The sequence below is a fragment of the Dreissena polymorpha genome, unplaced genomic scaffold (assembly GCF_020536995.1).
Source record: "Dreissena polymorpha isolate Duluth1 unplaced genomic scaffold, UMN_Dpol_1.0 chrUn019, whole genome shotgun sequence".
NCBI lineage: Eukaryota > Metazoa > Mollusca > Bivalvia > Myida > Dreissenidae > Dreissena > Dreissena polymorpha.
In genome coordinates, this window is record NW_026273333.1 from 435768 (window position 1) to 503149 (window position 67382).

The window sequence follows — 67382 nt, forward strand, 5'->3', positions numbered from 1 at the left end:
GTTTATAAGGTGAAAACATGTGATTATTTACTTTTTTCGAAAGATTTCATTAGAACTGGTTCATGTATCACTGAAGTATATGTTATTTTAGTTCTGCATATTGTTCCAAACTTAATATAGAATGCTAATATGAGAAATTATTATTTGACATTACTCTAACCACTTCTGACTATTTTAGAAAGTGATATGTCCCTAAACAACAAAAACAATTAACACAAATACGAGGTCTAAGAGGCGCATGGTCGCTCACCTGAGGGAATGAGATGAAATTAAAGACGAGTTAAACTCGTGTGCAAATTATTCAGAACATTTATATGACAAAGGCTGACTTCAAGTCAAGGTTAAGGTCTTCTAAAGTATGAAATATAAGCACATATAGAAAATTACCCGACCTGGTTTTTAATACTGATTGACCGGAACCATTTTACAACACAAAGGTATCAACGTATGTATGTACAACTATACATATGTGACCGTATGCGCATTTTAGTACATCTTTATTTTTAATACAAACTCAATTAGTGGCTGCTGAGTGCAGAAATCTAAAAGGTTATACCTTACAGTGCCTTTGTCATTAAAGGGTAATAACTCATCGAATCAGAATGATTAACATTGACACGAATACAATTGTTTTCTAGTTTCATTTAAAAGTTTTCAGAATGATAGAAATGGTAAAAGTTGAAAAAAGAAGAGCTGTCTCTATAGAATGACATATGCCCCCGAAAAATGCTTTGATAGAAGTTAAGAGCATTTTTCAAAACCTAAACGCTGATTTTGAAACCTAAACGCGGACCGTAAGTTCAAGGTCAAGGTCAATGGGGTCAAAAATTGTGTGCGTATGGTAAGGTCTTGTCCATATACACATGCTTACCAAATATGAAGGTTATATCTGAAGCGACATAGCAGTTATGAGCAATTTGTGAAACCATAACAAAGATTTTGAAACCCAAAACTATGACGACATACCTTGTTATTTTACAGTAAGTCGATATAAACTAATCTGGCATGACCATATTATTTGGGTACCATATACGCTTCCATAATTTTTAAACAACACCCTTTGTCCACATAAATTATATCAACTCCTAAGTTATATCGCCATGTCAACATTTTGTTACTTGCAAGTTATCAAATTATATGCCGTCATACAGTTAACAACACAAAAATAGTTAAAATTACAAAACGGCTAAAGGATAAAATATCGTCAGAGATTTAGGCTCTTATTCCAACATGCGGTTTATTTGAAGTCTTGACAACATATCTTATGTCGACAAATCAACATAATTTTAGGCGTCATGCTCTTTTTAAAATGACTTGCCATCGTTGTTTTGGTCGACACGATGTTTTATTTTTGACGACGTGACACCTTTTTCATATCATACCATCATAGAATGTTGACATCATCACAATATCAGGGTGTACCATTTATAACAGCTAACTATGGAAACGTATATGGTACACCCTGATACTGTGATGATGTCAACATTCTATGACGGCATGATATGAAATAGGTGTCATGTCGTCAAAAATAACTCATCGTGTCGACTAAAACTACGATGGCAAGTCATTTTCATAAGAGCATGACGCCTAAAATTATGTTGATTTATCGGCATAAGATAAGTTGTCAAGACTTAAACAACCCGCATGTTGGCATCAGAGCCTAAATCTCTGACGATATTTTAACCTTTAGCCGTCTTGTAAATTTAAATATTTCTGTGTTGTTTACTGTATGCCGGCATATATCTTGATGACTTGCAAGTAACATAATGTTGACATGGCGATATAAGTAAAGGAGTCGATATAATTTATGTGGACAAATGGCGTTGTTTAAAAATTATGGAAGCGTATATGGTACCCAAATAAAATGGTCATGCCGGATTAGTTTATATCGACTTACTGTGAAATAACATTTTAGTTCAGTTTTTATTGTGCTATATTATTTTGTTTATTTTTGCTCATTTTTAGTTCAGTTTTTAACCCTAATGTTCTATTGAGGGTACTTCAGTACTTTCAGTACGATTCATCCATACACTAGTGCTGTATGGCTTTTACATAGATAGTGACTTTTTTGTTCAGTTCTTTCAGATAAACCAAATTGAGGGACATTTTTTTAAGTTTAAACATGATATGTCTGTTGTTAATCTTGATTTTGTTTTCCCTAGCCATAGGCGGAGGGATATTGTTTTGGCGTTGTCCATCCGTCCGTCCTTCCGTCCGTCCGGCACTTTTGTATCCGGAGCCATACCTTGGAAGTGCTGTGGCGGAGTTTATTGAAACTTGGTATGAGTATATATATGGATAAGAGGATGATGCACGCCAAATGGCATTGTACGCCATCTGTTAATAATGGAGTGATGGCCCTTTATATCTTGAAAAAAATGCTTTTTAATATAAGCTTAGAGCTTTATCTCCATTAACACATGGGAGATATGAGCCATGAAACTTGCCATAGTTGTTCTCAATCATCTGGGGGTGCTTCACATTCAACACCCATAATTATAGGGTCTAAGATCAAGGTCACACATTGAGGTCAAAGGTCACAAATTTGATTCATTATTAAGCCATTCCTTTGATATGCATCAAGGGAATCTGTAATAACTGCATTTTATTGTCTGTTAACCCATCACAGGTACAAATGAGTTTAAAAAAATAATTGAGAAACGGCACAACCCTTCACTTATACCTTTTCTTTTAGTTCTACACCCATCCATAAACACAATTTATTTTGCAGGGATATCAATTCAAGAAATTTGCTTGTTATCTTAATATTTGTATGTTAATGATATATTATTCTCCAAATGATGGAGGTCAATTTTTTTTTAATTTTATGCCCCGAAGGAGGGCATACAGTGATCGGACTGTCCGTCATACTTTTTTGAAAAATGCTCATTACTTCTATGTCGCTTCAGATGTAAGCTTCATATTTGGTGTGCATGTGTATATGTACACGGCCTTTCCATACGCACAAACATTTTGACCCCTTTGACCTTGAGTTTGAACTTAGGGTCCGCCTTTGGGTTTAAAAATCTGCGTTAGGGTTTCAAAAAATGCTCATAACTTCTATGTCGCTTCAGATGTAACCTTCTTATTTGGTTAGCATGTGCATATGGACAAGACCTTACCATACGCACACAATTTTTGACCCCTTTGACTTGACCTTGACCTTGAACTTAGGGTCCGCGTTTAGGTTTCAAAATCAGCGTTTGGGTTTCGAAAAATACTAATAACTTCTATCAAAGCATTTTTCGCGGGCATATGTCATCCTATGGAGACAGCTCTTCTTTATTCAACTTTAACCATTTCTATAATTCTCAAAACATTTGCATGAAAGTACAAAACACTGTTATTCATGTCACTGTAATCATTCTGATTCGATGAGTTATTGACAATAATGTTTGTATGTTTACGATATATTTTTCTCCAAATGATTGACGTTCAAATGTTGTTGGCATTTTAACTTTAACCATTTCTATAATTCTGCCAACATTAGAATAAAACTACAAAACAATGTTATTCATGTCAATGTTAATCATTCTGAATCGATGAGTTATTGGCCTTTGATGCCATAGGCACTATAAGGTATAACCTTTTAGGTTTCTGCACTCAGCAGCCACTAATTGAATTTGTATTAAAAATATATAAGTACCAAGATGCGCATATGGGCACATATGTACATACATACATGCATGCATGCATTCATACATACATACATACATACATACATACATACATGCATGCATGCATGCATGCATACACACATACATACATACATACATACATAAATACATACATACATGCCCAGTGTTTAGCTCACATAAGCACGTTAGTGCTCATGGTGATATTTAATTGACCTGTGTCCGTCGTGAACCTTTGCCTTGTGAACACTAGAGACCGCATATCTTGTCCGATCTTCATGAAACTTTGTCAGGCAATTGGTCCAAATCATACCTCAACTGAGTTCTAAACTGGTCATGTGGGGTCGAAAACAAGGTCACTTGGTCAAAAAATAAAGACCTTGTGAATACTCAAGAAGTCACATTTACTTTGCCAAAATGTTTGTGTAAATGTCGCTTCTTGAATTCGAAAATGGTTCTGGTCGGTGAAAACATGGCCGCCAGGGTCCGGGCAGTTTTCCGGACATGGCTATAAAGATACCTTGTAAGTCACATTTTTCCACATCATGAAACTTGGTCAGAACATTGGTTTTATTGATATCATGGACGAGTTCGAAAATGGTCAAGATCTGTGCGGAAATATGGCTTTCAGGGGATGGGGCAAATTCTCTATATGTATAGTTTGTTTGAAACTGGTTCTTGTCCGTCAAAAAACATGGCCACCATTGAGTCATTTTCCATATATTTTATGTAGTAAAAGAAGCATGTGAACACCCTTAAAGTCACTTTTTTGGCCAATCATTATGAAACTTAGTCAGAAAATTGGTATTATTGATTTTCAGACAAGTTCGAAATTAGTACTGATATGTGGGGAAAAAATTGGCCGCCAGGGGGTGGGGCAGTTTTCTCTTTCTGTTTATAATATAAACATATGAAAACTCTAGAAGTTGCATCTTTAGCCCAATCTTCATGAACTTTGGTCAAAACTTTTGTTTCCTTGACACTTTTGAGTTGTAAAATGGATCTGGTCAATCAGTATTAAAAACCATGTCTACCAGGGAGTCGGGTAATTTTCTATATATGCTTATATTAAATACTTTGGAAGACCTTAACCTTGACTTGAACATTGTCATATACATGTTCTAAATTATTTGCACACGAGTTTAACTCGTCTTTCTTTTCATCTTATTCCCTCAGGTGAGCGAACCAGGGCCTCTTAGCCCTCTTGTTTGTGTTACTTGTTTTGTTGTTTAAGGACATGTCCTTAACATTGTTTTCATTTGTCTTACTTTTTCTCAATAAATACTGAAGAACAGACTGAAACTCATTAGCTGTAATGTTGTTTTATAAATCATCTTTTTGAAATTGATGTTTAGAATATGAGATTAATAATTTAAATTATCAGCTTCTATGCGAAGATTTGAAGCTCAACTTTTGTTAAATCTGAATAAAGTTTTTATTGAATCGGATTTTAATGCCCTCATTATAGTATCTGCTTGATACTTCACTGCAGCTATTAAAGTGTTATCTTAAACGCGCTTTCCGGTCTTTTAAATGTTTAGTTGTCCCTTGTTAAAAATGTGCATTTTTTGTAAGGCATTAATTTGCATAAAGCCGAATTAAATACCAAAACTTACCTACTTACATCGATGACGCGAAGAAATGAGCGTTTCAATCCTTCTACATGTAATTACAATTATCATTCTGCATGTGCATATGTTTTCAATGGTTTGGCTAAAAGACAATATAATTTTGGATTTATTCGTGCATGAATTTAGTAAGCGCCTCCTATTCGACTGTGTACATGTCGCAAGTGGCATAATAAATCCAAGTAGTGCCACGCTCGATGCTCGATTTCCTCGTGCGTTTCGTGGAGGCAGCTCGCTTTTTTGAATATTAAAGCCCAGTCAAATTATATAATATAGCCAATCAGAATAGTGTACACTAGTGAAACATAGGGCAATAGTAATTATGTAATCAACTGCAAGAAAAATAAAATAAAGTCAAGCGTTACTTTTATATTCGCCGTGCATTTTTGTCGTTTTACAATGATGACTGCACGTATAATTGGCGATAAAATGTATAATTCGCTTTCAATAACACATTAATAATCCGGTTGAGTTTATATATATATAGGGTCAGACCATAGACCGATCTAGTCAAAGGGTACGTGTAACACAACTCATATAAAACTATACCGGCTCGCAAACAAATATTCAAATTTGTATGCCCCCGGTAGGGTGGCATACAGCAGTTGAACTGTCCGTCAGTCATTCAGTGTGTCAGTCCGTCCGTCCGTCCGAAAACTTTAATGGCCATAACTTTTTCAATATTAAACATAGCAACTTGATATTTGTAATACATGTTCATCTCATGGAGTTGCACAATTTTAGTGGTGAAAGGTGAAGGTTAAGGTCATCCTTCAAGGTCAAATGTCAAATATATGGCGTCTGTCCGTCCGTCTGAAAACTTTAACATTCGCCATAACTTTTTCAATATTCAAGATAGCAACTTGATATTTGGCATACATGTGTATCTGAAGGAGCTGAACATTTTGAGTGGTAAAAAGTGAAGGTCAAGGTCATCCTTCAAGGTCAAATGTCAAATATATGGCGTCTGTTCGTCCGTCCAAAAACTTTAACATTGGCCATAACTATTTCAATATTGAAGATAGCAACTTCATATTTTTGCATGCAAAAATGTATCTCATGAAGCTACACATTTTCTGTGGTGAAAGGTGAAGGTCAAGATCATCCTTCAAGGTCAAATGTCAAAAATAGATCGTCTGTCCGTCCGTCCGAAAACATCAGCGTTTTTATGCCCCTGACGGGTGGCATATAGTTTCTGAACTGTCCGTCCGTCTGTTTGTCAGTCAGTCCGTCTGTTCGTCCGTCAGTCCGTCCGTCCGTTCGTCCGTTCGAAAACTTTAACATGGCCCATAACTTTTGCAATTTTGAAGATAGTAACTTGATATTTGGCATGCATGCGTATCTCATGGAGATGCACATTTTGAGTGGTGAAAGGTCAAGGTCATCCTTCAAGGTCAAAGGTAAAATATATTGCTTCAAACCGGCGCAGTCGTGGGCATTGTGTTTCACGAACACAGCTCTTGTTGAAAATATTTTGATAAATAAAGTGCGATGTGGACATAATATGGAAATAAAAGCAAACTACAACATTACTTGCCTTAAAGACTGTTTATGTTTTGGTATTGTTGACACAGCTGAGTATGTGATTTCGCTTTATTGACAATTTTGACGGACGACGAAGAAAGACCGATCACATTAACTAGCCCTAAATTTGATCTACAAATAGCCCAATTTTGTGTCACATTTGAATAATTTTCCATTTCCTCATAAACGAATCATTAGACCATTCAAAAAAATGAAGATCGAATTGCAGTTTGAACATTTATTTCAAACATGTACTATATACATGTACACTAGAGTTTCAAGAACAGAAAATAAAGTAAGAAAATACAAAATAAACATATCATATATCCTTGCCCGTGTAAATATTAAATATAAGATTTACAACAGTCATTACGTTTAAAATATTGAAGTTTGAAATGAAATGTTAATAAATCTTTTGAAAGAACCATATTTTGAAAGGAACATTCCACAATTTACGAGGATTTAATAACTAAATGACCGCCATGTTTTCAAACAATTCGTGGCGTTTCATTCATACTTTTCACAATCTAACAATGAAATGAAGAACATTATTAATCTGTTTTTGCCAAGTTTGCAATGTCTGTAAATGTGTACAACAATATAAATGAATGTATTTTAGCAAAAAAAAAACGTTTAACTACGTCATGATTAATTCCAATAACAAGAATATCAATTTTGTCTTGCTTATCGACACATTTTAAATAAAACTCGAAGCGAAACTTACTTGAACTAAACTAACTTAACGATTAAATTTGCAAAATATAACCACTTTTTTAAGCATTATATATTTCCATATGTAACTAGTTACCATCCAATATTTCAGTCAAGACCAAGAACAAAGAAGTCACACTTTCAATCGATTCAGGAATTGGCAGTTGCTCCCGCTGCATTTTACACACATGTTCTAGGCGGGTATGAAGTCATCTTTACACCCAAAGTTCGGTTTCTTTACAAAGTATCCCTCTTGAATACGATCAATGGTTTCCAATTTGCAAGGAAGCCGAAATAAAAAATCTCGGGTTCCATACGCCTCAGGCTGGTAGTACATGACCATCGGTATCCCATTTGGTGCTTCCACATGTTTTTGCTGTCGAATCCGATGAGAATTCCATAGATAGGTGAAAGAGTTCAGATCTATTTTTATTAATGGTAAGAAACAGAATCTCAAGCATTTTAAATGCACAGGATCATCAATCCGAAGCAAGCCACTGTCTACCATATCCTTAAAATAGTTCCTCCAAACCACAGTAAAACTGACTCTTAAATTTACCCAAACACGTTCAATTCTTTGATTGCCAGTGGATCTCCCAGTCATGTTACTGTTCATTCCAGAAATGTTATCTCTGTAATTAAACCTAAACGCCATCTGCATAGCCCGTACCCAAACGTTTTCTGTCCCTGCATCGCCACGAATCAGACGTGGAACGCGACCAATCCGTTTCACAAAGTTAACAAAGAAACCCGCGATAAGTCGAGGGTCATTATTCGAATAACATGCCTCCAGCCATAATATGCATCTGGAAAATCCATCAACCGCCCCGTGTATAGCAATTCCAAAAGGCTTTAGCTTATCATACCCATCAATGTGTATAGTAAAATTAGGACCTTTATTGGTATAGACTCTGCGTCGTAGAAAGATGTGCAGACCTGAAAGCAACACCCTCAGGATCCGTTACCTTCAATACACATCTTGTTGTTTCTTGGGTTACTTTGATATTTGTGGTTGTTGTGACCAGTTTCCATATAGTTTTATTACCACATTCAGCCATCCCTCTTTTATATACTGAACGAATCGCTCGTATAACGTCGGGAAGAGGATACGACGCGTTGCGTCTTAGGAGGCCTAACCTACGCAGTATCCGTTTGAGTTGACTCGAACTGAGAGCAGTGTTGTGTAGAAAAAGCAAGAATCCACATATATCCGGACGCGTATATCCCTGTATGTGATAACGCGAAATCCAAACATCCCTTTCTTGATTTGAAAGTACAGCTAACGATGAGTCAACATATATCAGTGCCACTGAGACACAAATCTGCAATATAAAAAAGTTGTGAGTCGGTAAACACACGTTTTGCATGTATTAGTTGAAGAGTAATATCTAAATGAATCAATCGAGATTTAAGCTCTCTAAATGCTCATAAAACCCAACAAACACATAAATATTTATTGTTTGCGAACAGTGTATGTTATTTTTACCTTTTTACCAAGCATTCCTGCTGTAAAAATGGACTGTCTGAGGTCTTGCGTGTTTCGAAAGAATATACCAGAAACTAAAAATCTGTTTGACGCCGGGAGTCATGAACCAATGTTGCAATAATGTGATGATGTCAAAATTCTACGTAGACATGATATGAAAAAGGTGTCATGGCGTAAAAAATAACTCATCGTGTCGACTAAAACTATGATGGCCAGTCATTTTCACAAGAGCATGGCGCCAACAATTATGTAGATTTGTCGACTTAGATCATGTCGACCAAATATATTTTCGGGAAAAGCCGGAAACATTTACGTCGAGACTTCAACTTAATGTCGTTATGACGAGTAGAATTAAGGTGGGAAAAGCTACAAAACTATTTCGACATACCATGTTATGTCACAGTAAGTCGATATAAATTATTCCGGCATGACCACATTATTAGGGTGTACCATATACGTTTCCGTAGCTAACGGATATTATGGTTCGCCGACATATTGGTCCATTTGTTTGGAGCTGTTGGAGAATGAAAACAAACATCGATTTATAAGTTTAAGATAGCATTCTTTGTTGCCTTTAGTCTTAATAACGTATTTGACGTTTCAATATATAGTTTGTGTTGTTCACACATTTTGGTGGTCTATTGTATTTTACTGAAGAGAATCATTTAAAAACAGGATTATTATTTAAAAAATTCAAGATCTGATTAACTTAAAAATATTATTTACCAATATCAATCTAAAAAACATTGTAAAATACGCCATGTTTATACAAAATAATAACACTGTTATGCTATATCGTTTATTGTGAATGTTTTAATATTTATTATATCATTGTATTTTTTTTGGCAAAAAATGCATGTATGCGTATCATAAATTCCTCTTTATTTCTATCAATCCAATACAAGTAAATAGTATATAACTGTATAGCGCAGTCCACCAGAAACGTTTGGTTTAACATATTTAATCAAAAGTTTGTTTTACAACAGAAACGTTTGACTTCGTAAAATGTCCGCTGTGATATGTCTGAAACACTGTAGAAAACAAAGACACATCCAACATAGTGAACAAACGAAATAACAACAAAATACATATGAAAATATTAACAAAACATTTAAAATTGCTGACAAACACAAATGACCATGTAGCCTTCAAAAATGTACTTTCGTTGTATATCGTGTATATTATGACTACAAACATACGTAAAATGTTATTGTTTACACTCCGGCATGTTTAAACATGATCTGGAGTGAATATTCTGTAAATCAAAACCTTGAGAAAACAACAGTCTACACGCAGTTTATTTATGTATCAGGGGGCACACATCAATACTGTTTATTATAAGAGAAAATGATATTTGCAAATCCCATTTCTCGAACGTCACGCAAGGAGACAACAGATTTGTGAACGGTTTTCCTTCAATAACTTCTTTATCCTTACGTCTACGATCTTGAAACAAAAAACCGAGGGAAGCATACACACCGAAAGGGCATATTCATTCAAAAGAAATATAAATATAATCTGGCTTACCGGGTGAAAATATCTGCTACTCCTTCACGAAAAACACTAAAACGACGCCATCTTTGAAGTTTTGCAACAACTTTCTCACTTAAACGCGGTAAGCTCCCGTATACGCAGGCCCCCTTGTGTATTGTTGTACCAAAATAAGCTTCCAAAACGGATGAAATCGAATTTTCTTGGAATTGGATCAGTTATATAACTATGGTGATGAACTGATTAAATATACGTACGATTAATATATTTGTCGATTTATTTTTAGTTGAAGGCATGATAATGAGAAGATAAAATATCAACGAGACGCTATTCCGTCTGAATCAGATATTAAACGTAATCATTAGGACACATTCGCGACATTCTGCAATATAATACTAAATAACATTATCTTTGATTCGTCAGTAATGAGACCACATGGAATTAAATACGATAGTATTTCCCTCAACTTTTCGAACCGGTTTAACTTATTATCATTTGCGTCATTCAAATTGTCTTTTAATATGACGCATAATATAATAGTGTCGTGTGTATTAAATTCAGACAAATATTTTACTGAAAATACCTTTATGTTTATATAATAGCATGTATCTACCAAGCTCACCGTAAACGGTTACACTTGAAGTCGATTTTGTGACGCGTAAAACTGCTTTGCAGAAATTGATGTTTTTTTTTAACTTGCTTCACTTTGAGAAACCCCATCATTGGCACGAGTAAGCAATAATTGAAGAATCAAATGACTGCAAAGCCAGCCTAAGTTACATCTATTACGTTTTTAAATTGGTTGTGTGTTGTTAGGCTCTTATCAGGCTATGTGTTAATATAAAGATGTAGTGAATGACGACCTCATATGGCCGGTATCCAATGACGCTGCGATCAACGTTCTCCGGTCCCTAAATCCGCTAATTGTAAGGGCATGACAACAAAATCGTGATATTTATATATTATCATACTACGTTTATGCATCTACCCATATATTGATTAATACATGTGTTTATTTAATGTGTGTCTATTTCGAAGTTTATGAGTTCCAACCGTGCCTGAGGCTGCATTATGCGTGAACCCTGAATATATCTCAACTCCCTTAGCTTGTCAACTTACTAGACTCGCATACGATTGAACGAATTGTGTCATTATTGCTTAAAAAGTCCAATTATTAGTTCTGACTAAATTATTTTTAATGTTGGTGTGGTTTTGTCAGGTTGTGGAGGGGGAAGCCAGAGTACACGTAGAAAACACCACCCTTCCGGTATGGTGACCACCAACCAAATACACCTGCTCTCAGGAATGGTGATTTCCTTGAGGACGCGCGTGGGTATCAAACACTACGATCATAGGACGCTGAGTGTGCCATGTTCCAAAGGTTGAGACTAGTATGGTTCTCGTCAACGATGGGATAGAACAAGACCCAAAATGTTGTGTAACCATATGATTTGCATTGAAATTATAAACCTATTTTTAGTTTAATAAATCCATACAAATTTAAATAATGAAAATATTTGAAATATGTGTCAAAGGAAGTTCGTAAACACAAAATAAGAAAAATAAAGATGGAGTGTATAAAGTGACATAAATATAAATACAAATGAGTATATTTGAAAAAGAAAAATTGACAAGTGTCATTTGCTTGATCAAATAAAGTCTACAAATACTATCAACATTTGCAAAAAACATCAAATTGACATCTTAAAAGATGTTATCCACCTGTGCCCAATACGTTTTATAAATAGAGAATAATGCTTTCGAAGACCTTAATTGGCCGAGCTTTGCCGTAATATGCTTGCGTCATTAGAAAACTTGTATAAATTAGATACATTTACCGATATATCCGTATTTGAAATGATACATAAGCTTCATTTTAAATGGCGTCATTTACCGTCGGTTATAAATAAGTTAAATATTATTAAATTACATGTATTCAGGTATTTCTTTACATGTATTAATCCGAAAATATTAAGTTGTTGTTTTAGTGTGTTTGCAATAAAAATGTGCCAAAATAGTATCGTGTTTGTAAAGTAAAGTAGAAGAATACGTTCAGCGAAATAACACTTACAATCACCTCATGCATGTTTATATGTAGATGAGAAGCCGGATGAATCTCAATAAAAAATATGAAATGCAGAACAATGAGTTGAAACAATCATATATCAACATGTCGACTTTAAATTTATTCCTCTGGATAACTTAAATGTGTTTTGTTACTTGCAATGGTATAATGACACGCTTTTTTCCAGCTTGGTTTGCCAAAGTTTAAAACCTTTCTGAATCTAAGTTTTAAATTTTCTATAGACCATTTTAAATATCGTATTATGTATATTTCCACTGCTCAGATTCATTATTAAATGTTCAATTAAAGTCGAATGTGGCACTGAGTGAACTCTCTGAAACAGACAGCTTACCTACTGCGGTTTATCTTTATTAGCTTATTAGCTTGGGAATTTCATCGGCGTTTCTTCAGCTGACAAACGGCAACTATTACAACGCCTCTGTATCTTTCATTACATAGAAAAGTTGTAGCTTACAAGTGTAAACTTGATATACAACTCTTTATTATGTTCGTCATTTTCGAAGAGTTATATGCTTTTATTCGGCATTCTACAAGATCTTCTTTGGGCCAATACAAAAGTACAGTCTCGCAGAAGGCTTTCCGAAAGTACAGTGTAAATCGAATCCAAGGACAATCAAAAGGATTTATACGAATTTGCCAAACATCCTGAAACTGGCAAAATGAAACATTCGTCGTCTAAATTGTACACAATTGTTAAAAAAAGACGTTTGTTAATCAGATAAGGCACCAAAGTTTCCAGACGGTGTCAACAGCGTTTAAATTCGAGAAGGACTAGTCTGGTCCCAGATGGTCGCAATTTGACTAATTCGCATTCATAAGTATTCTGGAGCCTGGTGGACTAAGTTTTTAATAAATCACACAGTTCACATATATACAAATGTACGCGACGGAAGTGATGCCTCTTGGATACATCTAGTAATTACACTACACTCGCGTCAATCATGCAGTAGGTAAAAACTCCTTACGTGTCATACTCTTTTGATTAGAAATTTAATCTAATATTTTTCTCAGAAACGAAAAAAAATCCCTTAATTATTCATTGTGGGCAAAGGTTTCTAATTGGTATGCTACAAGTATGTCGTTGAGCAAGCACCTGTGCGGTTCAAGTGTATAGTATAATTAAGACATATTTCATTGATAGTAAGGTTAACAACCTGAAAGCCAGTGGATCCTCGTTAAATAAAAAGGTCTTAGTGCAGCAGTATTGTCGGTATGGTGTGATTTTCGAGGATATAAACCAGTCAGAAAGGAAGCCTCGTATACGTGTTAATTAATCATAAAATAATTTAGACGTTAATTATTTGCGTGTGTTCACCTATGACACCATATAAACGTTTTCACATGACATTTGTATTTATGTTTGTTCGCCTTTGAAACCATATTATGTTTTGCCATGATAGAATACAAATAGTATGCATTGAATTGATCGGAAGAAAAATGATAACTATTTGTTGAAAAGCCATATAATAAAAAAAAATAACGCAAATTAAACATAACTGATAATTGTTGATTTCGTTGTATTATCGCATTTTATTTCACGAGAGGTTATTGACAAAACTGTGTTCAAGAGTTGCCTAGTATTCCGTGCTTTTAGCGACCAATGATACAGCAGCATCGCCAACGTTTGACATCGTAAGAACTCATGAAAACGGCGTTTTCACGCCAATAATGCCCTAGACTGTTTCCTTAAGGCAACTACTTTGGACCAGTTTAAATTAAACTCAATTTCCATCCCAGATGCACTATCTTTGAGGCTCTATTGAATGGCATAATGCATGCCAATTACTTAGTGGGGATGATTTGCGTCGCATATTGGTCGCATTGTTGACAAAGTGGGATCGCGGAATAAACGCAACGAACACAATTAAGAGGTGCTGGAAAAGCCACTGCTTGATTGTAACGGTATTTGAATTAAATGTCCTTAGACTATCGGCGATCTCAAAACAAACTACTTTAGCTGTACAGAGGGCATTAATACGTCAATATTAAAAGCTGAAATCAATGCAAGATGAGTCATGCATAAAGGAACGATGTATCAAATTCTTAATAAAGAGTCAACACGAGTGTGTGACTGTGATAGAAACTCCCCATTCAATATTGGCCAAAAATGCATATTGTTTATGTACGGAAGATGGATACATTATGGGGATAACCTTATTAAAAATTACGAAACCGAAAAAACTTATATTTTTCACTGTTGATACAACAGCTAAATACTCGGTTGGCATGCAACTTTAAGAATATATATATATATATTTCAAACATACGCCACGGTTGTAGAAGTCAAAACGTTAGTAGAAAGCCAATTTTGCTTCTTATTTGCACACACAAATTGGGAAAATTGATCTATCATTCAAAATGTCTTTTACCCAGCGATACATCATGTTATACGGTTATAATCAATATGACTAAGTTTGGATAAGATTTCACGAGAAATACCATCACACCCACAAACCCAATCTTTGACGTTTTCCAGACGAGGGCATTGTGTGCAGGGTTCCTAATTTAAAAAGTACCTTACATACATAACCAATGCCCTCTGTGCAGCCTTAAAAAGATTCGATTAACATGAAGTTTCAGACTAATTGTATGTTTATATGTATTTCCTGTGGGAGGGAGAATACAAAGACCTTAGTAGACAGCGATGTAGCAGAAGTCAACTACATATACTACCATATAGAAGCAATAGAGACTGTCTCAAACTGTAAAGCAAGTATGATCGAAAACGAGTTTCCTTTTATACTCACTTCACTTCTAGCTTCACTCTCGATGTACAGTGATATGCCAGAAACATTATTAAAAACGACGACACGTCCAAGAAAGCAAAAAAAAAAGAATTACTTCTTTATTTTGTTCCCAATACATTTGAAAAGGCTGAAAACAAATGACCAAGTGGCCTTTAAATACGTAATATAATATTTTTTGACGACAAACAAACGTTAATTGTGAATTATTAAAATCTGGCATGTTTAAACATGAGCTGAAGTGAATGTTCTGAAAATCATGACCTTAAAATAATCAGTCTTCACGCATTTTATCTATGATTTGTGGTCACAGAAATAAGACTCTTGAACGGATGAATTTATATATTCTTGGAATTGGAATCAGTTACATGTATATCACGAAAGTGAGGAACTGATTAATGCTTCTAGAAATTGAACTTAATCATTAGGTCACATTAACGACTTTCTGCAATATAATACTGGAGATAATAATGTTTGATTCGTTAGTTATGAGACCACATGGGATTGAATCCGTATTTAGATAGTAATGCTCTCATTTTTCCGAACCAGTTCAAACAATTATCATTTGCGTCAGTCAAACTATCTTATAATATGAATCGTAATATAATAGTGTCGTGTGTTATCACTTTAAACCAATATTTAACTATACATACACATATGTTTATATATTACGGGTATCACCCAGTTTTCTGAATTCTTCAATCAGTTACAGAAAATATTGAACATTTGAATTGAAGACTTACTTGAATTGCAGCCTTACTTAATAAAAATGTTTACATTCAATCTTTTCATCTCATTGATAAGAAATCGAATCATGCATGCATTAACCTGAATCAATACCTTTTTAAGATAGAACATGTCAAATTGCAATGTTCTTGATTATGAATTCCTTATTTGGTGATTATAATGATTATAAAATTATATATCAATAAATATTACTTGAAAAGACCATACATGTACATGATAAAATGTATTCAATTAACAATGGGATAATATACGTACCAAAAAGAACCTTTGCCATGTTTTAAATATAGCATTTAGTCAAAGAAATCTGGATACATATTATAACGTTTATGAGTGTGTACAAATAACTACTCAAACTTTACTTTCCGCTCTCTTGTAGATTTCGCTTTTGTTGTTTTCCATCACACACAAATCATCACATTTTAAAGCTGTTGTTGCTTTCAATTGCCTATTTTGACCTACGTATTGCAAATGTGTTGCACTTGATTAGACATCATTTTAATTGCGTTAATCTGTAGACAGATGGCATGTGTGTGTGTTGGTTCATAATTTATCTACAGTATCGAGTAATGTGTTACAATATAGCTTCAAGCCATATGACGCTACATTGCAAAATATCTTTAAAATACTTATAATAAAGAGCTTAGCCTGTACAACAAGACGCTATCATTCATCGATACCATATGTCGGATGATGTGAATTTCACGAATATCACAGCGTAATTGCGACAGATAAATTGTCAGGAGGAGGAAGGGCTATTTAAAGTAACATAAAATGTTCAGTCACTAATGTCATAACTATTTTAACTGTCGGAAGTCTAAGAGTAAATAGTTATAATGTGCGTTGAGCTTAAATAAACAGTGTATGACGACCTCAAATGGCCAATGACGCTGTGATCGACGCTCTCCGGTGCCTCAATCCGCAAATGTTGAGGGCGTGACAACGAAATCATGACATTGATATATTATCATGAAACGTTTATATATCTGATATACATACTGATTCATAAATGTGTATGTTTAAAGAGTGTTTATTTTTAAGTTTATGAGTTCCTCTCGCGCCTGGGGCTGCATTATGTTTGGACTCGGAATATGTCACAACACTCATACCTTATCAACTTACTAGACTCACGTACATGTGGACAAATTTTGTGATATCGTATTATGTATATTTCCTCTGCTCTGACTCATGATTAAATGTTCAATTAAAGTCGAGTGTGGCATTTAGTGAACTCTCTGAAACAGACTGCGTAGCTTCTACTGTCGATCTTTATTAGTTCGAGAATTTAATCTGTTCTCTGCGTTCCTTCAGCTGACGATTGGCAGCTGCTGCAACGCCTCTGCATCTTTCATTATATAGGATTGACAAAGCTTCTAGGAATAAAACCCGAGTTACAACTCTTCATGATGCCCGTTATGTTTGTAGAGCTCTCTGCTGTTATTCTGCATGCGGCAAGCTCCTCTCTTGGCCAATTAAACATTACTGTCGCGCAGAAGACTTTCCGAAAAAGCCGAGTAAAATGTAATGGGTCCGAGAACATTCAAAAGAATTTCGCCACACAGTAAGAAACAATCCCCCAATACAACATTCCTCGTCCAGATTTGACAGTATAAGACATTTCAAAAGCCTTTCAAAAGTTTTGTAATTCAGATAAGGAACCAAAGATTCCAAAAGGTGTCAACCGGGTTTTAATCCGATTAATATGTGTTTGGTACCAGACGGTTGCGATAAGACAAATTCGCATTTATAAAGCATTAGTGACTGAAGGGATGACATGTTTGTAAGAAATCAGATCGTTTATCTTAATACGCGATGACTGATGATGCCTCTGAAATAATTGAGTACATCTAGTATGTACACTACACTCCTTCCAACCAGCAGTAGGTGAATATTCCTTTCGTACCGTGTGCTTTCGAATGGAATATAAATATATTTCTCAGAAACGAGCTACATAGTTTAAACGAGAGCGCCGATGGCGTTAAAAGCATAGGTGCAAGATACAGGGAAGAATGGCGTCACGTGGTATAATGTAGTTCGATATCGCCATCCGCGAATTTCTCAAATCAATAATTTCAAACAATTACCGACTATTTAAATAGATAATCTTTCCATTTACATCAGTGTTTGAAACGCTTATGAAAAACAATTACCCAAGCCTTTCAAAATTTAAGCACGGACAGATCTGTATCGAACTATTGTTTTCACAAATGAAAATAGACGCTACCCTATTCGTCTGCGTCAAGAATTTGTCGTAAAACTTGTGGTAAGCGTAAGATGCAGACGTGCACAACAGATTGAGTTCTGAATACAGATTTCTGAATGCAGATTTTTATAGAAACTCCTCACAGCAGTTACTTCCCTTGCTTCGCCCGGTCAGTAACTTCTAGTATAAGGGAGGCCACTGCGTAGGAGATTGAGATTTATAGTGCAGATAGAATTGTTTTACGAACGAAATTTGTTTTAGGTAATAAGAAGATTTTTTGACATAAAACGGTCTTAGAAACATTCACTAAAAACGGTGTCAGCAATATTATTGGAAGAAAACGTTAGAAAAACGTTTCCCAAAAAAAAAATTGTAAGAATGACCATATACTAAATTAAATAGATATTTCGTCTTATTTTTGATCAGGTAAGGCTTCATAAAGGGTAACCATTCGATGTGGATTTTTGAAATGTGGTATATACCATAAGCATAGGTGCGTAAACGCACCTATGCTAAAAATGCAATAATTGAAAGCGAAGGCCTCTTAAAAGGCTCTCAATTATTTCGGTTTACTAAGGTTTCTAATGAAATGCTACAAGATTCTCGTCGTTGAGCGCGCATTGATACAGTTTCAGTGATTGACATAATTAAGACACATCTCATTGAAATTAAGGTAAACCATTCAAGTACGAGTAGATCCTCTTTACCGTAATACGTCATAGTGCAGCAGGAGTGTCGGTATTGTGTGATTTATGAGGAAAGACATCAATCGAAAAGGAAACCTTATTACGTGTTTAAATTATACAGGCGTTTAGACCTTAATTATGTTCGTGTGTCCACCGATAAAATATCAAAGTTTTGCAATGATATTGTTATTAGTTATTTGTTTGTTTACCCTTAAGACTATATCACGTTTTGCTTTAATATTTTTTGTGAAAAGTCAATGTATGGAGCAATAATCGACTTTTCTAGACGATTGAGGTATTTGCAGGGTGACAAATTTAAAAAGTACGAAACTGTCAAACTAGCCATTACAATATGAGAAGCCTGCACAAAACCTCAGTTAGCAAGTGGCTTTCAGACATAAAGTATGTTCCATTAATTTCTAGTGGGAGGGTCCAGAACGAGACCAGTATATATTATACGAAAAAGGAGCAATAGAGACTATGCACCAAGTGTATGCATTCCCTATTTTTAACGGAATTAAATATAAGTCTGATTTGTTTCTAAAATAATACAATCTTATACGAACGACTGGTGCAATTTCATTCATATATGAAATAAATAACACAATGAAAAAGTTTTCCGCATGCAGACTAACGATAAAAATCCAAACTGTTATAAAACCATTGTCAATATTGATTTACTTTATGGCAGCTTGACATGTAAATCAGAAAACGGTTTATCGGGGCATGAGTGTGTCCGAATTCAGAAACCAAATGATATATTCATATATGTTAAAACCATCTGTATGTGTTTGTCGTGATTGATATATATCAAATTCTCATATTGCTTATGAGAGCATTATAAAAATGTGCTAAATATGAAGAAGCAATTACAATCACTCGTTAGTCTAATCTATTCCACGACAATTAGAGCTTAGTATAAAACCCTACATTATGCATAATTGTCACATATAGATTTCTATATGCGTGTTATTTTACGCCTTTCAATGATAATACATATTATTTAATGATCTACTCTAAATTTCGCCTTTTGCATATGTCAGGCGAATTCTTGGATGTGAGCTTGTAAAACTGAGTACTTAGCATGCTTATCATATACTGTACATAGTACTTCTTTGAAACAGGACATATTTCTTCACTGATGTTTTCATGGTGAATATATACATTTTAAAATTCGTAGCGGTTAAAATATTGTTGCCATATGATGTCAACAAAGGACTAGTTTTAATTGCGTTTTAATCACATTCATCGTATGCTCCATATTTCTGTGTTCACTTTCCTAACTTTCAAAAACTTATTTCGTTATTATGTAAAGTTAATATTATTAATTGCTGTTATTGTGAAAATGACTTTGGATTTTAAACAATTTAGGATATGATATCTTTAGAGCACAATTGAAAATACTCATCCAAGCTACTTTTTTTTGGGTATTTTACGACCATTATATTATTGCGGTGAATACCTTAAAATACATGGCTCTGATCTGAACATTAAACTACGTGATACTTTGTCTCTAAATAATTGTAATCAATGAGAAGATGTAGCGACTACTTGTTTTAGTTTCATTCCATCCACGTTCAGAAAAGTTGCGTTTATATTGCTTTAGTTTGAAACGTATGAGTACTTCTATTTAATGTACACGGTGATGTTATGCGTTTTATTTGTATTCATATTTGAATTTATTGTGAAAAACTCGCGTTCAATTACTCAAAAGTTTAGAGATCTCTGATATCGGTTGAGGACAAAGGATTTGCCATGACTGCTATAAAATGGTGCCACCAGTTTTATTGAATTCGGTGTGTTTGTGTCTCACTGTTCGGCAAGTGGTTCCTTTCCGTAAATAAACAACCACATGCTATAATTAGGTTAATAACTGGTGAAGATAAGGTTGAAACGGCGCTCAGCCGAATCAATTGAACAAGTTTAACGAAGATTGTATCCAAAAAAAGTTACACCTTTGAAAAAACAACATTGTTGATGACAATAACGACAACTGTATCAAAAGATAAACACAACTGACCCCAATGAGCTCTCAATGCGATGACCTGAAAAAAAGACGAATTGGTTTATAGCAATCAACAACAACAACATTTATTTCGGCAATTAAGCTACAAATAAGCTTCTAGCCTACAATTAGATAAAGCAAATGGTAATTCTTCAGGTAAAGATTGCTGTGATTGTTAGTTGAATACAGAGGAAGAAAGATATTAGTAATACAGGTCAAAGATCGTGAATGCAATGTTAGTGCTTGATGGTCATTAAATATTTATTTGTTAACATAAACATAATATACCGAAATCGCTTTTTTGGTATATTGAGAAAACTATTTAGAATATATAAATATAACAATAGTGCATGCTTTTGGCATAATGAGAAAAATATTTTTACTATCGACATAGTAAAACCAATATTTCACATATACAATGTAGTATTAATGTTACCAATATTTCACATATACAGCATAGTATAAATGGTACATGTTATTGATGAAAAATGTTGACTAATGTACATATATATAAACATTAACATAGTAAAACTAGTATTTCAAATACACTCTCAATAAATAAAATGATGTATGTTATCGATGCGAAAAGTTGAAAAATGTACATATATACAGACTATTAGTTAAGTCAATTAGTAATTCAATTTTCATTGACTTTTGAAGCAATGATAATTATTTTTTTGTCAGAAAGTTACATGCTTACGAGTTCTTCTCTTACTCTACTTGCATCGTAAATATATTTTGCAATTTGAAGTAGTTCACATTTATTTGTAGTTGACATGAGCGATTTAAATTTGGTTAATGTTGGCCATCTACAGTAATATGATTTGAAGTATTTTCTTCTTAGATGTGAGTATAGTGGGCATGTTAACATGAAGTGATATTCGTTTTCTATTAAATTTGTACAACATATTTTGCATTTTCGTTCTGCTCTCTCTATATTATAGTAACGTCCTTGTTCAATTTCTAGATTATGCGATGATAGTCTGAATTTACTTAGTGCTATTCTATATTTATTTTGTTTGATTATGTGCAAATACGGTTCAAATTCAAATTTGGTTTTAAACATACAATATGTGCTTAGTCTGCCAGATTGATTAATGTTACTTAACCAATTTTGTTTAAATTGATCTAATATTCTAATTTTTATGCTCTCTAATGATATAGTAATACGTTCTTGATGAATCCATAAATTTGTTAACCCTAATTGTTCTAACATTTCTTTTATTTGTGACGCCCAATAGTTTTTGTTATAATTGATTCCGTTGTCGGCGTCGTTTTTCAATAGGAAATAAACTTGTTTAAGAATACTATTTTCATTTAAATTTAAGATTTTTATCCAATATCGGAACATAATAATTTTTCTGTGTTCATGCATCGGGATCCTACCTAGTTCTCCGTATAATCCTACAAGATTGGTTGATGTTTTTACACACAATAATTTACGTAAAAATTTTGAATGTATTAGTTCTATGTCTTTTGCCATATGATTACCCAAAACTTCAGCAGAATAATTGAGAATTGGGGATATTAATACATCAAATAATTTGAGTTTCTCTTTTAATTTAAATTCATATTGATTGAACACGGAAAATAATTTATGCATAGCTTTTGATGCGTTTTCTGAGATGTTCTTTTAAGTTCTGTTCCAGTTTCCGTTTTTAAAGAAATTGACCCCTAAGTATTTAAAGGAATTGACAATTTCGAGCTTTTCGTTGTTTAAGAAGAAATCTATATTCGTATATCTGGTGCTGCTTTCAAATATCATGATTTTTGTTTTTAAGGTGTTTATCTTTAATTTCCATGTATTGCAGTATATCTCAATGTCCTTTAGCATAGATTGTAACGCGGCGGGTGAAATAAAACTTGATCGTCTGCATAGAGTATTAGAAATAACTTTATTTCATTGATGGAAAATACATTGTCGATATTCGAATTGATATTGTTTAATATATCGTTCACGAACATCATAAACAGTAGCGATGAGCCACAGTCGCCTTGTTTTACTCCTTGGTGTGAGTATAGGATATCCGATAGCTCATTATTGTTTTTCACTACAGATCTGACCGTGGAATACATCGCTTTAATAGCATTAATAATTTTCGTGCTTATATTTTGTGAAGTGAGTTTTTGCCATAAGAATGGAAGATTGATTTTATCGTAGCATTTTTCATAATCGATAAAGGCACTATATAATTTATGTCCACTATGAATGACTTTTGCTATTATAGCTTGTAATAGGAAAATGCAGTCAGTAGTGCTTTTTCCTTTTTGGTAACCAAACTGATTTTTAATTATTGTTTCGTTTTTTTCTGTCCATTTTGTAAGTCGGTTGAAAATAATTTGCGAATATATCTTGGCAAGAATGTTGTTTAATGTTATACCTCTATAGTTTTTAGCTGAATTCGGGTCACCCCCTTTAAATATAGGTACAATGTAACCTAGTCCCCAGCTTTCTGGATACTCGGCGTTGTTGAACAATTTGTTATAAAGTGTGTAGAGGTACGGAGATATAATATCAAATGCGTTTTTTATAAGTTCTGCTGATATTTCATCTGGTCCACACGCTTTGTTGTTTTGTTGTTTAAACACTGCTTGATGTATTTCATTTAAGGTTATTTCGCAGTCTAAATCTGCATCGTTAATTGATGTATTTTCTGCATTTTCGTTATTAAAATTTTCATTAGTGGGTTGCGTTTCCCCTAATAGATTATTGAAATGTTCAAATAGGTCCGTTATCTGTATATTGTTTTTCTTTTTCTTTTTATTTGTGTAGCTTTGTTTAACTGTCTTCCAAAATTTTATAGGCTGGGATTTAGCAATATTTTCGAGTTTTTTGCCTTGGTTGATTTTATAATGATATTTGGCTCTATTTCTAATTTTATTATACATAGTTCTCCGTTGTGAAAAATGAATTCTGTTTTCGTCTGATTTACAACGGTTGAATACATTTCGTGCATTATTGAATTCGCGTTTCGATTCATGACACTCTTTGTTAAACCACGGTGGTTTTTGCTTTGTACTGCGATTATGTGAATTCAGATTACCCCCTTTAAACGATTTACTAAAAACTCGCGTTGCTTGCTCATGCATGAAGTTCGTGAGCAGATTTACCTGATCGACCGTACCCATGCTATTTAAATCACGAAGTTTATGTAAATTTGCATTTAATGATTCTCGATAGACGTGAATTAAATCTTGGTTAAATATTAATTTCGTTTCCGTTACATTTTTCGCATTATTATCTTGAACATTATCTTATATGTGATTTTTTAATTTTAATGACAAATACAATGCAGCATGATCTGAAAAGTTATTCCAATTTAGAACTTTAAAGTCATTGAGAATATGAGTATGTTCTATATTAATAAGAGTAAGTAGTCTGTGACGCTGAGACCTCGTGTTGATAAGAAAGTATATTGTCCCGTTTTATCGTTTTTAAATCGTCCGTTCGCTATAATGTGACCTGTAGATTTGCATAGTGAAATCAATTTTTGTCCGTAGTTATCTATAATGCGATCAGCGTTAAGGCGAACGTTAAGATTGTCAACATTTTTGTTATCCTGCACGTGGTCTCCCGTCACATTTAAGTATATATCATTGCTAATAATATCTGATAAATTTCCAGTCCTAGCATTGAAATCACCAACAATACATGTGGCCCCAAGTGGCCCATAATGTTCTATACCTTTCCTCGAAAAAATCGAAGTCATGGCCTATTAACACTTTCGAGGTAACTGGTGGAATATAACATAAACAAATGAATACATCTTGGTCGGTAGTTAATATTTCACTGCTTATCTTTATCCATATTATGCCATTTTTATTGTGTTCAATCAAACCCTTAAATGTCAGAGAAGGATTGTATACATTCGAAATACCACATTTTAAATAGGAAATAACTTCAAACGTGTCTTCTCTAAAATTAAAAACCCAGAAATTTTGTATTTGGTATATACCATCGACCACCGTAAAGTGGTCTTCTTAGTTGTGCATTAAAATCATGCCCATTGGTTTAAAGGGATCTTTTCACGCTTTGGTAAATTGACAAAATTGAAAAAAGTTGTTTCAGATTCGCAAATTTTCGTTTTAGTTATGATATTTGTTAGGAAACAGTAATACTGAACATTTACCATGGTCTAATATAGCCATTATATGCATCTTTTGACGATTTTAAAACCTAAAAATTATAAAGCGTTGCAACGCGAAACGATTTAATAATTTGGAGAGTTCTGTGTTTGTCGTTAAATTTTGTGAAACTACGAAGATTGCTTATATAAGGTATAAAATACGTCACGTATGTGTACTCGGCGGAATAGCTCAGTAGGCTAAAGCGTTTTTACTTCAGGACTCTGGCAGGACTCCAGGGGTCACTGCTTCGAAACCTGCTCCGGGCAATGTTCTTTTCCTTTGTTTAATTGTATTCTTGATTTTTTACTGGAGCTTTTACGATCCAATGTTTACATTTATCAATATAAAGCATTTAATGAATAAGTTAAAAAATGCCAAAATCTGTGAAAAGGCCCCTTTAACAATTTACCACAACTATATGATTGTGATACCAATCTGGTAGAGCATTACTCTTCAAGATTCTATTATTTTAAAAACAGCTGCCCATTACTGTGCCGCATTTGTGACAGAAATAGAAAAACAATCTTCAAATACAGCACACATTTCATACAATTATAGCATAATTATTGTGGTAGATGCTGATTGCTCTACAAGTGTCCTCACTCGAATACATATTTAAAACTTTCAACGGTATAACGATACTAAAAATGCCCTACGTTGTATAACCATATAATGTAATTATACTGTTCCTGAAAGTATCAATATTATTTTTACCGTTTCCTTTCCAAGGCGAATTCTTGGATGTGAGCTTGTAAAAATGAATACTTCTCATACTTACTTTATACTGTACACAGTACTAGAAACAGGATATATTTTTTCATTGATGTTTTGATGGTGAATATGTACTACTTGAAGGTTTACTACTTGTTTTTGTTTCAGTTTATCTTTGCTCATGAAAGTTACAGTTATCTTGCATTAGTTTGAAACGTTTGTTTATTTCTATTTAATTAGCAATGTGATGTTATGCGTTTAATTGCTATTCACATGTAAATGTTTCGTGAATATATCGGGGCAAATTAACTTTCTAGTAAAGATCTCTTTTAAATCGGTTTAAGCCAAAAACTTTGCCAACACTGCTATAAAATGGCGCCATGTTTATTGAATTGTGTTTGTACCTCATTTATAAATAGGCATCGATCGGAGACATAGAGAAGTACACTTGGCCGTGTTGATAAGTAGATTTCTTATTGGAAGACTAAACACAAAATAACTTCAAACGTTTTCTTCTCTAATATTACATCCCCAGTAGTTGTGTTTTTGGTATATACCATCCAATAACATAAAATTGTCTTCTTCGTAGTGCGTTAAAATCATTACTATTGGTAAAAAAAAATTGACAACAACACATGGGAGGGGCTCAACAAGTTAATACAAAGGTTATAAGGAAACACTTTGCCTTCTCTCAATCAGCTTTTCAAACATGATTCGATTGAGCAATCAAGACAATTTCGACCCTCTGGCTCTTAACAAATCTTCATATTCTAGAATCAAACGCTTCAAAAACAAGTAAAATTCAGACTAATCCTCAGCACAACAGTAGAAAGTTTGTACATTTATTACTAATACAAGTATTTATGAATCAAAATCATTGAGCAGGCTTGAACATAGTTACCCTACATACAATTGACCTTTCGAACTTAACGGTTTAATGAGGATAGGTCTTTTTCCCTGTTTTTATTATTTCATTCAGATGTGTTCTTGTATATTCGCATACACTTCTTGCAGAAGATTACTCTTCAAGATTCTACTATTTAAAAACTTATGCTCTGAGCCGCATTTGTGACAAATATAGAGAAGGGAGCTTCAATTGTAGCACACATTTCATACAATTTTAGAATAATTATTGTGGCAGATGCTGACACCTCTATAAGTGTCACCGCTCGGAGAAATATTTTAAAATTTTAACGGTATTACAATAATGAAGATACTGTACGTTGTTACAACTAATGGCTTGTCCTGTCGACAAAACCCAGTAAATCTAACGTATTAATATGAACGAGAGTAATTTAGTTGCCTTCGTATGAAAAGCTATATTTCAATTCAAATGTTTCTTGGAATTATATATTACACTTCATTATACCTTTCTTTCATTCATTAAAAAGTCGTCACTGTCCTCGGGATGCAATATTTATTAATGTATACCTCTCAACTGCTTTTTATGTTTACGTATTGTTGGAATTATATACCACTATCGGCAATATTAAAACTAACAACGTCTATAGGAGTCTTAACGAGGTAACACACCTGTTACGGATATAGACTCATAAATAGTGTGGTGTTTTCCCTCACGAACAAGCTATTAATTGAATTAAAGAATGTTTGAAAGGAAATACCTAATTCTGTCATCAAGCTCCCATGCAACATTTAAAAAACATCATATAAATATTAATTTTTGAACACCAAGTTGAGAGTATGTCATTAATTAAATGAAAGAAGAAAATAACATCAAACAAATAATATATCTAAGCTATGAAAATGCTAGTAGTGTTTTAACTACAGAGGCATTTTAATGTAGTGCATATTCTATGCTAGTTATCGTTTATTAATAAATTATCATAGATGTGGATACTTTTAAATATATAATAACACTAAAATAATCATCAGCAAACATCAAATAGCCTTTAATTTACTGCCTTTGATATTTTGCTAGCACAACACCGTACAATAAGCAAAATGGTAAAGCAATTTGGGCAATCCATTTATTTGAATAATTTTAATTATTTTATAAACCGAGTTAGCATAAGTGGTATGCATACAAACCAATGCTATTTATTAGAAAGAAAACTATTGGTATACATACTGGTTTAAATGAAATATACTTTTAAACAAAATAAGTATTAGGTCAAAAAATGATGTAATTTAGGCTGTAGAACTAAAAATTGTATATTACACACTACGTATATACGTATGTTTGACCTTATCGATGAAAAGCGTAGCCGACGCTCCATGTTTTATACCGATCGATGATATAACATTAACAATACGGTATTTATTTTAAAATTGTCAGTCAGGACTGTTTTTCGCTTGTTTTTAAGGTATCTTTTCACGGTTTGGTAAATTGTCAAAATTGAAAAAGTTGTTTCAGATTCGCCAATTTTCGTTTTAGTTATGATATTTGTGAGAAAACAGTATTACTGAACATTTACCATGGTCTAATATAGCCAATATATGCATCTTTTGACAAAAAAACCTAGAAATTATTAAGCGTTGCAACGCGAAACGATTGAATAATTTGGAGAGTGCTGTTGTTGTCGTTAAATTTTGTGAAACTGCGAAGATTGCTCATATAATGCATAAAATATTTCAATAAAGTATGCTTGGAAGAATAGCCGAGCGGGCTAATGCGTTTTTACTCCAGGTTACTCCAGGACTCCGTGGGTCACTGGTTCGAGTCCAGCTGCGGCTACTTTTTTTTCCTTTTTTAAATTTTATTCTTGATCTTTTACTGGAGCTTTTAAGATCCAATGTTACATTTATCAATATAAAGCATTTAATGGCTTATTTCAAAACATGTCAAAAACTGTGAAAAGGCCCCTTTAATATAATATAATCATGATCCGTTTTTAATCTATTGACTTTTATTCATTAAGTCATTTTGCGAATTTGGAGTCCCTTTGATATTATGATTGATTTTTACAATGTTATATTTTAATATGAATTTGCCGTGTGCGTTTGGTCGATTATATATCTTCAAAAGCAAGAAGCTTAGTTACATTTTCGGTATTGTGATAGAATTAATGAATCTAAACTGCATGAACCGTACTAAATGTATGGTACTTTATTTCTTGTCCGACTGTAAGTTGTATAGGTGATAAAAGCATCAACTAACATAGTTAAGTACATATTAATTGTTGAAATAAGAACACGTTATTAGCCACAATTCTCTATTTTCCTGGAGATTTAGAGACTTGTGAGATAATTGATTTTATGTCTGTAATGTGAAAATTATCAACATATACAAGTCATTTATTCAAACATTTAAAACATCTTAAAAGTTGCACTAATTTTAATTTATAAGTAACTTAACGCATTTGATATTTAACTTGTAAATATAGGAAATGAAGATTCTTAAACATTATCATTTCAGGTTAGCATAAGATTGTATTTATTTTAAAAAGTTTTGCCTATACAATTAAGGACAATATATACAGTTGTACACATGCGCAATAATAACAACTGGGATAATAGGATTTAAACGGTGGCTTAAACAGTTCGAAGGCGGACGCTAACACGCATAGAAAAACAATAAATCACAATACACGCATAAAACACATATTTAACAAAATAGTTATTATTCCACCTTGCCAAGTTTCTATCGTGTATCTTATCCTCATGTACTCGTAACTGAAACCGTGAATTGTCTATGATTTCATTTTCATATCACCAAAGTATAAATTTTCTTTCAGATATTTAGTCAACCCGTTTATGTTAAAACAACATCTTGATTTACAGGAGGACTCAATAAATACGTTAATAAACACTATTTTAATTGGTAAATATAGCATGCATAGGGGCAAACATTGAAAGGGAAATTATCCTGTCAGACAAGCTCCGAAAATAAATACACAGTTGTTCAGCATTTTACAGAACAAAATAAACAATTAAAAAAACAGCCACGTTGTTAACATGCCGGGCACCGGTGAAACAGTGAAGAAAAGTTATTGAAAAGTGAAGCTGTTTGCTTTGTTAGGTATGTGATGATGGTTCATAACGTATGGTAAGACATGATTGTGATGGAATGTGTTGATGTTACGTATTTAAAAATTGTTAAGTGTAAAACAATAGATTGTGTCACTACAAAAGCTGCTGGGCATCGCAGACTTAGTCAAGGTGTTGTGTATGCGTGTTATGTGTAATTAAAATGTTAAATTACTCTGCTACTTCTAATGCGTATGCTTATGCTACTACTTCTACTACTACTACTTTGTATAATGTTGTTTAAGTACACATTGATATTCTCCTTTACATGACATAGAAGACGAATACCATTTTTGTTAATCTGTCATTGTTCTAAAAATTGTTCTAAAAATATCAGGTAAAATACACAAAATCTTGTTATTTCAAGCAGCCTTCAGAATATAAATTCAAAAGCGTTGTGAAAATGAACTAAATAAGATATCGTGAAGCTATCTGTTTTCGTAAAAGAAATTCTTTTAATTACATATACCTCATGTAATATTGTTGAACACACGAAACGGCAAATTGAAGTGCAATACTCCGCTGATTTGATTGCTTATTAATTATTAAATTGTTTAATTGTCTGTATGTAATCTTTTGTATTTAAAGCCTATAATAATATAAAACATGTGTGCATGGTATATGAAAAATTTATTAAGTTGCAATTAAATAAAGCTATTGAAACTATCAAACGTATATAAGTACATGCATAGCGCACTGACATCATGTGTGAAAAGGTTGTAATTCATTTAATCCCGTAACAAGAGCATCATTAAGTGATTAAATTGCAGCTTGATCAAATTTACATTTTGTGAATTGCTTTATATATTGTTTTATTAATCAACAATGGACTTAAACCAAAAAAAACAAGCCGATGCTAAAAGCAAGAATTTCTCTCCGGAAAAGGTTGAATTGTTCCTATACAAGTACCTAATGCCGTGTTAGCAACAAGTTACCTACTTAACATTTTGAACATGATATTTGCTTTGTCTTTCTGTTCTAATATTGTTTATATGAATAATAATCATTGAGTAGTTGAATTGCTCTTAAATTGAATGATACTTGTATAGCTTTTTAAATTTGAATCATGTAAGCAATGCGATTACAATTTATAAACAAATTTGTGTTTATTTATTTATTATTGACTAATAAAGAGTTTCGGCATCACATTCCAACGCTGTAACTATTACCCCCTATGCCTTTTCATAGACTTAGTAAAAAGTCCATATACATTTCGTAAATTCTGATTTATAAAAAATTGCATTTGTTCGTGGTCGTATGTGCAGTAATAGTTTCCTTGTAAATGTTCTCTGTTATGAAGAAAAATATAAATAATATTAATTCTTGTCGTTAATGAGGGGTTATATTGCCTGTTGTATTCTGTCATTATGTTAAAACGGAATGTCAATATCTCTAGACATATTCGAAATGACATAAAACACACACTGAACCAGATATTATGCGAATTGCGAGTTACAATTTGATGGTGTACTTCGGACGACTGCTAGGGTAACGTTGATTTTTCATCCTCGTATTTAATGAAAAGAGTAGATGCTTTCTAAGAATCGGAATATGTAATAATACGGAATATTGCACGGTCCGATGACCATTGAAAACGTCGTTAAACAAATATGCTATAAAATCGATCGACGACTGACCAAATATTCCACTACTAACTGAGATTCGGCAACCATGATTGGTTTCCAATTATAAAAGTATGAACGTGGAATGACTCCGTTTAGTAACAAACAAACTTTATTAAAAATATGGAAAAAAGATTATTTAAAAAATGTCCTTCGATATCCTTTCTGAGATAAAATATATTTAACATTTAACAACATAACAACGAATTCTTATCCATTTATGAATACATAGAATAAAGCAAATGTTCCTACCAGTGTCCTATGCCAGAGCCCAACAGTTCAATCTAGAAAGTGGCCCTAAGTGACAATCCTTATCAGACTCCCAACTTGTTTACTAGAATCGTTTTATCAATTTGTCATTTAGACAATTTGTCAAGTGTTTTTACGCAAAACCCGGTTAGGAAGTTAATCATCTGTGTACATTCGCATTTACCGGAGCGGCTGCAAAAGGGCGCACACTTATCCACCAGCAACAATGTACACCATATTTATATGAGCCTTGCTCTGTGAAAAGGAGGGTCAGTGCATGTGCGTTAAGTGTCGTATATGACCAGGGACGACAGTTTCCGCCTAAAATGGATTTTTGCTAAGAAGAGTTTTTCTTTAAACAAAAACTGCCATACAAGCGGAGAGTGTTCACTCTGATTAGTCTGTGAGCACATGCGTTAAACCAACTTTTCACAGGGCGAGGCTCGTATACAAATGGGAAACAATGTTGCAGAAGTGCTTTTCGTCAGTTCTCTCTAGTGCAGGTCGGAAAGGGGGCGTTCTTCTATATGTGTGGATGCCTTTAATTTTGTGTTGTATGCATTGTTCGGTAATTAATATGAAATTATTCCGCGCCAAATGCTTTGCAATGATAATTCCATATAGATGACCGCAACCTTTCTTAATTGTATTAGTGTTTTGTTTGATGAATACTGGCTGACTGTAACGTAATGTACTCTCCTGACAATGTGTCTGGAGATTCAACATTACTATATTGCTGTGCAAAATGACTAAAGAATGTTACCAAAAATGTTCTCATCTTAATCATATTTCTGGTATTGTATTATTCCCATATTTTCTAAATTCATAGGCATTGCATAAGCTAAGTTCACTCAGGAACGTGTTTTTTTCGTTGTTATACAATATTTAAATGTATTATGTTTGATAATTAAACGCGAATTAATATATAGCCTCTGCAATAATGGGTAAGCGATATTTTTGTATTAACACGAAGAGCCGGATTTCTCTGCGTTATGCTAGGTCTAAAAAGATGCACGATATGATGTCATGGTTCCGTCTTTTTTATAAGGTGATAATGAGTTTTTAGGAAAACTACACTAAAGTAAATGATAATGCTGGTAAATAGAACGTGTATGTAACATTGTAATGACACTTTGAGCTACTTTAAAAACCAACTTGTGCTTGTAAATACCAGCTTTGACTATTTTTACTTACCGTTTTAAAAGCCATTCAATGGTAAGTAAGAATGTGCCAACATTTAAGAAATCACTTAAACAAGTCGCTCATTTTTTTAACCTTATTAATAACAGTATCCAACTATGATTGAACTTTCTATTGACACTTGGCAGGGAATTTATCAAATCGCGTTTTGCTTACATACGTGTCGTTCTGTTACAGATACCCCATATAATGGATGGCATATGCATATGGGGACCCAAAGATTTGGTGTGGCGTGAGCATGTATCTCATTCATATTGTTTGTTTGATCTGTGTTGATGTTAACCCATGTAAGCCTAGTGGACTCTCCCATCCTTCTAAATTGGATCATTTTATTTCTAAAATTAGTTATGACTATTATATGTATTTCAATATTTAGAATATTTCTTACAGAAATTCCTTTAAGCAAACAGCGCAGACCCAAGGCCTTTTTTTCTAGACGCTAGGCATACATGGGTTAAATAAATATAACACTTGTATAACGCTTTTATTTATTGCTATCAATTAACTATGATGGTTTGTTATTACGCTTACTATCATAACTGTTCACATGGCAGTTGTCATAACCATATGTGAAAACATGTTAAACTTAATGGTGAACACATAAATAAGAAAACAGCTCTTCAAACATGCGCAAGTACCACAACACTTGTATACCTAGATGCAAAAAAACATTATTTATTTTGACCAAAAAGTATAATCATTAGACAAATAAGTATTCATCACACATACATTCATATACATGCAGTCTTGGTGGGGGCTAGTACTAGGCCTCAATATGTTAAGTGTGTTTGGAACATAGCATGTAAATATGTATTAATGAGCTAAACGTTTCAAACAAGATTTAATAATTAAGTTTGTACACAGGCGACTTTGTCAAGTTAACTTTTATTGACTACACATTATACAGGTTTAACAATTTATTATGTTTACACATATCGTACATATCATAGACCAATAAAATATTGAGATACAAAATATGTTTTTATACTTCACACATTACATACAGTCATCGTTAAAAGTCCGTTTTTGCGTTTATGCGTTTCTGACTTCCATCATCTGCATTAATTCCTTTTGGACTTGTGTGTCCCTTCATCTTAGGGATTCTAGTTATTTCGTGTCAACTATTTTCGAAACTATTATAGTTTCATCTCTGTATAGGGGCATTTTGGTGGAAATGAATACGGCAAATGACTTCTAGATAGCATAGTGTATGTTCAAACCATGTGATAAACCTAAAATCCGTTAACCTAAGTATCTGCAATCATAAATGATACAACACTTTACAAAAAATATCCAAGTGCTTTGCGGACACCAACTTCACGCTCGCCGCGCGATAATGCACGCTTATGTATACACGTCATCATTCTTGACGTTGATGTAGGACGGCATTATTGCATAACCATAATGCTAAACACTTCGATAGCAGAGCGCTAACATCTTCCAATGCAACAAATTTTCCCACTTGCACATCTTTGTCCAAAACATTCCGATATTATAACAATCGTGTAAAAATTATGAATTTAATTCGGAAATCTGGAGCGAAACTTCAATATAATGATTTGTCATTGGCCATTTGAGACCTCAGAAAAGTTCGTGCAGATCCACTTAGAAATTTAAGTATGATTTGCTTTTTTACCATGAAAATGAGGTCAATGAACAACGCAGGCGAAACATGAACACATCCTATGTAGCAGTGTTTGATTTTTAATCGTTCATGACAATTTGTCCCGTACGCTTCTCCTCCGAGGAGACACTTGCATGAACAATTGCGCAAAAATAACGTTATATATATATATTGCTATGTTAATCGATTGATGGAATTTAGAACGCAAATGTTTTCCACTTATTAATTGAACTTATTCACATTCCCTTCGATATGTGGACTTATTTTCTCTTTAAATATTGCATATATTGTGTAACAATTTATATTGTATATACATTCAACCGAGTATCTAATGCTTAAGCCTAATTATAGCTGATGTGATTATACATGTATAACAATTGTAACGTATATAAATTGTAAAATTGATCTCTTCAATAAGTAAAAAACTTAAAATAATCACAATCAAAGTCTAAACATATAAAACTTGAAAACATCGAAATACGTATACGCATCTTGCTGAACATAAATACTGTTTCAGACACTATAGCTGGAGAGAGTTAGATAACTAAATTGTAATGGTGTGTTTCAGACTATGTTGAAGAAATAACAATAGAGAATTAAAAAACAAAACAAAAACTCATGAACATGAAGTTTCCGTCGAAAATTTGTTAATTGCTCATTTACTAACACAAATACCAATTAAATGGTTTTCATTGTACTGAGTAATTAGTTAAACATTTAAGTGGGTCGTTATGATACTTGTATATATTGAGAGGGTTCGAAATAACTATCAATTAAATTAAGTATGATACACTTATAAGCACTGTATATAATTGTTTTCTGTTTTAAAAATAAATACCATTTTTCATATCGGGTCTACTCGCTGTAGTCACATCATCGGAAACCGTGACGTAAGTTACATGTATCATATAGCACGAGCGAAAAGCATTACACGCTAGTCAAGGGTATTTGTCGACGATTTGTCATTGATAGATAGTAAAGACAGTGGCCGATCGGAATCAGACCTGCGGTTTTCGGATTTGGGCCCAGCGCTTTACAAACCGATTTACCCGACTGAATATGCATTTCGGCGCATTGCTTTGCTTGACATAGATACTCATACAATTTTAATTTTAATCGGGATCCGGCAACTTAAAAGGATAGTTCAATAAGTAGAGCACTGGGCTACACATAAGAGGATCGCGTATTCGGTACCAACACAACGTGTGGTCGATTACATATTTCTACGGCCATTCATCCCTGGATTTTCAAGTAGGGCATTTGTCAGTTTATTGGGGTCATTGTGTAATACGGCGAAACATCCATAAAAGCAAACTAGCAGTAATTTACAGAAAAGGTTTTACTGCTGAGCTCAAACTAAAAACGCGTTGTCAAATCTAAATAAAGGAGCATTTTACTAAATAGCACCGGCCTGGCAACGACTAAAACAGTGTCTTGAAAAGTCCGGTAGTTATAGCAAGAAAATAAATGGGGTCTTTTAATAAAAATTAACCATGTTGCGAACCCGTTATTTTCTGAAACATTTATTTATAAAACACACCCTAGTTTCAATGTTAAACGTCGTATAAAGCATGCAGAATGCTTTGACAACGATTGCGACAATGCACGAAATTTATACCAAGTCGATTTACGTTTTACATAAAAACCAAAAGATTTGTCAAATTGTAATCCTATATCCGTGCATGTAGAACACATAGATAATAAGATGGTGCGGTTTATAATAAGATGTTCTACGCAGTAAGACTAGGTGCCCGAGTGGTTTAGGCTATGGAATGCTTATTAATCCTCGTCAGTAATTGGCAATCAGCTTAAAGGGAAAATTTGTCAAAATGACATTTTTCCAACTTTTTGTCACAGATTCAATTAAATATATGAACAATGTGCATCCGTGAGCGAAATAATACTTATGACATAGACTTATACTGAAAAAAAAATTCGTTTACGAATAATAATTGCTATAAATTTATAAAATTGTAAAGTGTTACGAACGCGAAACGATTGAATAATTTGATAAGTTCTGTTGTTTTCGTTATATTTTGTGATATTGTGATAATATACAAATATTAGCATCTGCAACGATGGCCGAGTGATTTAGGCCCTAGCTTTTTAATTAAAAGGTCAGTGGTTCAAGCCCAGGTGCAGTTCACTTTTTTTTCTTGTATTTTCTTTCTTTAATTTCAATCTTGTTTTATACTGAAGCTCTTTAGTTTTGATGCTTACATTTATCAATTAAAAGCATTCAATCAAAAACGTCTAAACATTCCCAAAGCTGTCGACAAGTCCCTTTAATACAGTGTGTGAATATTCAAATAATAGACCGTTCTAGTTTTTCTTTTGTTTTTACTCCCCTATAATCACAAATTTATATTATGTGAGTATATAATTGTTTTCTCAATATTAAGTTAACCATATAAATTGTAATACCGATTCAAAAAATAATTTATTATTAAGGTGTATATGATTGTTCTGTATCAAAATTAAATCTACCTCCCATATGTGGGACGACATTTTACGCACATGCACTAAACCCCCTTTTCACGGACCGAGGCTCATATATATATGGTGCACATTGTTGCTGGTGGATAAGTGTGCGACCCTTTGCATCCACTCTGGTAAATGCAAAAAAACAAAGATCATTAACTTCCTAAAAGAGTTTTCCGTATTAACAAGACTCGTCAAGTTATCAAATTGACAAATTGACAAAACGATACTTGTAAACAAGTTGGCAGTCTGATAAGGAGTGTCATGTAGGGCCACTTTCTACATTGAATTGTTGGGACTTTGGATAGAAAAATGATAGGAGCATTTGCTTGATTGTGTTTATTCATAAATGGATAAGAATTATTTAGTATGTTGTTAAATGTTAAATATATATTATTTAAGAAAGAAGATTGAAGGACATTTTTTAATAAACATTTTTGGTATTTTTAGTTTTAATTTACAGATGGCGTATGATGATATAACGTGGTAATTTTGGTTAAGTTAGATTTGTGAACTTAACGAAATCACTACACCTACATACTTTTATTATTGGAAACAAATCATGGTTGCCGTATCTCAATCAGTGTTCCCGAAATACACCAAACAAATTGTAGTAAAGGTAGTTTGCTAACTTAACGAAATCAGTCCACGTTTATACTGTGTATTATTATTGGAAACAAATCATGGTTGCCGCTTCTCAATTAGTTTTGCCACATTTAGCCAGTCGTCGATCCATATTAAAGCATATTTGTTTCAAATAACTTTCAATGGTCATCGAACCGTACAATATTCCGTATTATTACATACATTGTATTCCGATTTTTAAAAAGCATCTTCTCTTTTCATTAAATACGAGGATGAAAAATCAACGTTACCCTAGTATTCGTCCGAAGTACACCATCAAATTGTATCCTCGAAATTCGCATAATATCGGGTTCAGTGTGTGTTTTTCATGTTATTTCGAATATGTCTAGAGATATTGATATTCCGTGTTAACATAATGACAGAATGAAACAGACAATATAAACCCTCATAAACGACAATAATTTATATTATTTATATTATTCTTCATAACAGTTTACACAGAAATATTACTGTACATAAGACAACAAACAAATGCTAGATTAAAACTAACGCGCTTTCATGTAACACAGTGATTTATAAATCAAAATTCAGGAAATATATATGGGTTTTATATTTGGATTAATAATAACAATAAAAAAATAACAATACAAAGATACTCATTTAATGCACACGAATGGACAGCTTTCTTTGAAGTGATGAGCAATGTACAAGAAAGGAAAAACTTGCTGCCATAATAGCATGTATAACCTCCCAATAAATGTAACATATATCACTTTTCGGCAATACTATATCATTGAGTATACAACTTTTAATAATTTAAAAAAATGAACATGTCCAGTAGTTATATTCATTAAAAGTAGTAATATTTTTCTGAACCTTACTTCGTTATCGTAAGGCAGTTCTATGCCACCATTCACTTGGTAATCATTTTTTTAATATATATTTTTTTTCTTTAAACTTAAACTTTCAACTGTTACCATCAGATGTCATACCAACAAATGTCTCATTTTAGTGTGATCTTGATAGTGAGCCATATTGTTTGATATTCGCCTTCTGAAAATTACCCCAATGACCATATGCCAACTTTCATTAAATCCTTCCAAACATATGAGATGAGATACACGCGCATACAAGAATGTTAGGGATGGACGGAAGTGTGTCTATTGCATAAGTCTGTATTTAAATGTACTTTCATGTGCGGCCAGACAACTGGAGTTGGAAATCTGGGGGTGGCGGTGATTGACTTCAGAACAACGTATTCTGGATACGCATTTTCTTTCAAGAGTCAGTTTGAAACAGACCCGTGCAACATTTCGGCTAAAACCTGGACCGGTGGACAGCTACAGTTTTTGAATGGTTCATGATTCATTTTTTGTTTGGACTTGCACACTTTGTATTGTACAGATTAAATTGGCAACATTTGTTCATTCGTTGTTTGATAAGATAAACAAAGTACAAATTCAACTATTATTATAAGAAGTGTTTTGTAATTTAAATACATATTTAAGATATATTTTTATATGCTGTAAATACATATCTTATTTATAATTATAGCAAACATTGGCTTGTAATTGTTATGTCTTCATGTTGTGTTAATGTCTTATTTATTTATAATCTATAGCTCCAACCTGCGTGTTAATTAAACCCGATGGTAAAACTTTAAAAACGTTTGGTTTCGATGCGGAAACGCGATACAGCCAATTATGTGAGACAGGAGAGCATGCAAAGTGGTACTACTTTCAGAGATTCAAAATGGTGTTATGGGAGAAGGTAAATCTTGCAAGCGACGTATCGTTTGTCTATAATGTACTCGCATATATGTAAATATTATCAATGCCGTATAAACAAAGTCATTATATCATTATCATTATTTCTGTTTGCATTACTGGACGCACGTGTTACGTAAGATGCCTTGCCTTAAGCCCAGTTTTTCCATAACGAGATGCCATTCTCAATAATGCATGAGCGTTTATTGCCGTCCCAGATTATACTGTGTAGTCCGCTCAGGCCAATCAGGGACGACACTTTTCGCCTACACAAGATTGTTTTTTTAGAAAAGACTGCCTTTACACAAAATTCCGTAAAAACGGTCAGTAGCGTCCTTGATGAGCCTATGCAGACTACACAGGCTGATCTGAAACTACACTTTACGCACCTGCATTAAGCTCAGTTTTTCCAGAGCGAAGTTCCATTTTTCCACGAGGTTCCTGTCTCAACTGACTGTGATCAGGCGTTGACTCATTACAACGTGTCTCACCAATTGTCGTCAAATGATATTCTCAACAACCATAACTCTGCCCTCTGATTAGATATCATATTCAGTATTTTCGCATAAGGTGCATCACGAAGACTCCATTCCAATAAAAAAAATATTTACTTCAACATTGACTAATGCAGTTTCCGGAGAACATTGCAAGATGTTTTGAAAAATCCGGCGTTATTAAACACGTGAAACAATGGCAGAATAATGCAAATTACTATATGAACATGCTTAGTACGTTTTTAGCCTGGGAAAACTGGGATTAATGTTTGTTCGTGTGCACAGACTAATCTGGGACAATTTGCGCCTAAAATGAATTTCGCTAAGAATAGAATTCCTTCAAACGAACAATACCAATTAATCACAAAATGTCGTTCCAAAATTAGCCTATATGCACTGCAAAGGCTTATCTGGGACGACACTTTACGCACATGCATTAAAACCAGTTTTCCCCAAACGGGGTTGATTTCATATTTTTTTAATTGGGAGATTATATACAAAGAACAGTGTCAACATGAGTTGGAACTAATTAAAAGCGGATATTTTTATGCATTTAATGTACCGGTATATATAATAAATACATTTTTACAGTCAGTTTACGTGTTCATTGGTAATGTCGACACTTACCATACTCTTTATGTAAAGGGATTAGTATAATTATGTTCTGAATAATAAGCACGCAGCAATGTAAGGGTTCATATCTTGACTGAACAGCAAAAATGTGATGAAATGTCAATCGCATGATATTCTCGCATAGATGAATGTATGTGTATAATTGTTCTCAGTTGCAATTGTTATCTTATCTCGAACAGGATACACGTTTTTGTTTTCTTTTTTAACCCATTTATGCCTAGTAGACTCTCCCATCCTTCTAAATCGGATCAATTTATTTCAAAAATTAGGGATGTCTAGTATATTTATTTCTATATTTAGAATAATTCTTACAGAAATTCCTTTAAGCAAACAGCGCAGACCCTGATGAGACACCGCATCATGCGTCGTCTCATCAGGGCCTACGCTGTTCTCCAAGGCCTTTTGTCTAGACGTTAATCATTTATGGGTTAATCAAGGTCATATTTTAACCGTGTATTTATTGGTTACACAGACTGTCACTGACTCCGTTTGGTGTAATATAAGGTTAATACAATAATGCATACGTATTTCCAGTATCACATCGGAGTCTGTTAGAAGCCTTGTAATGGATTTATCTTTCTGAGTACCATTCTTTCTCCCGTAAAAATGTAAAACAGGACAAAAGTAAGTTTTATGCTGTATATACTGATTATTGTATAACGTCGACTACCTAATTGAATTTTACTGACTGGATATGAAAATATAATAAGCTAATAAAGAAAAGTACATAGACATCATATCACTTGGCTTCGTCAATTTTCCTTATCAGCTCAGTAGGTTGTCATATCTAGTCTGTACCGTTAAGTGATGTTACGGAAGTAAAGACGATGACGATGACGTCATAAAAACGGTATAACTAATTGTTTTACATGTTATTTCGTTGATGCTGAAGTACTCGGTTACAAAATCCCTTGCACGGCTTCTAATTGACCTCTCATGAAATGAAATAGCGTTAAAGGACTCATTAAAAAGCACTGTAACTAATAATCTATTTGATTATACATTATACATATCTTACACTAACAACAACAGTATGTATATGCATAATAAGAAACATACGTTAGGAAAAAAGCTTCTGAAAAGTGATTTGCTAAAGCGTCCAATCATTGAAAAAATATATATTTGTTGCAATATACTGCTATAAACCAATTAATTGCAAACACGTTTACATGTTTTTACTGCAACTGTTTAAATGTTGCGTCCAGTGCGTATGCATTCTTGTCATTAGTGTCATTTATTTAAAGATTCAACTGTTGTCTTTAACTAAATATTCCAATCCCTTCTATGTAAAAACCCCGATCCCACCCAAAACATGTGCGTAAAGTCCCATCCCAACCCAGTTAAGGCGTAAAGTGTCGTCCCAGTAAAGCCTGTACGGACTTCAACGAATTAAGCCTCGTTTTCGAAGAACAAGGATCATAGAAGTGTGTCACGGCGTCAGGTCTCTTTCTCGCCCTACAACCCGGACCTTGGTGACACAAGCCTCTCCGCGCTCTCGTCGTGCTGGTCAGACCAATTACTCAAAGAATTTTTAAAATGAGTCCGCCCACTTGTTCTCGTCGAGCCGTTGCTGCCCGGCGCCTGCGTGTCGCAGTGCGACAGCGATGTATGCTGAGTGTGAGTACCAGACCGTCTGTCAAATCCGTGAGGCAGCGCCGTCTGATGCGTGTCCGGGCGCGAGGTCCGTTCTGAGTGCTTACGGAGGGACGACAGAACCATTGTGCTTGTACGGGAGCCCAAAAAACGCCGCCGGAACCAGAAGCGCCGCACTTCCGTATGCACCTGTAATTCACAAATAACCTTCTAAAGATAATGTTCTTGACTAACAATGCATGGAAAAAAAGTTATTAAAGTACTCAATCTAAGACTGGGTCTCATCTTAATGGGACCTGTTCACTTATAAATGAGACGGCCAAAAAATGTCGTAGATTTAACAGCAATGAAGGAACTCAATCTAAGACTGGTGGGAAGAGTTCCGTTCCATAAAATCTTTCAAATTAAATACATAAGAGTTAAATTTCAAAGAATTAGACCACGATAAACATTGAGAGTGTGTAGGAATGGAGCTGTTATATAAGCTAAAATAAAGACAATTGTAGTTTTATAATAACTATTATTTGGAACTCAGTGAAAACTGTATTATCCACTCATTTATATGAGGTTTAAATAAAAATTACCTAAATCAACGTTCAATAAATTATTGATTATATATTGCCATTAAAACAATGGTGACCTCAAAGATTTCGTCGATTCGGGAATATATAAGTGACACATTTGCACATAACAGTAAAACGTTGTCCGAATTAGCAATTAAATTTCGAATTAAGGTTTTTTGTTGTTTTCCAAATCCATGTGCCAACAAATTACGAAATGTATACCGATATAATATATGCACGAATATTTATCAATTTAGATGTTATATCACCAAATTCACCACCTCTTGAGTAATTATTGAAATGAAATGGTGGCGCCTATAACAGTATTTGTAATAACGTTTGTTCAAAGGGCAGGTGAGACTGAAGTGGATACTTACCTCCTCGTTCAAGAAGCAGAAAAGCAGCGCCAGAAGAAGGCCCTGCAATAAAACCAAGCCGCCAATAATTACTATATTAACATGCTGTTCTGGAGGATGGGGTGAACTGATACAAGAGGGGGGATAAACGCGTATTATTTTAAAGTTATTAATTCAAGATCAAATAATATGTTCTCAAAATCATTTCAGTGAGATACAAGATGTCTATCAAACGCTTCCTAATGCTTGATACAAATCTATTTATTGAGTATAAACGCATTTCATCCGTTTGTAAAATGCCATATGAGTTCACTGGGCTCTGTTCTTTGATATAATAAAATACTAACACAAAATATATCTGACAAAGCCGTTTTTTTAGATGTGCCAGGCTAGCAAGTAATAACTATGAAATGAGCATATTTGTCGGTAGCTTCTTTTGTCACAACCAATATCAAATACAAGGGAGGTTACCACAGTGATAAGTTCGGAAAGGGTACATTGAACGAGTTGTAGATCATTGTCCCGTACATGTGCATTAAAATGACAACTCATCTTCATCCGCTTTATGGCAGATAACAGCCAGATAATCAACTGTTCTCTATATTGGAGGTATCCGGTTTTTCAATATATACCTTGTAGAAGAATTCCCAATACAGTTGCACTGACAATATCAGAAAATAGCCACATGCGGTATATGGGAGGTAACCGCTATGAGGATTATGACTGTTTACATGTCAGTAGTCATAGAACATTTCCCTATACATGTACACGATAGCAGACAATTGCCTCAATCGGTAAATGGGAGATAACTCTGTAAGGATTATGACTATAAACCCAGAAGGAGGTGTTGAACATTTCCTCGTATAGGTGCACTATGGAAGACAATGACCCCATTCGGTATATTGGAGGTTATTGCTGTTAGGATTATGACTTCGTACCTGGAAGGAGTTATAGAACATTTCTCCGTACAGGTGCACTATGGAGAGGTCGGAGCTGATGTTGGGCGGCACGGCACTGAATACAATGTACACGACGCCGAACAGCGGTATCAACACCAGCACGAACTTGGCGGTCTTTCTGAAACAGACGATAACGTTATGGGGCTCATTGTTAGAAAGTCTCGTATATCAATCTTTACTCAAATTGCTCCAACAATAAGAACTAATTTAGATATCACAGATAGCATCATTTAATACAACATCCTAAAATACTTAGAATAAAAAATGGAGAATACATAACATTTATGTAAGATATGATCAACTTTAATAAAATATTTTTTAAAGATGACTTAATATATCAATCTGTGTTATACTGGAGGGTAAATTGTTCCATAATAGCAGCCCGTGTAAAAAAAGACTTTGACCCGAAACATTTGGCCTTGGGGACAGCAAATGCACCTTTTTGAGCTGACATGGTCCTGTATGAATGAATAGACCCTGCGGAATAAAATGTTCTCCCATATAGTCAGGGGCCAATCAATTTTTAATCTTAAACACATGCCCAAGAACACTCTGGTCTACACTTTTATAGACTGGTAGCCAGCTGAGCAATCGTAAATGTTCTGACCCAAACCGCAATAACTTATTCTGGGTGGTTTGGAGCTTATTATGTAACACTTTGGTGAGACTATGGTACCATATAGAGCAAGCATAATCAAAATGACATTGGATCAAAGACATGACAAGAAGTTTCTTGGTTTGCTGAGTGAGATATTCTTTTTTCTCTATATATATTTGTGCGCAAGCATAAAACAAAAATATCAACAGCAACAACAACGACAAAATTAACAACAACCAAATTACCTCAGCTGGTGTTTGTTGCTGGTCACGTGACGACCTATGTTTTCGCTCGTGCATAGAACTCGCAATGTGTTCGTGAAGAAGATAAAGTTGATCTGAAAATGTGTCAATTTGTAATACGTTCAACATAAATAGCAGGTACGCTCTGAGAAAACGGAGTGTAATGCAGGTGCGTACATAGTCGTCCCAGATGAGCCCGCGCATTCGTTAAACATGAACATGTTTCTTAAACGGTAACACATGTATACCAAACTCATTTCCACGTGTAGAGGAATTGGCCTATTAGAACAATGTATAACCCGAAAGGATCAGATATACTAACAGATAAGCATTTGTTGCGAAAACAAAGATACATTTTTCTTAACTACACAAGTACCAAAAAAGCATAATTTTCCTAAATTTTAGGTAAGAGTTATGAGCCTAAGGGGATGGACTAACAAAATGGCCCCGAACACATGTGTGAAGTTTTAACTTCAAAACTGAAATTGAAACAATGACATGTAGATGTTTCATGTTTACCTTCGAGAAAACAGAGTGTTAAGCCTAGGCCGTGATCGATACATGTGTAAGGTTAAAGAATGCGATGAATAGTTTAAGAGTATTTTTTTTGCATGCTGTTAAGGCTATATTACCTCTGTCCCGTCCTTTACCAGAACAGAACTATGTAGGCTATATGACATATGTCGCCTGGCTTACCAAAAAATGCGAAAGCTATACGACCTGATTAACGTGGTTTACCGGTACTGTGAAGGGTATAGGGCCTATATCATGGGCTTACACGAACTGTGTAAGGCTATAGGACCTATGTCACGTGGTTTACCAGAACATAACTGTGAAGGCTATAGGACAAATGTCGCCTGGCTTACCAATACTTTGAAGGCTATAATACCTATTTAACGTGGCTTACAAGAACAGTCAATGTTATTGACCTATGTCGCGTCGCTTACCAGAACTTTGAAGGCTAAAGAACCTCTGCCACGTTTCTTACCAGCACTGTACAGGTTATAGGACCTCTTTCGTGTGACTTACCAGAACTGTGAAGACTAAATGACCTCTGTCATGTGGCGTGCCAGAACTACGAAGGCTAAAGGCCATCGACCACGTAGTCTACCATATTTTTGAAGGCTATATTACCTTTGTAATGTGACTTACCAGAACTGTGAAGGCTATAGGTCCTCGGACAATCCACATATACGGGCTGTCATTCCGTGTCACCCAGCAACGGTCGAACAGGCTCCTAGAAGATAAACAATGAAACGGGAATGCAGGAAAGAAAAAGTAAAACTTAAATGCACAAAATTAACAGTGAAACATATATGCTGAAACGGGAATCGACGAAAATAGTTAAGATGAAAATGCACGAAATTAACAGTGAAACGTGGATGAAGAAATAAACAATTACGCGGAATGCACGAATGGAAGAGTGAGACGGAAATACACGAAATAAACAGTGAGGCGGGGATGAAAGCAATTAAAAGAAGAACTGGAACACACGAAATAATCATCAAAAAGGAAATAAACGAAAATAACCGTGAAACGGGAGCGCATGAAATAAACAGTGAAACGTGAATTGACGAAATAAAAAGTGACACGGGAACAAAATATATTTAGAAACGGAAATGCATGAAGTACCAGTTCCATGAAAATTTACGACATCAACACTGAGACGTGAATGCACAAAATAAAAATTTAGACTGGCATGAAATCAATAAACAGCGACACGGCAATGCACGAAAAATACATGAAAGTGTAAACGGAAAATGCTTATCAGGGACGACAATTTCCGCTTTTATGGACTTTTTGTTTAAAGTCTTTTCAAACCAAAAATACAGCTAAGACGGAAACTGTCGTTCCTGAGAGGCCTGTGCGGACTGCAAATATTTATATGAGACGAAACTTTCCGCACATGCATTTAGCCCAGTTTTCTTAAAACAAAACTCATTAATCAGGGCTAACTTCGTTGTAATTCCTACAAATAAATACTCCAAATAGTGTTTTAATGTGTGATAAACAAATATATATGAAATCTTAATATTACATTCATAACAATTAATGTACAATTTGTATGAATGTTATGACGTCGCGTCAGATGTTGGCGTACAATAGCGTAACAAACGTTACGTCGTTTATAGCAGTTAAGCGTTATTCGTAGTTTTTTCAAAAGTTACGCGGTTATAAACATTTTGTTTTCCGTAAACAGTCATTTCATTTTATGTTTTCATAAAACATTATCTTAAAGTACTTGTTTATTTGTATGTTGCGCCGCTTTAACAATCACAAACAAGTAAAATGTGGCAACTCCTCAATATAAACTAGTACAAACAATTATTAAATGTCACGTATAATGTTTATATTCTGGATGATATCCAGATGCTCCCATTCTGATATTCTGATCTCGTTTTCGTCACTGTTTATCATGATATAGACAACTGCAACAGCGTATACTATCGCTCTTTTCCTTCTTATAAGGCGGTAACTGTGATTTGTCCCACAAGCATGCCGTTTCTTTTCAAAATAAAGGCCCTTTACAACAGTCGCGCCTTCGTTGAACTGATTTCCCCACTCATCATCTGCTTTCTCGCTCAATGCATAGGTTGCCTGGGTAATCTACATAAAAATAGATTTAATTGACGATTATGTGTTTACGTGGACGTAATTTTAATCAAACAATAGAAGTGTTGTATAGTTTCAAGTTGTATTATTCACTCAGTACATTATAAGAATGTAATATGATGTACACACAAAACAACAATATTATACTAAGTATATACCAGGCTGTAAGGGATATGAATGTGAAAAGAAATTTTATTCATCATGACATACAAACCGTCAGTCTCGATTACTGCAACTATGTCACCGACACTAACAATATCAGCTAGGGAGGGTTAGTCGTCGATGTTGTCATCAATAGCATCACATCCAGCATTACTTGTTACGGTCAAACAGTTGAACTCGCCCGTTTTGTCGATATTGGAACATGGATTCGAACCTTGAATGACACAAATCACAGTTTAGTTTAAATATATTTAATTTACATCGAAAGTGAAACAAGTTCTTACAACTTAGATCAATCATTCTCGAGTCTGCTTCTTTGAAACATAAACAGTACTCGCGTCGAAGTGTGGATTGTGAAAAATCGCAAAATTCATATTCTGACGGGCGAAAATTGATCCATTACTCTATATCAAATGTTGTGATAGATCCAAATGAAAGCTTAAGAATCACCAGAGAGCGTCATACTCTTGTATCAAATGACATAAAGAGGGAAACCATGTGACGAAATGAGACTTAATCTTTAAGAGGAACTTCAGTTTTTTATTAGATGGTATTTTATGAATGAGCGCCAAAATTTGTTTAAGTAGATTCAATGTTCTAGACATGTACCTACTTATTTAAAATTAACGCGTTATCAACATTTATTTACTTTGATTACGGCGATAATTCACATATTCATGATTCCCTGGAGATCACTCATAGTAAGTACTACGGCTTGTAAATAAGTATCTTAATGTATTACATACATGTATATTTATCAGAAGTTATCGCCTAAATGATCATATTTCATAATAGACTGTGTTTATATATTACCATCTAAACAATTGTCGCATGTGTAGCAGGACTGTAGCCGTACGTGAAGAACCCCTGGCAAGCAAGTTTTCATTTGGTGTACCCGCCGATTTTGTGGAATTGGGTTGAAGTTGTAAGTTGTTGATCTCTCGATGTTATCGATGTAAGCAAAGATTCTCCTCTGATACATTCCGGATTTTGGTGTGCATAGATTTTCACTTGCGTATACGTAAACGTCTCGTGCGTTTTATTGCTTCGCCTTTCATGACTGCAATGTCTAATTGACGTTTCAGCTGCTCCTCCTGCTGCGTCTTGTGGTCCCTTCGAATGGCTTGTTTCGAAGAAATTCCTGGTAAATTGTTTATAACCATGCTTCTCACAAATGAGTGTTGAGACGCCCATGCACGTTTTACTTTTGTATTGACAAGAACATCCATTCGTAAACTCTGTCATCTACCGGGTACCCTACATAGTCTAGATGTTCTTTTATCTTGTCCTGGACTCTAGATACAAAATAGTAATCATGTACTAATGGAGTATATTATTTTTGAAATGGTGTCGTATTCATTCATATGGTTGAATTCGAGGACTGTGTGTCTGTATATTACAGACACATGAAGCGACACTTCTGTTTTCCCAAAATATGTAGACTGAAGCTCGTGTTTCTCAAAACATCGTTAATTTTCACTAAAGTCATGAATGACTATACAATGACGCAATAGCAAGTTATTTTTCAATGCTGACAGTTGTTCGTTTTGCCAGTTTGCACTGAACACGTGTTCTGTATATTTAAACAAAAGTTGCCGAAAGTAATTGAACATTTCTTCAGCTGATGAATCCTTTTTCACTAACATTATTTTTTTCCACGTTTGCTTTTACTTGTATGCGTACATAATCGTATCGCTCCCACTGTATTTTGCTGAGTTGTGGAAGGTTTTCTTGGAATAACGGGGAGGTATGAACACCGCAGTCGGGACGGGTGCGTCGTATACACTCAATATGGTTATATGTGGAGTTGTCCGGTTTATGGCACATCGTTGAATTTACTACGTCCGTCAGATGCTCGTAAATTAGATGTGTTCGTCCATGTTTTCTGTTGAACTCCATACATTTCCGAAACCGAAGCCGGGCCTCTACATGCTTTCGACAGCAGCACGTATTTCTGTCTTTTGGCCGAAGAGGAACAATAAAAAAAAAGGTTTAAGTCTCTCAAATGTTGTTTGGCTTATTTTTATTCCAGTATATATGTTCTTAAAATCAGTGTATATTTCTGACTGGGTTTGTTCCATTATATACACGGGATACGATATGTAGGTTTTGTAACCACAGATTGCCGCTTTACATCGGCCTTATTCCCGGTTGGTCGAGAACTTGAAGGTGACAACCACCATTCATAAACAAGATGTTTTGTTTCCTCGTCCAATCTGTCACTTCGCACCTTTCTACATGTTGATGTGTAACATGCCTTTTCAGATGTCAAATAAACATTCCCTTCTTTCAATTTTGTATGCGCCAAACACCCTTGAACGTCGCAAGCCTAGTTGTCTATCAGGTTGAGAGTGTGATTTTGAATATTTTAAATTATCACCGCTTACACTTGCTGTCAAGACATTCAAAGCAGTTCTTGCTTCATCGCTCCTTCTTTTCTTCAGAGTTGTTATCATACATTTTATGTTGTGACAATCATGTCATTTAATTTAGACTCTGTCTGAGGAACAGGTTCTTTGATAAATTCAGATAGAACTTTTCTTTGTGACTTTGGGGTTCCAGGTATTATATCTCTGATTTTCCTTAAAAGTCGGCATTTCTCCATTTTATTTTTAAAGACGCACATTTGTTCATTTTCATGGACAGTCAATTTAGCCTTGAATTTTTTACTGTACAAACGATTTCTTTTTTTCATTTCTTTCTTGTTCGGCCGCATTTGCTCTAGCTTTTCTCTTTCTGATTGCTGCAGTAGATGTAGATTTGATTTTTGCGACCGTTTCTTTCCTTCTCCTTGCATTTATTTCTTTAGCATTCTTGTAATAGTATTGCATCTTTTCATTTCCGATTTTTTTTCTTCCTCTCTCGATAGTAAGCCATTTCCTCAGACAAACTTTTAAATGTCAACTGTGCACCAAAAAGAAAAAATGCAATTATATAATGACTAAGAATAACATTTGTCTGAAATATGTGTCGTGTTCTGAGAAAACTGGGTATAACGCATGTGCAGTCCGCACAGGCTAATAAGGGACGACACTTTCCGCCTAAACTGGATTTTCGCTAAGAAGGGAATCATTTAAACGAAAATTGTATAAAAGCGGAAAGCACAGGCTAATCTGGGATGACAATTTACGCACATGCATTAGGCCCAGTTTTCTCAGAACACGACAAAATATCAATTTGTAAATCGTTTAAATTAAGATATTGATATTTGGTCAAACGTCTACAAAGAACTCTAGTGTGATATTCATCCATAGTCTTCAAAAAAGAAAACAAATGAAGGCGACAAATTAAAGAAAAACGAAAAAGCGTTTTTGTCTAAGAGTTAATTTTTATTTGTTTGCTTCATATTTTGTGTGCATGCGTTGTTCTAATAATACACATCAAACATATTTTCGCTTTTTTACGCAGTGTGACAACATCACTAGATTACATCAAATGCGTATAAAGTTATCGTATCGTTCGAAAAAAACAAAGAAAAAACAATAGCAAAAATTATAATAAAAAGCGTTTTTGCGGAAACATTTTTTTATGAAAAGACAAGTATAACACCATTAAATATGGGCTGGTAAAAAGTCTAAAAAATATATCAATGTAATCTTACCTTGAAAAAAGATAGTTCATTTAATTTTCTGTTTCATCTAAAACAACCCGACAAAAACAACTTTACTATGACGTAATGGTCATTGAACGTCACGTCGATGTGTGCTAAACATTGGCAGAAAAAACAACAACAGATATATAATTGACTTTTCTAAAGTGTTTATGGTCCGCTGTGGAGCAATGTGTTACATCTTACGCAAAGTATTCGCAACGTTCTTCATTATTAAAGATGTAATTATATTGCCAATCTGGTACGATATGAATTCATCAACACATTATTTGAGAAAAAAGACATTATATACTTTATTTTGATATAAGAATGATGATATTGTGTTTCCTTGAACGATTTTAGCAGTCTGATTTAGCCGGGAAAATGCAAAAAAATAGCGTTGTACGCCAACATCTGACGCGATCTATAAATAGCATTTTATGACTATTATGCTCACTGTGTGTTTGGACTGTCTTTCACGTATACTTTGATTAGAATCCACGGAATGAAAATCAACAACGGTAGAACTGAAACAGAGAAATGATAGCATTGATTGCAAGTATTTCATCACAAATGTTTATTTTACAGTTATACAATCTTGTCATAATGATCGTAATTATTTGTGTTGAGGTTTGGGGGTACGTGCTACATTTTATGGATGTGGCGTATTTTATTTATCATATTTTCTTGCGCCTGCATTTAACTAGAGCAAGAAAGTCAGTACACAAACAAACACAAAATACACATCTGATAAATTTTAATTTATTAACTATGAAATGGAAACAAAAGCTTAGATGCACACTGATAACAGTTTAAATATTGAACATATACTTACAGCATTAAGAATTGATATATTTTATATAAAAGATGAACGCAATTTTTACAGAACAATCAGTGTAATATGCAAAGAAAGAGAATCAATTTGACACATTTTAGCCAATGAGCGGTGTAATATGTATTCGTTTATTATTCGAAGCGAATCATGTAAACATACCCCTCATTAATACAGATCCCGACTATTTACTGGCCCTAAACATATTAAAACAACAAGGGTCTCTGTTATTTTCTGGTGTGGAATCTTGCCCTTATTTATGTTACAAAAGAAGGGGTGGATACTAACATAATTATTGGTGCCTAATCGAGACACTTACGCCATCCGAGACACACGTACATCCGGGTACCGTGCCGCGATGTGAAGAGCGTCTTGTAGATCAAGATCTGAAGGTAAAGTCCCTCCACCAGGATCCACGTCATGGAGGCGGACAGCGTGTATACGGCCAGGGCAGTAACTAGTTTGCAATCCCAGGTCTGAAATAAAATTAAATATAATAGCTGAAAGTGAAGACATAAAATTCCACTGAGCGATGCGGATTAATCAGTGAAGTTGATTAAGACACGCTCTGGAAAAACGGGGCTTAATGCATGTGCGTAAAGTGTCGTACCAGATTAGCCTGTGCAGTCCACATAGGCTAATTAGGGACAACACTTTCCTCCTAAATTTGATTTTTGCTAAGCAGATACTTAATTTAAACGAAAAAAGTCATACTGGCGGAAAGTGTCTTCCTTGATTAGCCTGTGCAGATCGCACAGACTAAACTGGGACAACACTTTACGCACATGCATTATGCCCAGTTTTCTCAGAACGCGACTTTAATGCATGTACGTAAAGTGTCGTACCAGATAAGCATGTGTCGTCTACACAGGCTTAAACATGATGCCATGAATATGTATGCAACTGAAATGAGACATTGTATATGTAATTGTGCTGAACTCCTGATGTAGAACCACGTTTAATCAAACGTTTTGAGTGAGACACTGTGTGATTGCAAAATACGCCCCTCCCCGAATCTACTTTAACAGTGTTATGTCATCGCTCTTACAATTCGCAGTTACATGGGTTATGAATACCCTCCGTTTTACGTCATCATAAATTAAGTCCTCCTTCAAATAAATTTTAAGACTCATGTGATATTCCTTCATATTCATTATTTTTTGTTTAATTAATAAGAATATTTTATATAATTATCTTGTAAGACCCGTAATTTGTATTGACGGAGCATATAAGATATAGCATGTCCAATGAAAATAAAATAAAAACTAAATGGGCGCGTTATGTAAAACATGCAACCAATGGACAAATATTATAGGAGACATCCCAGCGGCCCTCCTTTTATACAAATAAAGATAAGGTCCATACCGGTTCTTGTGGGTTGGCACTGCTCGTCACCTTGGTGTCAAGGTCAGACTCGAGCTCCAAGTACGGCTGGTCGACCAGCAGGAGGTTCAGGAAGTGCACCGTGGCCCGCAGGATAAACGCGAGGAACAGGTTCATGTGCAGGATATTGCTCTTAGAGCGCAGTCGCCTGTAACATACACGGTTTTATGAATGCTACTATGATTTGCTAGGGGCATTAGTATGATTACCATTGACGGAAAATTGCTTCATATTTACGGTAATAGCTTCATTTTTAACAATACAAAGGCCTCTAGCTACTGAACTGCAAACATTTGATTACTGTCAATGTGAGTGAAAACATTTGTTTTTATTTTTTAATATCAGCTTTGTTTTTTGCAACAGTTTGTGCGAATAATAATAATAATCTCAAGTAAAGTCCCCCGTTAATTCGTCACATGTATCCCATCATTTTATAATTGCGGATCTTTTGAAACCAGTGTGTTGTAATTACACAATGTCATTAACTTATGACCGATATTTTCGATTTAAAAACATTCAATAAACGAGTTTTTGTCAATCAATAGAGGTACTTTCTAATTTCGACCACTTTAGTTTGCATGCGTTTGGTTTATCGACGAACAGGGGGTTAAAACTGATATGAAATTGTGTTATAAATTTACACAAATATTTTAAATTGAGCATGATGCTTACTTGGACACCAACATGATGACAAGCGCGAAAACAAGCGCTACCAAGGATATGGCGTATCCGATGTTGGACATCAGCTGGATCCGAACCACGTGATCGCGATGATCCTAAAAGTATATCAAAGCGCTGAAATAATAGAAAGACTGTCAGCGAGATTCTAAATGTTGATCAAAGCGCTGAGAGCATAGAAGGACTTTGGGGAGATTCCCCAATGATCAAAACACACTTAGAGAATAGAACTATTAAGTACGAAACATCATGCATGTTGATCAAAGCGTTGGTGGCATATGAAGACTCTAGACTGTTGGGGAGAAATCATAACTGTTGATAAACGTGCTGAGAGCTTAAAAATACTTTAAGCGACAAATCCCGAATGGCAATCAAAAGGTTGTGAGCATAAACAGACTGATGGTGAGAAATCAATCATCAATGTCAATCAAAGTGCTGACAAACTAGAAGTCTTTGATCGAGAAATCCAGAACGTTGATCAATTCGCTGAGAGAATATAGTATGCCCATACTTTTACAGATACAATTACTAAAAGACACATGCTAAAGGAGACCAAATTACTAATAGGGTAGACAACTTTTACTCGAACTATAAAACCAAGTTTATATGCGCTTATGGCGTAAAACACACATCGCCAAATCTCTGTAAAATGTATCCAAGTGCATAACAATTCAGTTCCAACTTGGGAAAAAATACCTTCAGTTTAATTTATAACATATCGCTGAAACAACGAATGCCTAATTCGAGCACCAAAATAACCATAATTTATAAATATTCCGACTTCATATGTTTTAAGAAAGATAACCATTTATAATTTGATTAATCATCAGATGAATGATGTAACAACATTTCTTTAACCCATTTATGCCTAGTAGACTATCCCATCCTTATAAATTGGATCAATTTATTTCCAAAATTAGAGATGTCTAGTATATTCAAGCATATTTATTTCTATATTAAGAATATTTCTTACAGAAATTCCTTAAGCAAACAGCGAAGATCCTTATGAGACGCCGCATCATGCTGTTTGCAAATGCCCTTTTCTAGACGCTAGGCATAAATGGATTAATGTGTAGATGAACATAACCTTTTTTATCCAATTTAAAAAAAAAGTCCAGCCCAAATTTCAACCCTTACTAAGACCCATATAACCGCGTTGCTAAGATAGATTAAATATCGCAAGATCGCGAATGCATACCGGTTGACTAGGGGCTATATCTAAACATGCTGAGTAGTTGGTCCACCCGCCAGAAGCGTTGTATATTGAGTGGCGAAACCAACTCCCATCAGACTCGCAGCGCCGCGTCGCTATTGCTGCAACAGTTTTCAAAATAAATGTCTTAACTTTATAACTTGTGATATTTAAATAATATGTTAATTCGATATTGGCTCTTGTAGATTTGCAAACGACGCATAGATAGAAAATGCTGCAAGTTCACATATTCAACAATTCGACAGTGACGACTTTCGTAAGAACAAGAACGTGGTTGAATCTTTATACAGCATAGAGTGTCACCTGAACACAATAATCACAGCACTTTAAAACTACTATTAGACACGTGTGTACCACAGGCAGGCACTACTTTGCTGCGTGCAAACGACTGTTATTTGCAAACATCTGGATACACATTACATAAGCCAGATTAGTAGTACCAGTACCCCGCGCTCAGACGTACATCTAGCTATCAAACACATCATAAAACACATGTCTACATGGGCAGACAAATATTTTAAATATGTAAACGCCTTTGAGACACATATCTGACACCAGTAAACACCCATTTGCACAAAGCGCTGATACCTGCGCAATACCTGTATTGACACTGAACCAACTCACGCCAAAAATAAACCCTTACGTTGTTAAAGGATAGAAGTTATAGATTTAGGTTGCCAATAACGGTCAATGAATTAGGGAGAGACCCCCACCCCTCAACTCTATAACCAAGTTGCCGGAATATATCTGACAAATGCACACCCCTACAGGATATATATGACACCGGTATACACCTGCAGTAATATATCTGGTTCATTTACACCTACCTCCGCCACGCAAGCCACGCACGTCATACGGGCACTTCTGTGACGCTACTGTCAGTGTGGGAGTATAATCCCAGCAAAGCAAATGGTCCCACGTGGCATTGCAGTACACGCCTGCAATAAAAAACAATCGCACTGTTAGAAAACTTACTTATAAACATTAAATGCACGATATTGTTTGATTAGGTACATACAGTTTGAAGTTTAAAAGCATGTACTAAAATTATTGCAGATATATATTTAAAAATATAAGCAACGCATTCCGAATGAAAATGCTATGAACTATTTATGTTCCAAAATTTTAGTTTATTTATAAATTCAAATAAATGTTCTCCGGAATAAAATGTGTTATATACACGAGTGACGATAAGTATTTGCGCATGCGCAAACTAACTTTCACGTAAAGATTGAAATAAACAGTTTCTGTAGAATAAATAGCGTAGTATTGATAGACATTATAACTTATTTTATCTGAAAAGAACCTGAACTTTGTCGACATTTATGGGCTTAGTTTGTATATGCGTTACGAAATACACATATTCATACAAAAACAAAATACCGGGATCTATTTAGCCTTAAAATTGGCGCCAAATTTTGTTAGTGCGGTGCATCAGATGATTAACCTCTTACATTTGTACGCCCCGTTTGATTGACGTATGCCATGATCACGCCTTCTTCGATAAATAATGAGAATTTATTTCATATATTGTAATTTACCGAGACATTAGAGCGTCCAATCATTGGCATCGTCATGATAAATTTCGATACAGTCGCCTCCCGAAACCATGCACGCGTACGCGCTTTTAGACGATGCATCGTCGAAAAAACAAACTGAATGTATTTCGAGAATTTGCGTTTGCGCTACAAGGGCAAAAACACAGATACACACACGTCCAGATTTATTTGGTTTAACCATTAACAACCCCCGCTGTTTGTTTTTATAGTATGGACTCGAATTGTGCTGTGTTCGCAAAGCTGGCAAGAGCCTGGAAGGGTCGTACAGTAACATTATATAAAAATAGACTTTCTTGAGGGTGACAATGCTGTTTGTCAACCCGAGACAACACTGTCGACCAAGGCTTAAAGCTTTGACAATCGTTTTATGGTTGGAAAAAATTAAATAACCCTCAAGGAAGTAAATATGTGTTCAATCATGTCGATCAAATATACAGGAACCTTTTTATCGAACCAAAATAAATAAGTACTTAACCCATTATAGCCTAGCGTCTAGAAAAAAAGGCCTTGAAAACAGCGGCGTCTCGTCAGAGTCTGTGCTGTTGTTAACAGGAATTTCTGAATGAAATATTATAAATTTAGATATAAATATACTTATTTTGGAAATAAATTGATCCAATTGAGAAGGATTGGAGAGTTCACTAGGCATAAATGGGTTAATCTTATCATACAAAGGCAGTTTCAGCCTTTCGTATGTTCAATACCGATATGATCACTAAGCTAATAAGGTATTTTTGACGTTTCATGATTAAAGATGGCGTCTTCATGTAAAAAGTTTTACAGCGCGTTGGATTAAATCATTAATTAACAGGTGTGTAATAAATCAGATACGTATCGCGCGACACAGAATGGAAGAATTATACTGTTTATATAAGGAGTTTAATACATGTTGAGAACACTAAAGCCATACATGTGTCGCATATAATAAAAATCAAATACCTTTGGCGATTATTTTAACTATATGTGAATCGTTGTGTAGGTTTGTCACTTTGTTGTGAAACTGGCCAGTGCTAGTTTGTTGAATATTACCTTTGAAAACATTTTTATCAGCGATTAATAGAATAGATTTGATATCGGATATATGTATAATAAATGAGCAAAATACATACAAGCTGACTATTCATGGCGATTTCAGAACAAAAACTTTCAAATGCGTGTGTGACAGCGTGTTTCTTCAAAACAAAAATCGTCATCTTGATAAGTTGATTAGTAAACTTTAAAAACATGTCACTTTTTTAACAAAAATTCCTGTCATAAAGATTACCATTTCATATACATTATAAAAAATGCAAAACACGTGTACGAGTGCAACCCCCGTAAAACTCCTGCGCTCAAAAATAGAGGTTTTTGTCGTAAATCTATAATGTCTCTCATGCCGTTTTACTACTCTAGCACCCCGGAAAGGTATGTATAGAATTGGATTTACAAAACAGAAATCAGGAAGACAATGAAAGCATTGAAGTGTATGGGAAGTGATACTTTTAGGCAAATAAGTCGTGTGCTAAAACTTGAATGCCCTTTTCTATTACACGAGCGTACGCTTAATAATGCGTTCATATTTCACAAAAAACTTGGTGTTGGCGTATATAATTATTATTTGTAATAAATAACTGCCGAGCGGCCAATGAGACGTTTTTGTTTCCGAAATCCACTGTATTCACCAGTTCCAAAGTTTGAACATTTACTCTAATCCGGCCTATGCCAATCTTGCTTTAATATGGTCATTTGAAATCAATTACAGGCAATGGCTTACGAATGCGGCATTTGCATTATACGAGCCTACGCTAAATATGTGTGCGTTCAAATTTCACACAAATACACTTGGTGGTGACGTACATAATCATTATTTTGTAATAAATAACTGCCGACCGGCCATAACGCCGTTGTTGTTTCCCGAATCCAGTGCTCACCAGTTCCAAAGTTTGAACATTTACTCTAATCCGGCCAATGCCAATCTTGCTTTAATATGGTCGTTTTGAAATCAATTACAGGCAATCGCTTACGAATGTGGCATTTGCGCTTAAACAATAATAAAGGCGCATAGGGGCGAATTTAAGTCTAACAATGTCGCTGATTTGCATTACAAATGACATGCTTTGCATGTTATCTGGGACCTTCTTTATATGGGACAGCATACTGCCCTTCAATGCAACAGGGAAATTCAATTTCGAAATTCTGTGAAAAATAGACACTTAAATATGAACCTCGTTCTCGGAAAGGGGGCTTATTGCATGTTCGCAAAATGTCGTTCCAGAATTACCATTGCAGTCCGCGCAGATTAATCAAGGATAACTATACAATGAATTTTCGTTTAGAACATACTTTCGTTCAACGAAAACTACCACAAAAAAGGCTCAAAGGTAATATAATGGCATCGATTACGATTAAAAAGAGTTGTTTACTTCTCTGAGTATTATTTTGATTTCTCTTTTATGTTTGATTTAGCTTTTGTTTAAAAACGCTTCATGGCAATAATATGAAACATTCATGTACACAATTAATTTACTTTATTTATTTCAGTTGAAGAAACTATAAAAATCACCAAATCGTTAATATAAGGCCAGTCTGTGTCTTTAGTTTGATCAGTGAGATGTCCGGGGAAAATGTTTTCATAAAAATGTGTTTAAAGGGACCGTCAACAACTAATGACGAAAAAAGAAAAGTTATAAAATACCGTATTTTTTTACAATTACTAGTTTAAATTGATTAAAATATCACGACTGATATATAACATTACTTGAAAAAAGTTCATATTTTCAGTATATTCGGTAATAAAATTTTGCAATGTGAAATCAAAAGTACATCGCGAAAAATAGGTAACATAACGATATAACGTAAGTAGATTGATCATGTCATATATAAATATATACAATTCACTACGCATGCACAATTTGCATCCTGGGTATACCACGTGACGTTGATGATCAAACCACTTGCGTTATTTATAGTTAACTGGTAGTTACCTGGTACACATACCCAGTAAAATTGTATTACCGAATATATGAAAATATGACACTTAACAGTTTCTTTTCACGTAATGTAATATATAAGTCGTGATATTTTAATGAATATAAACTAATACTTGTAAAATAAATACGGTATTTTAGAACTTTTCTTTTTTCGTCATTCGTGGTTGACGATCCCTTTAAATGCATGTGGACAAGGGGTGTAGGTTACAATCAGTTTGTGTAAGTTACAATCAGTTTTGTTACATTTTGATCTATTTTTTTCTAAAGATGTGTAATAAGGACAGATGTTTGTAGTGAGACCAATAATGACTTAAGCTTTTGATTAACCTAATAAACTAACCCACGTTTTTTTATTCTAAAATTGTTGGATACATGGTGATAATCCGGTTAAGATAACAAAATATTCAAACATACTCGCACATCCAGATGGTCACATACCGTCTGCAGGGGGCGGTTCTTGAATCCTCGCCTCGCAGAGCAACCCGCCTCATCCAACCCGTCCATGTCGTTAGCCCCTGGAAGTACGTTGTGTAAGTAATGTCTTCTGCTGAAATCGCTGAAAAATGTATTAAGCGCCATTACTTACTGAAGAATAGTAATCTTGAAACATGTATGGACTCATATATGGAAAAGTAATCTTTATATGTGCCTCGCGATGTGACAACGGGGTTGTTTGCATGTGCGTTAAGTGTCAAAGCGGACCGCACAGGCTTATCATTGACAACACTTTCCGCCTAAACTTGATGTTTCAGAAGAATTCCATTAAATGAAAAATAATATCAAAGCGGAGTGTGACCTCCCCGATTATCCTGTGTGGACTGCGAACAATCATCATGTACGTGTTCCCAGAGCACGACTCATTTATATATAAATTATTCGTATTTTTAATACTTTTATTGAATAATCTTGAGTACTACACACCTTAGGATAATATATTGAAGTTCAAAATATTTTATATGGACTTTGTATGCAATTGCCTTGAAATGCTTTAATGCTCAGTCAGGCACGACTCTCTGTGCAAGACTGTGCTCTAGAGTACGCTAAAGTGAGGTTGCGGTCAAGGCCGTCAGATGGAAAGCTGGATTGACAATTTGAAAGAGAGGACTTCACTCCCCGTGGATGAATTACTCTTATCAGCCCACAACAGACATACTTGACGTTGATAGCACCCTAAAGGTCATACTGGTTTAGTGATGTATCGCGATTGTGCGAATTGTTCAAACCTGTTTTATATACAACAATAAATTTAACGTTTCTCGACATGTTAATCTTACCGACATTTATTTAAGCCTTTTTATAATTGAATCCGACGTCATTTCTACATGTTGTTTGATCATGTTTGATATTAATTATTTACTACTATGCCTTAAACTGGGAACAGTTTCAAATATGCACAGAAAATATGATTTTGACTTAAAAGGTAACCGTTTTATGCACTCTTGTGTTCGTACACATAAACCCGGGCTATTCTTGAACGTCACCATGCATTTGGTTATTACTGATCGTATATGAGACTCGCTCTGCGAAAACGGGGTTTAATAAGTGTGCGTCAAATAAAAGCGGACTGCGCATGCGTATCTGGGAAGACACTTAACGCACATGCATTAATCCCCGTTTTCTAGAGCGCGTTTCATATCTATTGTATTAACAATCGCGCATTAATCTTGCATTTGAGTCGCGTTCTGAGAAAACTGGGTATACTGCATGTGCGTAAAGTGTCGTTCCAGAGTAGCCTGTCAGCCTGCAGGCTAATCAGGGACGACAATATCCGCCTTAATTGGATTTTTGGTAAGATGAGACTTCATTTCAACAAAAAAGTCATATTTAAGCGGAAAGTGTCGTCCCAGATTTGCCTGTGCGGATTCCACATGCCAATCCGGGACGACACTTTCCGCACATGCATTATGCCCAGTTTTATCAAATTGCGACTCATTTAATGTTATAAAACATGATACAGAGATTCAGTTTTGATTTATGAAGTTATTCAGGCGACAGCGTCGATACTTGTGAACTTGTTCTATATTGAGCTAAACCCCTATCCGCTCGATTTTGATTTTGAATATAAAGAAGTGAAACTCAAGCTGCTGACGCAGTATTGCATTCTTATTATACATACCTATTTCTTTACCAGGCACGTGGATTCTGGTGTTTGCATTAACTATCAGTATGTGATAATGAACATGCATCGCATTTACAAACTGTGTATTTGATGGAGTAAACTGAACAACTGTTGTCTATTTGTATAACTACAAAAACATTTCCTGCAGATTTTGAGTCGGAGAAGCCGCGAGTCTGGTAAACAAATATACTATAAGAAAGAAATAGGAACATGAACATGAAAAACGAAACGATATATGATATATTATTGATTTAATAATTGCCAGTGTATTTCATAAAAATCACATATTGAGTATTTCATTCTATATATACGTATACGACACTTAAATGTACAAAAATGAATTGGGAGATAAGTAGCATTTATCTAAAACAATAACCTCTAATTAATTTATGATGTAAAATACTAGATCGTCAACAGACCGCTACAAACCGATATTGTATTATATGTAAGTACAGCTAAGAACAAATTACTAGCGAGCATTAATTGTACTTATATTTTGTATACCAAGTTAAATGGTAGTTGCATATCAGGAACCATAGTAATCAAACACTTTTTGGATGATTTCGACGATTTTGGTGAAGGAAGAAAATTTTTTTTTTCAGCAAAATACAAATTCTTCCCTCGACATCCATTTTGAAAAACTTCACCTTGAAACATCGGGCTTAATTCATTTGCTTAAAGTGCCGTCCTAGATACAGGCTTATTAGAGACAATACTTTTCACTCTTATATTATTTTTCGTCTAAAGAACGTCTCTTCGTATATAAAATTAAGTAATGTCTGAAAGAGTCGTCGTCCATAAGCCTGTGCGGACCGCAAAGGCTTTTCTGGGACGACATTACCCAGAAACAGTCAGTCCGGTTTTCTCAGAGCGAGCTCTCTTATATGAAAGGTATTTTAGAATCATTCTAGTATTAAGAACTCATTTTGATACATATCATCCAATAAACAACGCGTTACGGTTCCAGCGTTTCCAGATAGCACACCCTGAGGATGTTTGCACGAGTGGTGGAATATTTACGTATGGGATATGCAAACATTGAAACTCCAGAAACCCTCTTTCAAGAGTTGATATTCTTGTTCTTATCCACGTCTGTTCTAACAGAACACCAACTCTCAACCAACTGTGATCAACACTATGATGTCCGCCTAACTACCGGGTGGTCACGGGTTCGATCCCCACTGTTGGAGCGTTCTTCAGATCTCTCCCAAAGACACCCAGTTCTGATTCTATAACCAGGTAACGGACTCGAGATAATAAGCCTAAGTATTTCGATGCAATCGAGCTAAATAAATAGGTTAAAGCTTACACTTGGAACGTTCTTTGCCATTTATACAACTGGAATATGAAACTTCATTCAATTCTGGCATTCTCTGACATATATTTTAAATTTATTTGACATGCGATGGTGTATTCTAATAGGAGGGATGCTTGTTTAGGAGTTGTCATTGATAAGTTTATCAACTTTATTTGTTTACTATCTACAGGAATATGAGGAACATGTACAACTTATCTTTATACAATATACAAGCAGTTAGGTACTAATCAAGTTAGAAATCCAGGTTACCGCGAGTTCATCTGAAATTCTCGGCTCATAAATCGCAAGGATATACATTCACGTTCATAAGAAATAGCTCTTCAAACTATTAGTTTAGTGTACATCGTTGAGGCTTCATATTTTACGTTTCCCGAAATCGATAGTATATGCCATCAGAAACAACTGTTCCACTGTCAGTGCGTGTAATGTTCCATGAGATATAAACTTATATTGCCCTGCGGGAATAGGAACGCATGCATTAGGATTAGTGTGTTAATGACTTGGAAATCAATTTATTTTCCACAACTCGCTTTGGTGTTTGTATTATGAGGCATCTTTTATTTCATTTTAACTATTAGACAATTGTTTTATAGATTCGTGTATATATGGGAACAGTTCAACGACAAAAGCTACTGTAATACTAATTTAGGGATTGTTTGATTTGTATAATCATATAGGTCGGACAATTAAAGTGGCCTAATCCATGGTGGCCATGTTATATGTTCGTTGAACAGGTTACGTGCATGCGTCTCCATAACCCCAGTACTGTCATATATATGTGTGTTGTTCTGAGAAAACTGGGCTTAATTCATGTGCGTAAATGTCGTCCCAGATTAGCCTGTGCAGTCCGCAAAAATGGGTCACGTAAAATATATAATATAAAATATTTTTTTATAAACAACTGGTAGCAAGATGAGTTGGAGATAATTGGTCAGTAACTACATTTTAACTTACTCTTTTGACCTGTTAATTCTTTTCAGCTCAATTCAACAATCAAAAATGCCCATAAGATCACTTTAATTGTTCATGTGGCTATCTTCTGTTTTCTGAACTATTATCATTTCAACACTTACTATTGCTAGAAAGGGCATTTTTTTTGTAAGTTCTACTTAGCGAAATGAATAAGCACAAGGCAGCAGCTCACATGAAGTAAGCCGCATGCCGAATATATTAAGACGAATGCATTAGTAATACTAGATTCATACACGACGGAGAACCAGAGTTTTCTGTAGTTTTCGGTAGTTTTCTTAAAAGGTTAATATTTAGAACGGTGTTGTATCATACATCTACCAATGAATTACTCTACCGGGTCGTTTCGAACTTATTTTCCGCTGTTCGTATTCAGGTAAAGGTTACGTGTTTATTGTACTTGTTTATTAGGTTAATTGCATACGATTGTAATCCCCATTTCGAACGTTGAGATGTCATGTGGTTTGTGATTAACTGCTATTTGAAGTTAATGGACGTAATTTTGTTTTCATTTACACGTCAAACGTCCCATACGGCCATACTGCACACTGTCTTTATCTAATAAAATCGTACCTAAAATTGTATCTTATTCAAATTATTCATTTTAATTGTTTTCTACTAGTTTATCCCCATACGGCATGGAAATTCATTTATAGAGCTAATTTAAATGGAAAGCAATGTGAGAAAATAAGTGTGCACAGTTAACTCATTAACGAACACAAATAATTATGTTTTCTGGAATTTAATGGTTTCTCTTTTTCATTTCAAATATTTATATGTCTGATACTGTTTTATCTACTGTATAATCAATATATGTTGGCCTTCTTACACCTATTTCTGTATATTAGGTACGAGATGACTTTGGATAGGTACTAGTTGACAAAAAACAGGTATAAGTTGACCAAAATGGGTTTGAGTTGACCACAGTACGGGTTGAACATTACCTTATTGGTGTCTTCAAACAGACACATAAATACAGATTTGTCTTTTATAGACTTAAATGATAGATCGATCTTGTTTTTCTTTGCATCTATAATGTATAGCTCAGTGGCCCAGTTAATATTTACGGTTTGTAACTCAGGGCTCCTGGGTATGATCCTCACATGCGGTGCTGATTTTTTTTTCATGGGAGTTTCCTCTGGCGAGACTGCAGAGCCCTGGCCTAGTACTGGTGAAACCCAGAAAGCATAATTAAGTGAATATTTGTCTTAATGTAAGTTAAATACACGGGCATAAACACCATACGAAACAAACACATCAAGATGTTAGTACATGTAGGATAATTGGGGGGATGAAGATGTCCCATAAAGATGCTACTTGGATGATCAAAGCAGATAAGCTCATATTTCTGTAAAAAATATAGAAACTAGATCAGCAAGTGTAATATCTGACTACGTAACAGTTATTATCTCTCTAATCTATCATTATACTACATAATGGTGACTTGTTTTTTATAAATAAAAAATAATGTACGTGGAAACATTTGCAGATATGAGCCAACAGCAAAGAGCAGCTGCTCTTTTAGGCAGGCAGCAGATTTGTTGATTGCCAACACAAGTGACAGGTGTACACAATACCAGCACCTGCATCAGAACCTCTGTCAGTAGCACTAGTGCTGCAACGGCAATGTTTGCACCCGACAGTAAAAGAAGGAGAAGGGACATGCAAATACAGGAACTGTGGCAGTGTCAGCACTGGACTATTACACCCAGGTGTAATCAGGTAGGCATCACTAAAGAGTCCTGTGCTAGATATTTTGGAACTACAGTCTATACCACACTAATTCTTTTGTATGTCCCCAGATCGAATGATCGGGGATATATTGTTTTAGGCCTGTCTGTCTGCCACTGTATGTGTATGTCTGTCATTGTATGTGTCTGTCACCTTGGTTAAACTTTTGCAATAGCTTTTTCAATATTGAAGTTAGCAACTTGATATTTGGATTGCATGTGTATCCATGAAGCTTCACATTTTGAGTGGTGAAAGGTCAATGTCATTCTTCAAGGTCAAAGGTCAAATATATAGGCTTCATAGCGGCGCATTAGGATGCATTGTGTTTCTGACAAACACATTGCTTGTTAATGTAAAGTTTCTATTGTTTCATATATTCATGAATTTACATCTTATTTTACTGTGCAAACTTAAAGAAGTCATTTATTATTGAATACTTCCTAATTATTGTTAACAGACCTTCCTGTACTTTCAATTTGTTCTGGAAACCCCCTACATAATTGATGATGACGAAAAATGCTTTTAGCAGCTAACTCTAAAAGGTTATGGTTTGAGTTCCATAGTTTTGGATATTTCAAACACTTTGAATAATCAAAAAAAAACCAAGTGTACCCGTCCTTTTTCCAATTGGGTAAAGACATTGCTGCAATACAGAAAATCAGATTCCACAACACGGCACGTATAAGTACTGTATACAAATAAACATGTGTATCGACTTAGTCAGGTTCAAACGGCAAAGGCTATACCGGTAACTCTCTGCTGGTATCAGTTTTAGAATGAAAATGTTTTTTTGTCCTTAAATCCAAGGATAATAACTATAATAAGTTATCAGTTATACAATTGCATATACTTAACGTTTCTTAATAAGGCCTATCTTATTTACACATCTTGTAGATTGTTAGCAGCTATGTTCTTGCTATATTTCAAGGTGTAGTAATTTTTAGTAAAAAGTCTTGCCATTCTATTTTGTTGTGCTGACATTTAGACATAAGTGATAATTTGTTTGCAGTGAACAGCCTAGGTTAAGTAGACCTGGTATTCAGTCAAATTGAGCCGCGTTTGGTAGAAATTGGTTTATGCGTGTGTGTGAAGTTTCGTCCCAGATTAGCTTATGTGGTTCAGTCATAACCAACAAGTATCATAAGATTTTTTTAGACAGGACCCTGAATTCTAGCATTTAATCAGGTATGTGCTTTTCCACACTTATCTTTGTCTTTTATAAGTAAAAGGTGAACAAAAGCAACAATATAATTTTCTACCAAAATGTTTTCCATATATACTTTTTTACATGAAAGAAGTTAACACTGTAAAAAAAGTTTGGCAACAAAATGACAGGTAACAATCAGTTTATTTATTGCAATCTGACATGTATATGTAGGTTTTAACTGTTATTGCACGATTTATAGATTGTTTGAAAACAATTAATGATCATGGTAAAGTTGCAAATGTCTAATCATAAGCAGTATGTGTGGGATACACTTTGTTATCAGATGAGTGTATGTAATGTGTGTTT

General features: G+C 34.6%; 1 protein-coding gene across 1 annotated transcript; it reads right to left on the reverse strand.

Annotated features, from left to right (window-relative positions):
• Positions 1-41410: 41410 nt before the first annotated feature.
• LOC127863602 (secretin receptor-like) lies at positions 41411-60236 on the reverse strand. Its single transcript, XM_052403186.1, has 13 exons — positions 60147-60236; positions 58901-58904; positions 56032-56142; positions 55190-55305; positions 53986-54089; positions 53296-53461; positions 52250-52406; positions 51556-51625; positions 45887-45971; positions 44738-44829; positions 43874-44012; positions 42957-42998; positions 41411-42205 (listed from the first exon to the last, which is right to left on the reverse strand). Exons 1-13 carry the CDS (start codon positions 60234-60236, stop codon positions 41879-41881), a joined length of 1503 nt encoding a protein of 500 aa, XP_052259146.1. The 3' UTR covers positions 41411-41878.
• Positions 60237-67382: the final 7146 nt, after the last annotated feature.

Coding starts and splice junctions, on each gene's coding strand:
- LOC127863602 (XM_052403186.1), bottom strand. CDS start 60,236: ATGGACGGGTTGGATGAGGCGGGTTGCTCTGCGAGGCGAGGATTCAAG. Junction 53,462..53,985: donor GTCATCATGTTGGTGTCCAA/GTAAGCATCATG, acceptor TGTATGTTACAG/GCGACTGCGCTCTAAGAGCA. Junction 42,999..43,873: donor TGTTCTATAACTCCTTCCAG/GTACGAAGTCAT, acceptor GTTTTATTGCAG/GGCCTTCTTCTGGCGCTGCT.